Here is a 69704-nt window from a genome sequence, read left to right as displayed (position 1 = left end):
TTGAGAACTCGGCCACTTAGATGAGGAAAGTGGACCATTTTGTTAGATGCATTCTATTGCTTGGTTGCGTGCTTTCATGATAGTTGCATCGCATTTTTGTAGCAAGACCCAACTTTCCTTGCAATAGGGCACTCTCCCCATTCTTCTTCATCATTGAAACTTTCCTTTTGAACTTCTGGAGGTGAGCATGGGCATCCTCTTCAAGGTGCCCCCCGAACAAATCCTTCTCAACTAGCCCGACTTGGGCGGGATGCATTTCAAAGTTGTTAGGGGCCAAGGTGCCGAAATTGATAGGGTTGCATGAATCATTATGGTTGGGCCGGTTATGATCTCTAAGAGCCATTTGTGGTGGAGGGTTTTGCATGTGATGTGGTGGTGATTGAGGTGGGCTATTTGGAATAGGTAAGTTATGGAAAGGGTTTTCGATTAAAGTCTCAATTGTGATATTTGGTTGAATTGTAGTTGTGGTATCAAAATCTTGTGGGGTGTGTGAATTGGGTTGGTCAAAGTTTGCTTGAGGGGAATTATTCCTAACTCTCTCAAGGGTCCTTGTCCTCAAGGTTCTAAAAAGCCTTTCGGGGTCGGAGTTGAAGAGAAGAGCTTGGTGATTCCTTCTAGGCATACACTTGACAAATCGTTAGTCTCCTAGTAGGGATGTCAGCGGGGCGGGTACAAGTGGGTATCGCCCCGCACCCGCCCCAGTTGGGGCGGGAATGGGTAAAGCTTTGGCGGGTGGTGGGGCGGGTGCGGGTACGAAAATTGTACCCGCCATGGGTCATGGGGCGGGGATGGATTTTGCATCTTTCCCGGCTAATACTCGTCAATAATTTAAAAAATTAGTAAGATTATGATAATTTTATAAATCTTATTTAGTTATAAGGGTATATAATGTGAATAATAGGTATTTTATAAAGTTTTTTACTAATTTATTTGGTGAAAAAATAAAATTATAAAGATAAAGTCAAAAAAATGGAAATTAATATGATTAAACTAACATTTACGAAAAAAATTATCGAATAAATTTATGGTGTAGCGGGTTAATGGGTAAGCAGGGTTGGTACGGTTTTATATTTTCACCCGTTGGGGTGGGGATGGTTTTGGAAACTTGTACCGCCACGGGTGGTGGGGCGGGGATGGGTATGAGTTTTTCTTGGTAGGTACGGGTACGGAGGAGCCTATATCCACCACCGCCCCGCCCCAATGACATCCCTATCTCCTAGTGTTGTTACACACTAGGGGAGGGCAAGAAATCACACACTCTACAAAGAACACACAACTACTAAAGCAAACTAACAATTGAGATAAGACTAAAGCAAAGACTCTAAATAAAACTAAGCATAACCTAACGCCATCCTCGGCAACGGCGCCATTTGATAATAAGGAATTTGTCGTCTACTCCCTATACCAAAACTATTTATGAAAACCCGATTAAGTGTAGTATTTAGTCGGGGTCGAACGCGAAGACGGCGGGGGTTTCTACTAAGTTTGCTTAAGCGTCAAGTTTAATCAACAATGAAAGAAAGGGGTTTTGGTTTTATCTACTAGAGCAACTAAATAAACGATTTAACGAAGGTGAATACGATTGATTAAAGGCTAGGGCTTTCGGGTTCATCTAAATGGTTTAAGGACAAACATGATGATTCAAGGTGTCTATGGTGAGAAATTATCCTAAGATGCAAAATCAATGTCTTGATTATCCTAAAGGTGACAACTAATTCTCATTAAGTATCACACTTCTCTTAAACATACAACAAGACCTCCACAAACTTTCATTCAATGGGGGAATTAAGCAATAGTGAAAAAAGGCAAAAGCTTTCACTCAAGCGATTCATCAAACACCTTGTGTGCATGAACAAGAAAGATAAATAATTCACCAAAGACCCAAATAATCATACAATCATGCCCATAAATTCCATTTAGACTCCCCCTAAACCCTATAAGATATCTACTCACTCATGTTAGGGAAAATCATGCTAATAAGAGGAGAAGAGCAAATAACATAAAGAGGAAACATGATGATTGTTATAGCAATTATAAAAGACAAGAGAAATGTAAACAAATGATTAACAAGTAAAAAGGGAGAGGAAATATACCAACACAAAGAAAGGTGATTGCTTGATTGAATAATAAGAAGGAAAACCCTTCAAAATCCCCAACACAATCTTCAAAAGCAAATGTAAACAATTGATACTTACTAATACTCACTAATATCACTAAGTAATTGCTAATTATTAAGGAAAGATTAGGTCTTGATTAAGGAAAGATTAAAGCAAAATATAGAAAGTTTTCAGATCTAGGGTTAAGTGTCGAGAATGAATTAAGGAGGGGGTATTTATAGTTTTACAATTATTTAGGTTGAAAATTACAAAGAAGTTCAAAATGCGGGGGAGGGAGTCTGAGCCGGTCAACCGGCAGCCGGTCTTAGGACCGGCACAAAACCCGCTGAAACTTTTGGGTTCCAATTAAATCATCAGGTGTGGCGAGCCGGTGGACCGGCCGTCGGCTCTGGACCGGCCGCCGGCTCTGGACCGGCTCCAGAGGGGGGTCTTCAGCCGGCTGGGACTCCTTCTTCAGCTCTTCCATTGACTATGCAAGTATAATGGGACTCTCAGCCGGTGGACCGGCTGCCGGCCGACCGGCCGGGAGTCCTACTTCTCTTCTCTTTACTCTTCTTCTCTAAGCATGCCTTGAAAGTGCAATAGCTAGCTCCCTTAGCCCTCTTCCTTATGCAAAAATCTGCGGCGAGGAACACAAAACTCATAGTACGGGCTAAAGCTACAAAACGGGGCTAAAAGAGGTCAAAAACCGCATGTGGTCGGAAAATATGCATAGAGAAGTAAGGTGAAATTGACACAAAATGGGAACTCATCAGACTACTAGCACCCAAGAGAACATGACACACGACGTTACTTGTTGGAGTAACGCTACTGATGAAGATAAGGAGATGTGGTTCAACAACTTCCGGGTATCTATTTATAAAATATATATTATTAAATATAATTTATTTATTCTAATTACCTTATTATTAATTTGTTTCTCATCCACGTGTTTACTTTTTGTAGCGTGTGTTCTATTGGCCAACCGACCTTGAGCGCCTAGTTTGGCAAAGGTATAATGACATTGGCAAGAAGAGGCTAAGGGACAACATGTATAAGGTGTCTAAGAGGAAGAAGGCGCCATCTTTCATGAAAGGTATTTAGTTTCTTTTAATACCCGTAATTAGTTAAAATTTATTACATATTTTGAAACTATATTAATTAATAATTGATATTTTATTGATTATAAGTGCGTCATATGAGGAATATACCAAGTACCGGAACAGTCCTGAGTTCAAGGAAGCATCGGCCCGGAACAAGATCAACAGGAAAGGAGGAGATAAGGACGCGGAAGTTGAGCCTACTCATTATGGAGGGTCTCAATCTTTTCATGATCGTGTGGTGTCAGATGTAAGTTATTTGTCTTAGCTTTTAATTTAATAGTTTTCTAATTTAGTCTCATTAATTATCATGTTTGAGTAACAATTTCCTTGTTTTTTTCCCGGAAGACCAAGAAGAATAAGGGCAAGATACCCACGATTGTTGATCTCTTTGTTGACACTCACGCAAAGAAGACAAGCAAGGGCAAGTTGATCTTCGCGAAGGAAAAAGATCAACAGTTATATGTAAGTGTCAAAAAAAAAAATTCTTAATGTGTTAAAGTATATGTTTTATCAATTTTTAGATAAGTAACCTCTAACCATTAATGTTTTATCAATTTTTTAGGAACAATTCCTTGTCCGTAGAAAGAACAACCCGGAAATTGATGACAATGAGCTATGGTTTGATCTTGTTGAGGGGTTCCAAAGAGGAGATGTGTATGGAGCCGGGTAGGCAAAGGAGATTTTCTACCCTACTACAAGAAGAAGAGGGTCAATTTCCTCCCAACAACAACCTTATACCCCAAGTGTCGTAAGTGTGCTCCAAGCTCAATTAGCCGCCAAGGGGAGGCAGGATGCCGAGAGGGAGAGGCGGGATGCCGAGAGAGATGAAGAAATTCGGAGGATGAAGGAGGAAATGGACCGGATAAACTCCTTCTTCGCCAATTGCAACACTGGGTGGCGCCCGCAACCAAAGGATCCTAGAGATCCTAATTATGGAGGTGGTAGTGGAGCGGGAGCAAGTTTCCCTGTTATGTAGTTTTTTAGAGAACATGTTATTCCCGGATAATGTTAGATGACCAAAACTCGTAGTTGTGTGTATGGAACATGATTTTCTTTATCAAATTTGGTTGTGTTGGTTTCCCATGTGTTCTCTGCTGGAAGTGTTGGTTTATTTGCAGGTTTTTACGTATTTGGCTAGGTCAAAAACGATTTTTAGGCTAAAAAAAATGTAAAATTGGCGATGGATACTGGGCATTTGGCGACGGCAAACCGTCGCTAACCTTATGATCATGAATTAATTTTAGCGTCAATGGCAACCAAAAACAGTCGCCAAATTGGCGACCAAAACTCGTCGCCAATCTTCAGTTTTTGGAGGTGACGTGGCTTGAACTATGGCGACCACTTACAGTCTCTAATGTGGCGACTAAAAACAGTCGCCAATTTTGGCGACTAGTTTCTGTCGCCCGCTTTAAAAAATTCCGTCGCCAAAATTGGCGACGAAGTCCTGTCGCCAAAAGCGACTAAACCTAGCTACGAAGTGCGGGCGACGGGCCTTAGTCGCTTTATTCTTAATACCGACTGTTCTCAGTCGCCTTATATGGTCGCCAATTACCTTATTTGTTGTAGTGATGGACAATAGGTCAGTCATTCTTTACAACCCTTACCTACTTGCAATGTTCGACTGCCACATGAATGTAGAAGTGTGTACAACCATCAAAGAAGTTAAGTATCTTTAGAAGTACGTGTACAAAGGGCATGATCGCATCCCATTCAATGTTGCGGGTGGAGGGCCAGCCACGTTTGTCGATGAGATTGAAAGATACCAGGCTGGTAAGTGGGTTTCCCCTCCAGAAGCGGCTTGGAGAATATTTGGATTCCATTTGTTTGACACATACCTCCAGTTCAACCATTACCTGTACATATGCCTAATAGTCAGCTCATCAGCTTTGCACACCATGAATCGTTAGAAGACATAGTTGCTGATGAGCAGAGAACAAGAACTATGTTGACTGAATTTTCCCGCAAACACTACGAAAACACAGACGGCCCAAAATACCTATATAGTTAATTTCCAGAACATTTAGTTTGGGATGGAAACCGTTCAGGTTGGAGAGAAAGGGAACGAGGGATCTCAGTGGGAAGACTTGCACATGCTTCGCCTAGAGAAGGATAGCGTTACTATCTCAGAGTGCTGCTCGCACATGTGAGAGGGCCCAAGTCGTTTGAAGACTTGTTGAAGGTCAACGACGTTGTTTCTGCATCGTTTCAGGAAGCCGCTCTTAGAAAAGGACTACTCGAAGAGGATAACGTGGCTGAAAGTTGCATGGATGAGGTCGTGTAGGTAGAAATGCACACGCTCTTCGCCGGCTATTCGCAACCATCCTGATTTTTTGCCGCCCAAATAATCCCCGAATGTTTTAGGATAAGTATTTTCCTGCTCTATCAGAAGACTTCAAAAAAAAAATTGTGGCAATGACGAGCATAAGATCTTACAGATGACAGCTGCAAAAGTTGAGCAATATTTAGAGGGTATGGTAAAACCTTGGCGGGGTTCGGGCTTCAAGACAAATTCTTAGAGCTTCAAGACAGACTATTAATTTGTCCTTCTTAACTAATTAGAAGTGTTCGCATTTTGAGTTGTGCGTTCGCCCATATACGGTTCTAAATGATGATTTATGTCAGCCGACCCCAAATCATTTTGGGATTAAGGCTCTGATTTTGTTGTTGTTGTTGCATAGCTTTTAAATGGACATAAAGACTTTTTATTGGCTAGGAAGGACATATCAGTGGTCATCCTGGAGAACCTAAGAATTTTTCGTGTAGAAAAATGCCAAATCTACGTCACCACAGTTTGTTTATCTTTAGTTATTGATGGGGCATATTCTGCACCCGCTGACCGAGTCAACATATTGAGCAAGGTCAAAGATATACAAAGCAAGTCAACATCTTGGACAGCCTAACCGACGCAGCCTGTCGGCCTGTCCCTAAGGTCTCGGCCTGGCAACTAGCCAGCCGGGAGACAAATCCGCGTACTCACATCCAAGACCCCTCGGCATGGAGTCAACAGGGCCCGCCGGCCTGCCATGGGTCCCTCGGCCGAGGGTAGAACAGTCTTTCCACCTGCTTGGCCACTTGGCCACTACGTGACAAAAGGTGAAAGTCTATAAATACTCCACTTCTCTCAACGAGAAAAGGATCCGCAAATAATCAATTAAACATACTAATCTGGTATAGACTCCCTTATCTCTCTACAATATACTTTGTGCCAAGTAACACACAACTTAATCCCTTTAAGTTTACTGACTTGAGCGTCGGAGTAAGTTCGCTCGGTACCAAGCCGAGCCCTCAGTTTGTTCATCGTTTCAGGAGAGGCCGAAAGGAAGAGTCAAACAAAGTCATCATTCTACAAGCTTACGTGGTAACAAATCTGCTCTGGAACTACACCCGGAACAATTGGTGCCGTCTGTGGGAAACCATACTAAAAGCTAGTCAAATCCCAACACAAAACAAAACCCACCTATCAAGCTAAGAAGATGTCAAAACAACAAGAAGCAATTGTGACCGACGAAACTGCATTTTATCAGGATGACACAGTCCACAATTCTGAGATTGGTCGCTCCCCCACCGGCCGAGTGATTGAGCCGGTGAAGTACGGGATGCCCTCTGAACCAGAAACACCGCTGCCTGCCGGCCAAGTCACTATCATGGGACATGTGGTCGATGCAGCAAAACTAAAGCTACTCCTGGACCTGATGGGTAATACGCCGATCACCCCCGCCGCAACGACGGTGACGGCAGCACACCCACAGGTGAACAGGGCCCATAAAGTGACCCCGAACAACTTGTCCGGGGCAATAGAAGGAGCCCTGCATACTAGGACGCCGGCGGTGCCCGTGGTGCTAGTGGCAGACCGAAGTCCTTCCCCCACTTACAGAAGGACAAATACGCCACCACAAAGAACGATGCCACCCCCGAAGAAACGAAGAAAGAAGTCTGACTCTCCAAAGTCGGACAACAAGAAGCCCTTCCCGCCACAGGGAGATAAGCCGGACTAGGAATGCGAGGAGCCGATCGCCACGTGTCATTCGGCACGTGGTCAGACAGCCCCTCAGTGCCTACGTCCTCGGAGTCTCCGTGCCGACCAAACGAAGCCGCGCCCTATCGTACAAAGGGGACAAGTGACCCAACCGACCATGCCGAGGCTTTCGAGTCTTACATGCCGGTATGGGATGGGAGCAGATCGACGAGGTCCGGTGCCGAGTCTTCCCAACAACCCTTCATGGAATGGCCCGAGTTGGTACAAGGGGTCGCCTAATGATTCGGTATACTTACTATGCCGACCTAAGAGACAACTTCGTAGCCCAGTATTCTTGCAAAAAGAGGAGGGCCGTGGAGACATCCGATCTCCTCACTATCCGACAGGGGGAAGACGAGTCCCTCCGGAGCTACGTGAAGAGATTCGACGCAAAAGCTCAGCAGATCCGTGAGCTAAACAGTGAATTGGCGGCCTTCGCACTGATGAAAGGCCTGCCGAAAGGCGACCTCAAAAATGAGCTGATCAAGTGCGAGATCCTCAACCTGGACTCCGCCAGAAGGATGGCGGACCAAGCCGTAAAGGTGGAGGATTACCACAAGACCTGGGTAGGCCACAGTGAAGCTGGGCACCAAGAAAGGAGGAGCCGCCGGGAGAATACTGATGAAGGTCGTCGTGACAGTAATCGGTCACGGCCTGAAAGATCTAACAGGAAACAGCGCTCGGCGGGCGCCGGGGGGAGTTCGGGACCATACACCCAGAAGCGGTCCCACGGTCTCACCCCTGGTCAAATCACCGGCCGAGGTCTTTGCCCTGAGCAAGAGTGAAGGGCAGAAATGGCCAAGACCCCCCAAGACGAGGGCGGAGGGCGACGCAAGCCAATTCTGCGATTACAACGGCCAGCCCGGCCATAAGACCGACGACTGTCGGCATCTGAAGAACGCCATCGAGGAGCTGATCCGGAAGGGGGCCCTCAACAAGTACGTAGCTGGGAACCCAGAATCCAGCTCCGACGGGGCGAATAGGAAATCGGTGTTCCAGAGGATAAGAGTGATCCAGGTGGTTATCGGAGGTAACGAGAACGGAGGGTCAGCTAATGGACACAAACGGCACCTAAATGAGCTTTACCAAGCCATCAACTTTGTGCCCACCACAGCGATCCCGGCTTCCACCGTCCCCGATATAACCATCGGAAAGAAAGACTACGAAGGAGTCGTAGCCCCACACAAATGACCCCGGTGGTCCACCTTGACATAGCCAACCACTTGGTTAAGAGGTGCCTAATTGATACAGCGCCTACACAAACATCATGTTCGGGAATGCTTCCTCAATCTCGGTCCTCAAGATTGAGGACCGAGCCCCCGTACCAACCCACTATACAGCTTCTCAGGGGCTGGCCTGGTACCCCTTGGATCAATCAAGTTGCCGGTGATGTTTGGCCAGGAGGATACGGCCAAAAATGTTTGGTCTGAGTTCGTGGTCATTGATGGTTCATCTGCCTACAACGTTCTTATAGGCCGAGTCACTTTGAGCGAGGCCGATCTTTATGAATGTCCATCCGGGCCCTGACATTGATGTATGTCTCGGACCGGAGGGAGGCACAAAAGCTCGTCTCAAAGGACGAAAAAGACGAAATTGTCAATGTCCAAATATCTCGCGGAGGGTGTAACATGCAGTCCTCAAAGTGGCGAAGAAATCGGAGAAGGGGAAGAGCCCATCCTTACGACGGGAGGGTGATCCGATGAGCACCAACAACGTCAAGATGGTCGAGGGGCCGAGGCCGAACAAGTAGAAATTGACCCGGGCGCACCAGAATCGCTTTCGGTGTCGGTCCTGGAGCCAAAGTTCAGAGCCGACCTCCTTGACCTGTTGAGAAAGAACAAAGACGTCTTCGCGTACTCGGGCCGCCGAGATGCCGGGAGTGAGCCGAGAGGTGATCGTTCACAAGCCGAACGTGCTCTCCAACGCCGCCCGTCAAGCGTAAGATGAGGAACTCCTCGGCCGAGAAAGATGAGGCCATCAAGGCCGAGGTAGACAAACTATTAGAGGCAGGCTTTATCATGCCTTGTACTTACCCCGAGTGGCTAGCAAATGTTGTAATGGTGAGGAAGTCATCGGGGGGGGGGGGGGTGGAGGATGTGTGTGGATTTTACAAATCTTAATAAAGCATGTCCTAACGATTGTTATCCCTTGCCTCGAATAGATAGTTTAATAGACGCAACGGCAGGCTACACTATCTTTGAGCCTCTCGACGCGCTTTTCGGGTACCATCGTATTCATGGCCGAAGAAGACATGCCTAAGTGCGCATTCATCACCATACACGGCACATACATGTATAAAATGATGCCGTTCGGTTTGAAAAACGCTGGCGCAACTTACACTAGGCTGGTGGACAAAGTGTTTCAAGATAAAAAAGGGCGAAACATCGAGGCTTACGTCGACGATGCTATTGTAAAAAGCAAGTCTGCCGGCGAGCACTTGGCCGACTTGAGCGAAACGTTTTGTTCACTAAGGTAATACAAGATGAAACTTAACCCAATGAAATGCAACTTCGGTGTCCGGGCAGGTAAGTTCCTCGGCGTGCTTGTCGGCGCCGAGGAATTGATGCCAATCCGAGAAAGTCCAAGCAATCTTGGACCCTACCGGAGCCGAGGAATCGAAAAGAGGTTATGATGTTGGCCGGAGAATGGCGGCTCTCGCCCGTTTCATCTCTCGGTCAGCCGACAAAGGCACCCCATTCTTCAAAGTGTTGAAGGGGAATAAAGACTTCAAATGGGGGAGGAATGATCACGCTTTCAGTAATCAAAGCTCATCTTCAAACTCTCCCGACCCCGTCCAGGCCGATCTTTGGGGAGACGCTATATCTATACATAAGCGATTACCTCGGCCACGGTCATTGCCGTAATCATCGAGAAAGAAGACAAGCAAGAACACCCAATCTACTTTGTCGGCCATACACATGTTGCCGAAAGAAATTACCCACCGATTGAAAAAGCGACCTTTCTTGCGTCGTTGCCGCAAGGAAACTAAAACCTTACTTCGACGCACATCCCGTGACGGTCTTAACCGACCAACCATTGGAGAAATCATTGGAAAAATTTGAACAATCCGGCAGGCTCATCAAATGGGCAGTAGAGCTATCCGGCTTCGGCATTCAATACAAGCCGAGGCCCTCGATAAAGGCGGCACTTGCGGACTTCCCGGCCGAGTGCACATATCAAGAGGAACCAAACCCCAGAGTTTGGGAAGTATACACCGACGGGTCCTCCACGGCGAACAGCTCAGGAGCCGGCATCCTTATCATCAGCCCAAACGAGGACGAGTTTGAGTACGCCTTGAAATTTACCTTCTCGGCCTCAAACAACGAATCCGAATACGAGGCGGTGATAACTGGAGTCGAGCTAGCTAGAGCTGCCGGAGCAGAGCACATTGTGTTGAAGACAGACTCACTATTGGTTACTAACCAAATCAGAGGAGAGTTTGAGGCTCGGGACGACGGGATGGTAAGATACCCGGAAAGGGTAAAAGCGACACAAAGAAAATTGAAATCTTTCCAAATCCAATGCATTCCCAGTGTCGAGAACAACCGAGCCGACGCTCTCTCAAAACTTGCCGTTCTACCATCAAGAATGTCACCGGACCGTCTTGGTGGATATCGGGATTGCTAAAAGCATCACCGAGACCGTCGGCATGGTGGGCGACATAGAAGCCGAGACGACGTGGATGACTCCGATAATGAAGTAAAAACTGACAAATGAGTTACCGGAGGCACGCAGTCTCTCCCAGAAGATAAGAAGGATCGCCGCAAGGTGCTTAGTGTTTGAAGGAGAGTTGTATAGAAGGTCCGTAATAAGGCCACTTAAAATGTGTCGGCCCGACGCAGCTCATACTTGACGAGAGATTCATGAAGTCATCTGTGGACATCACATGGGGGCAAGAACACTAGCCCACAAAGCTCTCCGAGCCGGCTACTTCTGCCTACCATGCTTGAGGATTCCGAGCTAAGACCAAAAAGTATAAAAATTGTCGATGCATGCTCCGTGATACACGCACCTTCCCGAGACTTACAACCAAGATTTTAGTCCCCTTCCTTTTGCACAGTGGGGGATGGATTTATTGGGGCCATTTTCAACGGCCTCCGGAGGAAGAAAGTACCTGATTGTCGCCGTCGACTACTTCACCAAATGGGTCGAAGGCGCCGCAGACTGCCAAGACGACGGCGGTAAGTAAGACAGTAATCTGGGAGAACGTGATAACTCGATTTGGGTTACCCCAAGTCATGGTGTTTGACCACGGCCGAGAGTTTTGGAGTGACGTGGTGATGAACTGGCTAGAAGAGCTCGGTATCAAGTTTGCATACTCCTCCGTCTGCCACCCTCAGAGCAACGGGCAGGCGAGGCACGACTAATAAAACAATCCTAAACGGGCTGAAAAAGAAAGTTGAAGATCTCGAAGGGAAGGTGGGTGATGAACTACCCGGCGTCCTATGGTCCCTTAGAACCACGGAGAAAGAAGCAACGGGTGCAGTTCATTCCACCTAGTCTATGGGTCCAAGCCGTCCCGCCAATTGAAGCATCGGTGCCAACATTCGAAGGCAAACCTTTGACCCGATCGAGAATGAGGAAGGTCCGAGAGTCTCCCTAGACACTGGTCGAAGAAAGCCGAGACACGACACGCTTAACTTGGCGGATATCAAAATCGAATGAGAAGAGCATACAACCGAAGGGTCCACAAAAGAGACTTAAGAGTAGAAGATCTAGTCCTAAGAAAGTCAGCCGCCACCAACAAATGAAACATCTATGGCAAAATGACGGCCAACTGGGAAGGACCCTACAAAGTGGTTGAAGAAATGAGGCCGGGTACATACCGGCTGACAGACATGGGGGGAGTGCCTCTAATGAGCCACTGGAACACCGACAATCTTAGAAAATACTTTGTATAGCGGCGGAGGTGTCCGAGACCGTTGTAGGCACCCCAACGCTTGATTATATCTAATGAAGAATGTTCCAAGTTTTCTATCAAAGTGAAATGTCCCTCCCATAGTCATACCAAGATATTTACAACAAAGAAAAACGTAAACTCGATCACCTCGGCCAAAGCCGGGGTGACGAGGGAAACGCGACTTGCCCCACAAAGATTGATTCAACATGCTTAGGAACGTATAAGTACGGTTGAGAAACGCAAATCGGACGCCTCGGCTAGACCGAGAGTGAAAGAGGAAGCGATCAACACGTCTACAGATACGAACGCTGTCGCGCCGTAACCCCGATTGCCTCGGCCAGACCGAGAGTGACGGGGACACAACGACCGATACGCTAACATGTTCACAACGGCGGTTGGGAAACGCAAAATCTGATCGCCTCGGGCGGCGGAGGAAGCGACCGACACGCCAACATGTTTAAAAACGTTAAATACGATTGAGATACGCATTCTAACTGCCTCGGCCAAGCCGAAGGTAGAAACGAAAGAAAAGCGCTCAATTAATAACGAAGGAAGACAACTCAGACAAAAATGAGAAAAAGACCTCGGCCAAGCCAGAGGCAAAATAAACAAATTCTTATTAAAAATGTTTACAGATAATACAAAGAAGAAGTCGACGGCCGTCCCCATAGGGATAGCCTAAACACTACCTACCAAAGTTTACAAAAAGAAGGAACAAAGAAAAGGGTACAGACATAAGACATGAAGTGCCAAAAAATGGCGGGGAGGAAAGGCTTAATAATTGGCCCCGAACAGTGGCTATCCGAAATGCTTAGGGTGAACCCGGTGACGACCGCCCGTCTCCCTATGCTGTTCTTTGCTCGCCACCGGCGACATCATGCATCATCTTTGGTGGGCGACCCAGAATCGACTTGGCGGCTTCGAACCTTCACCGCCTTTGCCATCTCGACTTCCTCCTTGGCCGCCTTCGCCTTTTCAAAGATGGGCCGCCTTCTCCGCGACCTCCTCTTTCTCCTTCTTCACCTTTGCCTCCTCCGCAGCCTTCGCCTTCGCCTTAGCATCAAGCTTATCATCAAACAGCTCGTCAAATCTTTGCCACGGGAAGGAGCCTTCGAGAAAGAGCTCTCCGATCACTTCCCCGGCGGCTTCTTCGGCCAGTCCCGTATTGGGCGCACATGTTAGGGAGGACGACGCTTTGGAGCGTCTCAATGTCCTCCTCCCTCTGGGTGAGGATTGCCTTTGTGTTCCTGTGTGACTTCGACTGAAGCCGATACATAGACTTCCATTCTTCCCTCTTCTTAACAAAGTGAAGTCAAAGCGCTGAAGCTTGTCACGCTCCTCCAAAGACTTAGCGGCATCGACCTCCGCAGCCTCAACCTTGGCTCTCTCGGAAGAACCGCCTTTTCGATCCTCCCTAAGTTTTCGCTCGCAAGGACCGCCTTTTCAGCCTCAACCTTGGCCCTCTCGGCTTCCTTCTTTGCGGCAGCGAGCTCAAGCCCGAGCCGCTCAAGGCCGAGGGGCGGCTTCGCCATGACCTTTTCTTGCTCCATAATATGAGCACCGCCATATCACCCACTTCGCCAAAGATCTTTCTAATCTGGGCGGGGGAAGGCTTCGGGGAGGAGGAAACGACGGCGGCATCTTTATCACCCGCTGCGCGCAGTCGCTTCTCAATACGCCGTTCAGTAGGACCGGTAGACGGCGGCGGTTGATCTACAAAAAATTCGGACAAAGCATCCATGTCAACGTTCATTGACATGCCAGAGAGCCTGTCATCAGGAACGCCTAATGAACCAGCTAAATCTGAACCACAGGTTAGATCTGTACCAGGCTTGGCCTTCTTGGCCGGAGGACCCATTTCTTTGCTGGCCTCGGTAGCAGTAGCAGCGGCAGCAGCAGTCTCTTTTCTCTTACGTAAGAGAGGAGATTCCTCTGCCACGGTGACCTCCTCATCGGTAATATCGACGACCACCACCGTCTCCTTTTGGACTGCAGGGATTGGAGGTGGAACTGAAGTTGACGTTGTCGCCGCCGAAGACGTTGCTTTTCGCTTTCGGCGCGACACGTTACGCGAACCTTCGCCGGGCCGCCGTCACATCTAGGGCCTTCAACTGCTGATCCATGAGGTCGTTTGGCGCCGGTCTGCGATCACGTGTATCGGCCTTCGGATGCAACTCAACAACTTTCTTGTCCTTATCAAGTCCCATTTTCTTGAGGAAATCCTCAGACAGATCCGGGCCAAAACGGTCTGTAAAAGAAACGAAGCAAGAGTTAAATAAAAGAAATAAATCAAGGTTCAAAAACAGAAACATTAAAAGCAGAGATGGGCCTCACACCGACCCCACTCACCCTGTTCGAGGGCCGGTATGAGGCCGACGTGGCAGAGCGGCTCATCTTGAAGAATGATCTGCGTCGGGGCCAGCCATCCCTTCGGCGTCCCATCCTTCTCAGCCTCAAACAGCTTCATTGCCCGCCGTTCGTCTGCATTAAGATGGACCTTCAAGGTGTCCATCTTAAGCTTATGCCGGGAGACATATTTCTCACGCTCCTCTTTGCTCTCGCACCGCAAATTGACGCGGTGCTGGAAGGACCGAGGCAGTGGATAATCCCCTGGAACCTCAACATATACCCACTGTGCCTTCCAGTCCTTGCAGGAAGTAAGCTTGGAGACGGTGATATAACCTGGCTTGGTCTGTATGCTAGACCACCCCTTGCCACCTTGGACATTCAGTCGAAGGTGATGAAGCCGGCGGAATAGGTTCACCGTTGGGGCCTCCCCCTTAAACTGGCATAGCCACACAAAGCCAACAATCGTCCTGATGGCCAACGGATGCAGTTGTGCCACAACGACGTTCATTGCTTTAATTATGGCAGCAACGTATGCATTGAGAGGAAACCGGAGCCCATACTCCAGGTGTCTCATGTATACTGCCGATACAACCCGGGGAGGGCAACAGACGGCGGCCGACCCTCTTTAGGAATAACAATCCTATACTCCCTGCCGAAGGAGAAATGATGTTCGAAAAATTCAGCACTAGAACAACTGGCGAACTTGTTGGTCCAAGCACGATCAGGGCCGATCTTACAGGCGTCGCCGTGATCCAAGAGATGCGGCCTCTCCTCATCAGAATGAGTCCTTTCCTCATCATCACCATCATCATCAACATCATCACCGTCATCATCACCATCATCATCATCCGAGAAATCCTCCAAATACTGATCGTCACCCTCAGGAGAAGGAGACCTGGGGCCCCCGGACCTTATCGGGATGGCGGCCAGTACCTTCTCTTCATCAAGGCGCGACGGGGAACCCCCCGGCGCATGATTACTAGGTCCGACATCAGCAGAAGACATGACAACGAATATTTAACAAGAAAAAAAAGATTGAAGAATTTGTTTGATTACCTTGGAAGGAAATGTTACACCGAGTAACGCTTCGAGAAATTAGAAAGAGAAAGGAACTCTGCGAAAGAAAAGCTAAACAAGAGATTTTTTTTTTTTTTGAAAATAAAATGTGGAAGGCCAAAATGAGGGGCTAACTCCCCTAGTTATAGAGCAAAGCTCACTCAATCCGACCAATCAGAGCAAAGCCCATGAGGCGTCAACCAATCAACGCCGAGCCACGTGTCAAGCATGCAGCCATGGAATGTCAATCGACAAACAGTTACAAAACTTCTTCAACACGCTCCTTGATAGAATGCCAATCGACGTATCTTCTTCAACACGCTCCTTGGTATCTACTTGCCAAACGGCCCGCTGATTCAACCAAGCTTGGCAGCACCGGCTGGGGGCAATCAAAAGCACACGGCACTCACAACCTCGGTCTCGGCCAGCGCCATTTTCTTTTCCACATTTGATGCCCTTTACACATCCATGTGGAGGGGGATACTGGCGGCCTAAGCGAACCAAGCCGAGGAAGAAGAAGCCGGGGCAGAAATTTTTACTTGCGCAGAATACGCTCAACACTCATCGAAGGTCCATACCACGGCATAGACTACGCTGGGGGCAAATTGATGGGGCATATTCTGCACCCGCTGACCGAGTCAACATATTGAGCAAGGTCAAAGATATACAAAGCAAGTCAACACCTTGGACAGCCTAACCAACGCAGCCTGTCCCTTGGGTCTCGGCCTGGCAACTAGCCAGCCGGGAGACAAATCCGCGTACTCAAATCCAAGACCCCTCGGCATGGAGTCAACAGGGCCCGCCGACCTGCCATGGGTCCCTCGGCCGAGGGTAGAACAGTCTTTCCACCTGCTCTGCCACTTGGCCACTACGTGACAAAAGGTGAAAGTCTATAAATACTCCACTTCTCTCAACGAGAAAAGGATCCGCAAATAATCAATTAAACATACTAATCTGGTATAGACTCCCTTATCTCTCTACAATATACTTTGTGCCAAGTAACACACAACTTAATCCCTTTAAGTTTACTGACTTGAGCGTCGGAGTGAGTTCGCTCGGTACCAAGCCGAGCCCTCAGTTTGTTCATCGTTTCAGGAGAGGCCGAAAGGAAGAGTCAAGCAAAGTCATCATTCTACAAGCTTACGTGGTAACAAATCTGCTCTGGAACTACACCCGAAACAGTTATAAAACATCATCTACCTCATAAACGAAGTGAATATCTTGTAGAACCGTCTCATATAAGGAATACGTAAATCTAATAAACTCCCTTCATTTAGGTTATTTGTTTATCTATTTCATTTAAGGGTAATTTGATCATCATATATATAATCCACAGTCCCCTTGTAGGTTGTCACTCAATAACACTCCCCGTAAATGACCTCTTCCATCTTTTTTTTTGTATTTATGGCAAAATCAAAGATAAATAAATCATCGCGAGAGATTTTTTTTTTGAAATAGAAGAATAATAACTATAATCGAAACGAATCTATTAGAAACCAAAGAAAAATAAATTTCTATAAACTAGGAATCTCAAACCATGATCTGACAATTCGGCTCGGCCTCGTATCGCTATCTTCTTGCAGCTTTTGATGAGAGGATCCTGCGTATGATAAATTGTAAAAGGAAAAATACCCCTTACTAGTTTCATAGATCGTTGACAAATAACTTGTATCCACTGAAGTAATGTGTGATGAACCATCAACAAACTACTCTTGTCTATATTTTGATTGAAACTAAATCCAGGATTAACTGGAAAATCGCCGAAATAAAAGACGAAAAAAACTGAAAAATGATTCTCCCAAAAAGAGAGACTTTTATTGATTACGAGTAGATGATAAATGCGCATACTATTAATTGAAAGATGAAATAGTTTTGGGGCTTACCATCGATTGAGAGCCCCGAATTTGATGGATGAAGGCTATGATTTTTTTCAGAGAAGAGGGGGAGAATTTTTTTTTTTTTTTAATCTAAGTAGAAAAAGGAAAAAGAAAAGGTAACACTTAGGAGGCGTTTGGTTCGATTGGAATGTCATATTATTATGGAATGGATTCTAAATTCCATACTTGGTTTATAGTGTTTGATTGAACCTTTGAATGGAATGAAATGTCAAACATTATGGAATGAAGTTAGAATCTTGGGATAAGAGTTGAGTATGAGATTAAGAGGGTTGGAGTGGATTTAGAATCCATCCGGATTCCAACTCCATTCCAAAATGGTTCAACCAAACATTAGAATGCATTAAATCTATTTCATTCCATCTACCCTTACCAAACACCCCCTGAATTAATTAATTCATACCTGGTTGGGGGTATTTGGTTGGGAGGTTTGGAATGGAATGGAATAGAATCTACTAATTCCAGTGTTTGGTTTGGGCATTTTGGAATGGAGATAGAATCCCCCTTAGAATCACATACCCACCTCCTTCCCATGGATTCTAACTCCATTCCTCTGTGTTTATTTTTCTAATGAAACAAACATGATTTGTAAGGTATGGAATTGGAACCCATACTCCTATGGTTTCTCATTCCAATCAATTCCATTACTAAGTATTGAACCAAACCCCCAAATGTTCTTCACCATATTTCTCAACCTTTTCTTCCAAATTTGTTAGAATATGGCAATTTTTTCTCTCCTCTCGCTATCACAAAATTAAAACATCCAACTCCTCCTATATAATCCGCCTCGTACTTTTACGACCTTTTCCATACATATTTTTCATTTTTCTTACTGACTTACTTTAAGAACGGTTTTAATCAAAATATAAAATTCGTAAATTAGTTTCACAAAAACCACATCCCCTATTTACTAAATGAATAGGCAACCTCACAAATTTTCCCTCCAAAAAGAATCTTTCTAAATAAGGTAACTAATAACACTTATAATTTATTTCATTAACATATTATCTTTTAATTAAAATTAATCTTTTCATCAAATTATATTTTTTTGACTAAACTCTAATCTATAATCTTTTAATTAAAATATTTTAATAAAAAAATTGTATCAAACTATGATTTATTAAATATTTTACTGATTCTATTATTTGAAAATGATTTGACTCATATACTATGTATGAAAGAAAATTAAACCGTTTTAATTACTTTCGAGACAAAAAAAATGAGAAAATTTATAAATTGGAATCCTTAACTTTACATTATAAAAAAGATATTATTTACAAAAATACATTTCAACATGCTACTCAATTCTTTTAATTAATTTTCAGTTTCAACTTTTTATTTCTCAACACAAAATGCAATGATGAGAAAAATGAACAACTAATGAGATACCACTATCATATATCTAATTTAGTAAAAAAAATAAAAAAATTATAAGCCGTGTATTTAATGCATGGGGTCTAACCTAATTAAGTAATATAAAAATAAAAATTCTATAAATACCGCGCATTTATTGCGCGGGATCTAAACTAGTTTTATTTACTCTTTTAGTTTAAACACTCTTCAAGGAAAACAATTATTTTCATGATTAATGGTAGTAAAATTATAGAAATGTAATAATTGGACTAACATGAATACATGATTTCAATGAATTAATTGGCGACATTGGCATGTTATCGATATAATGAGATGTTGTGTTGGGCCCGGTGATCTAGAACTACGTGGGACAAAGATGAAGACATATAGAAGCACATAAATTGGGTTTACGATTACTGCATTTGACATAAGCAGCCTATTCATAGTGGATGCTAATGAATGTTGTTATGCTTTTCTAGAAATCGAACTTCAGACTTCTTACTCGGTCTAAAATTCTCGGATCACTCCGGCTCTCTTTCCAAGTTACATTAGGCAGCCCACTTATAATGGACGGTATTGAATTTTATGGTTTTCCTAGAAATCGAACTTCAGAGTTCTTACTCGGTCTAAAATTCTCGGACTACTTCGGCTCCCTTTTCAAGTTACATAGGCAGTCCATTCATATTGGACATTAATGAACGTGGTGATTGTAACTTGTAAGATTGATGTTGGGGAAGCGTCTTGTAAACCCGGTGCGGGAAGAATCTCACCCGACAACGATACTATGAAGGAACACACACAACGAATGTAAGTAAGAGCAAATAAAGTAGCACCACAATTTCTCACGTGGAAACCTTTCTCAACTAAGGGAAAAACCACGGCTCTCTTGACAAAGTAATTCACTTAATAAGATATTACAAAGTTTTTAAGTACAATCACTCACATTAGTATTGTCACTTTCTCTTAAACTTTGTCTTACTCTTATTATCTTTAATGGATGTTGAACCCTCTTTTTTTTCTCATTTGACTGTTTTTACCTTTTTTTTGGTTTAGCGTGTTTGTCGGAATTTAAATATTACAACCAAAATTACCCATCTTATTGAGCAAATAATTTGAATGAAGGGATATAAATAAAAAGAAAACACATCACCTAAACAAAATGTTTACCTATCAAAAAACCTTTATTTAACTCGTTTAGAAGTTTAGAACTGAAATTTGTGATCACGGTTCACGGATATGTAGGAGACACGTGACAAAACGAAGATAAACTGTGGAACATCACCCGCCACAATCCACGACCTCTACTTCTCTATCCTCCACCATCTAAAATCACTTATTCTTCAAGCTTTTCTCCGTCATAATCAATGGCGAAAACCCTAATTTCATCATCGCCATTCACAGGAACACTTCTCCCTTCTCATAAACACAACAACAAACACTTCTATTTACCTCACCGAAGTAATAATAATAAGTTCGTTAGCACAAGAGTTAATTTCAGTTTACAGCAAATTCCTCCAATTATTCATCAATCAATCGATGTCGATTTCAATTCGGTATTCACTAGAGTTGAAAGCTTGTTGTATACGCTCGCTGATGCCGCCGTAGCTGTCGCACCTGATGCCGGAGCTGGAGCTGGAGATGGAGCTCCTGTTAAAAGTGGCGGTTGGTTCGGGTTCATTTCCGACGCCATGGAAGTCGTCTTGAAGGTTATTACTATTTCCTCTATTCATTTCATTTTCATACGTTTCAAAATTTCCAGTTTCATTTCCATAAGCTTGTTTAAAATTTCTCGTCACGTATTTTGAACATAGGAGTATATATTGTGATATTATGAACAAACATATGGAAATAAATCGTGTAGAAGAAGTAATTGTTAATTTGTTATAGTAAGATTATGCTAGTATTTAGGATGTTATGGCGCAATTGTAAGGTCTAAGATTATGATAGAATTTAGGATGTTATTGCGCAATTATAAGGTCTAAGATTATGCTAGTATATAGGATGTTATCGCGCCAATTGTAAGGTCTAAGATTATGCTAGTATTTAGTATGTACGTTATCGCACAATTGTAAGGTCCAGGGTTATGCTAGTATTTAGGATGTGATTGGGCAATTGTAAGGTCTAAGATTATGCTAGCATTTAGGATGTTCTTGCGCAATTGTAAAGTCTTAGATTACTAGCTTAAAACCCGTGAATTTCACGGGCTGTTTTATAGTCAGATAATTACCTCCAAGCTAATACTCCGTATATAGGGTGCTTATGTGAGTAGTGTGTCTATGTTGTAGCCTTGCATTGTGGCTACAAAATGTTTGTATAGTGCGGTATTTATTTCTCATCGATCAATATAATTTTTACATTCTACCAAAAAATAAATAAATTATTCCGTATATATTTTTAATAAACTAAAAGTCATATTTGCTAAAGTCAATCTTAAATAAATATAAAACACGATAAATTAGAGTTGGTTATGTGTACAATTCGTATTCATATTGCTTTTACTAAATGATAAGTCTTGAGTTTAAAACATGACTGGAATATGAAATTATAGACCTGCCAAATTTCGACCTCGCCCCACTACACCCGACTTTTTCAAGATCAAGACTCAAAAATCTTGAATCATAACCCGTTTGATCGAAACCAAAATGATCTCACTAATTTAGGATCGGACCCTTACTCGAACTGGTCGACCCGTTGGTCAAGAATAAATCAAGATTTTTATTAAATATTAATATTTATATATTTTAAAAAAATATTATTTTTAGTATTTTAAATTTCAAACACAGTTAAAAATCCAATTTTATATATAACTTTTCTGACTTGTAATAATAAAATAATTCTTAAAATAACTTAATTTCTATATTCTTTTAATATTATTCATGTAAATATTGAATATGATTAAAATATTAAAATTAAATATGCATTAGTTTTTAAAAAATATTTTTTCGATCTATAAAGAGGCTTTAGTTTCTAATTTTTGACCCGCACTCTTACCATAACTTGACCCGTGACTCGTATGACTCGACACGTATTTCACCATACCCGTATTCTCACCTTACCCATATGATCCGACCCGTTTGACAGGTCAATTAAGAACTTGAAACAACATATAGGATATATAACCTCACTTAAATAGTGAAAAAAATTATCGGAAAAAAATCAAAACGAAGCCACTCATTATGTAGAGTGCCGTATCTTCTCTTTGAAATAACGTAAAAATATAGATGACAATTACTCCATATTAGAATTAAAATACTAAATCATTATTTATAATGGTAGAAAACCCACCCTTTAAAGTTCTACCCTCGTATACACATTAAAAATTCATCGGGAAAATAAAATAAAATAAAATAATGAAGCATGCAAGATAGTTATTCTAAAATTATAGAGGAAGTGATCAGTTAGACGACCTTATTATGGAGGAACGTCCATTTTTTTGCAAAAGAGAAAAAATATTCAGTTGTATTAATAAATAAATAAATTGTTTTCTTATTTAATGAGTTTGTCTCACAAAATCACAAATTATAGAAAAAGAGTCTTACACGGTGAGACCGTACATTCTTATAAAATAATAAGAAATAAAAAAACAATATTTAATGCTAATAAGTAAGTTGTCTTTTAACATTACGGAACCGTCTCACAACTACAAATCTTCTTAACTTAATAATTACTGACAACCACAATAGTTGATGGAGTATTATTTTACCGTTTTTAGATTTGTTAATTAAGAAATGCAAGTGATGAGATTTCATCAAACAAAGAAGAAAGTGTTTGTGGATGTTGTCACGATTAATCCAATTTTGCCTACAACCAAAAAATGTAAATTAATTTATTTATTTTTGGTGAAAAAATAAATAAATTATTTTATTACCATGACATATCAATTTTCTTTAATTATGGTAAATCACAATTCTTACCTAAAATTTAATCCATGATTATTTTTAACATTGAATTGAATGGGAGATTATTTCCTAAAATAGAGGTTTTAAAAATGAAAGATAATATACTCATCCGTACTTATATACTCATTAGTGAATAATTAGTGATTAACGTGAGAGAACGCCATGTCATTACAACTTAAGTAATACGATGCCATGTCAATAGATATTTAGAAGATTAATATATAGTATGATGCTAGTACTTTGAATTGGTTTGAAGCTTAGTGTAATATTTCAGGATAGTGTACTAGACTAGTAGGAAATAACTAATGTACAGTTGAGTACATGTTATCTTGCTCTAATAGTGGTATTATAAATTTGTACTCGTAATATTGTACTCGTAGTATAGGTAATGATTAGGCAAAGCCATATTCATTGAGGCTCTGATACCATATAAAAAATATATAAGGAGTATATAACAGTCCCTAGCTTGGAGTTTTCGATATATATGGAGTATCTAACAAATCCTTGTAGTTTGCGGTGGTTTAGTTGTCGTAATACTATAATAGTATCTAGTAGATGCCTTACGTCATTTTCTAGCCTGTTAGTTTAGCTACTGAAGGGAAAATGAGGCTATCTGAATTTGAGCTGTCCGACAAACAGTGGGCAATTTGGTGAAATGGAAGTTACATGTGTACTGTTTTCGAAGTACACGATGATTTTGTGGCAACTTGATAGTCGATACAGTTCAAATTCAAACGACCACTCATAGTTTATTCACACTGGTGTCATTGAAACACATTTACTGCTGGTGTAATTCACTTGTTTCCGAGTTTAGACTTTTTTACTCCGTATTTTCTTATGGAAAGTTGCTCATGTTTCCCTTCCTAAGATTTTATACTTTTTTTCCATGGATTAGGTTATGAAGGACGGGCTTTCAGCTGTACACGTGCCTTATTCATACGGATTTGCTATCATATTACTCACTGTCTTTGTCAAAATTGCTACATTGCCTTTGACAAAGCAACAGGTTAGCAATGCTTCAAGTCCTTCCTTTGGTTTTACTCTTGTATAATGTCTTGTAACTGTGGGATACAGGGATGGAACTGTTTCAAAACAGTTGCTTCTGCTGAATTAAGATGATTAAGCAATGTGCCTGTGCTTAACCGCTCAGCATATTTGTAGGTTGAATCAACAATGGCAATGCAAAATCTTCAACCAAAGATCAAAGCCATACAAGAAAGATATGCAGGAAATCAGGTATGTAGCATTTAGACATTGGAAACACTTAGTGGAGGTATTTGTTGAGCTGATTTTGGGATTTTTTTTTTTTCCGTGGAAGCTATGCCCTTTGTTACTGTCAACTCTTCGTATTACCTTGTGTACCCATGTCTGACATAAGTATGACACATGTACACAATTTTAAGCCAAAAAATGTAGATTATTTTCAAGTTGGACATTTGGATGTGCACCAGGTCACACAATTCTAACTAAGTTTCAGTAATATAGCCTACAACTTTGTATACTTTTGGGGATGGACTCTTTGAGTTTGTAATATTACTAACAAAACTTCTAAATTTTTCGGTATTTATTCCCATTTAAGTTTGATTCTGGTAATCATTATGGATAAGGAAAGGAATTAACCTGACTTTAGAACCTGTAATAAATTTATCTGCTCTTAAAGAGCTGCCAGGAATGAGATATCCTTATGCCATCATTATTGAAATTTGTACCTCCACATACCCTTCTTCAAGTACACAAAATCTCATTGAAGACAGGGATATCTGTCACAAGCTTGTGACGGATACTGTTTTCTCTCACAAAATGCCCATTGAGCAGCTAATGGGAAGCACATGGGGGTGCCCCACCTTGTCCCCTCTCCCTTTTTGTGAGAGGTCACAAGCTTGTGACGGGATTAGCCCGTCACAAGCAAGACTAGCTGCTTCAAGTAACACAAATAGAATTTCCATTTTGCTTGACATTTATAGATGGGTACATATAGCTGATGGAGATTTTTGTTTCCTCTTCTAGGAAAGAATACAACTTGAGACATCACGGCTCTACAAGCAAGCTGGCGTTAATCCTTTGGCAGGTGAGTTTCTGAATATGTTATTCTGCTTATGGAGCATACTTTGTGATCAATAATCTTGATGTCTAGCTAGCTAAGCATTTCCTTATGACGTGAAACTCTATGTTTAGTCATCACATTCTCTTAGTAGCTCTATGGTAATTTTAAGCTGAACATGAAACCACGGTGTAGGCTTGATGATTTTTTACCTCAAAGGGAGGCTATTAAAAACCTACATCTTTGTGACAGTTGTAAGCAATTAATCTGCTCTACAGTAACGTAGGTCTACGTTAGTCTGTGCTATACTGCTGTCTGCTACTACCCTCTCTTTTAGAGTATTAAAAGTTCTAGTTCACACCATTTAGTTATTGGCTTATTGCCAGAGAATCTGAAAACGTTGTCCTCTTCTCCCTTTCCAATGTTAACATCACACAGGGTGCTTACCAACATTGGCAACAATACCAGTTTGGATAGGACTGTATCAGGCTCTTTCAAATGTAGCTAACGAGGTAAATAGTCCAGATTTGTGGCGCTTGCAGATTATCATCGTAGTCATTTGATTCGTGATAGCTGACCATCTTAATCTCTTTTAATTGAAGGGGCTTCTGACTGAAGGATTTTTCTGGATTCCTTCTTTGGGAGGACCAACTACTATTGCTGCACGCCAGAGTGGTGCAGGCATTTCCTGGCTCTTTCCTTTTGTGGTACTGTTGCCTTGGATATATGAGCCTTTAGAATTAATTATCTTGTCTTCAGTTATCATTGTCTACGACTCTATAGTGGAAACTAATTAGCTAATTACCTGTAGCATCGTTTTTTCCCAAACTTGTACTGCATTAAGTACTGTAGCTGAATCTTTTTTTTGGTACTGTTCATTCTTCGTTCTGTTAGAAGACAAAGTGTAGAGAATTTTTGGAGCTATTTAATTTGTGATCACAAAATCTCATTATTTTGGTCCTCATTATCAACATTTTATCCGGGTATTCTCGTTATATTATTTTTTAATATCATTCTGATTTTCTGGGAATGTGGGTACTGTTTCATGTCATAATTCTAGGCTGTTAAGATTAGGTACGGTCAAGGTCATATATGATGGGCGAGTCTATAGTCTATAGCCATGTCCATGAGTTAGTTTATTTGGTTGGAAAAAGGACTTGCTGTAGACAATGAATTAGTTATGGGTGTTAGATAGAAAGGTATTATCGTGTGTCTGATTGCACTTTTATGTACTTTGTTCCGAAGTTCTATTGTTGTCTGATTTTCGTTATCATACATTTGTTTGTCACTTGTATGACTCTGTCTCGCATACGAGTGAATCTACATTATATCTGTATATTAGTTTAATCTATTAATCCTGATTTTGTGTACATTCCACTCCGCAGGATGGTCATCCTCCCATAGGCTGGCATGATACAGCAGCATATCTTGTTTTGCCCGTCCTCCTAGTTGTTTCACAGTATGTTTCGATGGAGATCATGAAGCCTCCTCAGGTAAGGAATTCTACAGGTGGCACACAGTCTGTATTATAAATGTCCTCCCACTGTTCAAGTACGACTAAAAGCTGAAATGTTATCTTTGACAGAGTGATCCATCTCAGAAGACTTCACTTCTTATCCTCAAGTTTCTTCCTCTCATGATTGGTTATTTTTCATTGTCCGTTCCGTCTGGGCTATCCATTTATTGGTTTGTCTCTGGACCCTTTTCTCTTTCTCCTTTGTCCTATGACTCCTATCTTAAGAATCTTGTATATGATATATAAACTTCATGAATCCCAGATGCATGGCTTTGTCCAATCTGTCAATTACTTTGCTAAGTTGCTGCACATGCACAAACCTCTGGTAGTATCATGCATTAAGAGGTTAATTTTTAAGCTGCTGGTCAGTCCAGTTAACTCTCACAGAATTTGTCTGTGAATGATAGATGGGTGAGTAAGATAGCTTGTCCAACTTAGCCATGCCATGTGTTCTAGTGTAACTGTGTAAGAAAAGTGATAAATGATCTGTTATCCAAATTCATAACTCAAAAGCTGCAAACATTTCAAAATTACTTTTTACTATGACTTTTCTAATTGACTTTAAAAAAAAAATCTTCTGATGTCTGTAGCAATTAATTTGATTGGCAGGTTTACAAATAATGTCCTCAGTACTGCACAACAAGTATGGCTACGCAAGTTAGGTGGTGCAAAACCTGCCATGGGTGAGAATGCAAGTGGAATTATTAGTGCTGGAAAAGCAAAGCGGCCTTCACCTCAAGCTAATGACAGGTTTGGGCTGTAGTTGATGCTAACACTGTGTTTCTCTTGACAATTACAATTATTCTAATTTATTTTATGCATTTTTAAAACAGGATTAGACAACTTGAAAAGATAACAAGCAACCCGGTGAACAAAGCGTTGCCGGATGATGACATCCCGACTCTGGAATCTAGTTCTAGCTCAGAACTGGGCTCAGTTGAGGAAACTAAAGAAACGGTGAGATACTGATTGTGGACTGTGAAAAAGTGGCGTGACATGGAATTTGGTATCTTGAGTTCAATGAAGTTATAAGAAAGTGTTCATTTCTGCATCTTAAATACTGTCAGTTTTGCTCTCTTGCGATTTTTGAACTGGTGAACACACTGGTTTCTTGAAAGACTGTAATATAGTGTAAATAATTAAGTATACATGGTTCCTGTAACGAGGGTCTAGAATCTAGAGCCATTATGATATTGATCTTAAGTTTTATCTTTCATGTTATGTATGCCAGTTTGCTCAGGAAATTTGTTTCTATGTTTTTATGTCTGCCTGTTTTTTTGTTATTTCTGCATGCATTTGAAAAACACGGCCGAGACAATCTTACAGCAGCGAGATTGATACTGAATTTGCTCCTTTAGTCTGCTTATTTAAGGCTCAAATATTCATTTCAATAGTCTGGATTATTCATGCATCCATCATGCTGCGTTATTATGTGCTCTAATTGACATGTAGCATTCATCTGATTGATTCTTTCCATTATTCCACCTTTGTCAGGCTGAACAAGAAGCGTATGAATCAGATGATACCAAACAGATTCCTAAGTATTCCAGTCCCAAGAGGAGCAAAAGATCAAAAAAGAATCGTGTGGGTTGACTGCAGATTTGTTTGTATGTAGTATCTGTTCACTTCTGTATATTTCGTGAGATCATGTTCTATCCTTTTATAGCGGCTCGTTCCTAGGTCATTCGCTTCGACTGCTTCTGTATCAAATCTGATTATTTCGCCATTGCCCTTACCGAATAGATTGGGCTGGCCACATTTTTGTCCAATTGATATGGTGATATTAATTAGAATCAAAAGCAGTTATATTTCATACATGCCCATTTTTCCTGTCATAGTGTTTTATATTCTCTCAAATTAGAGTGTATCTGTAATTTTTTTTTTCGAGACTTTCTAGCAAGGCCTGTTTCATGTGTTGGATCTGTCCATATTGGGAATTCTCGATAAAGAATGATACATCCGCAAAACGCATGGTCCATCTCAAAGCATTACGGGCTTGCAGCTCATCTTTGGTAGGTATTTCAGCTTACAGCTGCTATTCCCTTCTTCATTTTTTGTTTGTGTCGTAACCATTTGTAACTGGTTTGATTGATATTTTTCAAGGATTCAGCATACTTGTGCCTGGACTGGAGAGCTATCGGCTGCAGAGGTGAATCCCTAAATTTTGCTGGGATTTTATTTCCAGTAGATGTGTGCTGAGCCCCACCCTCAACAAAAAAAAGTTGAAAAGAAGGCATTATAATACTACCTCCACCGCATTAGTAGTCTACTTTTGATGATTGTATATTGTGAAGAAATTGCAGGGAAATGTGACAACCAAAGTCAAAGTGGAATTATATAAATGGGATGAATGCAGTAATAATAGTACTTCTAATGCTGATAAAACTACATGAGATTATGATATTTGCGTGGTCCAGTTACTCCAGTCGTCCAGAATCCATGACCAACCTAAATACAGCCACAGTAACTTGGCTAGTGAAACTGAGCTGCTACAGATTCCCCAAATTTGTACACCCAAGAGGCCAAGATATCCTAATTATTAATATACTGATCCATGCTTCTGTTTGCATCACCCGCTCTACTGTTCTTGTAGATACATTAATTCATGGTCTTGTTGGTGGGCGCTGATTTCCAACTGGATTTGGTCCTGATGGTTTTTTTCTGATTGGTTTCTTCTCGTCCTGCAGACAGAATATATGGTTAGTAAAATGCTCTAGTGCTTAAGAAACAATGTTCTTTCTAATCGATCTTGTGGCTGCCAATTCTGCACCTACCCAAACGTGAACTTGTGTTTTGCAGGGCCCCATTGATCGTGTCTGTATCTTGTCCACCTTTCTATTTTCTGCATGATATGATAAACAACGATCTTTAGATGAGATTTATCTGTAACTTTTGAACTTAAATGCTTATCCAAAAAGATTTTAGGATATTTTCTCGTGTACCCCTCAACTTTTTCATTTTCTAAGATGGACCCCTCTTTTCTTGCAAAAAAACTTTGGACTGTCAATAACTCTTGGCTATAAGTTCAGAATACGATAATTTTTTTTTCAAATTGACCGTCTTTAAGAGGTCTTCAGTTTGAAAAAGAATTCACTGACGTCTCAACTGGTAGTCGGGAATTATGGCCTGTCAAAGTTTATTCGTTAAAAAAGCTTTGACCAACCATAACTTCCGGCTACGAGTTCAAAAAGTGATGAATTTTTTTTTTCAAATTCAAGGCCTTGTTGAGATAATTTGTTTGAAAAAAAAAATTACCGTTTTCTGAACTCGTAACAGAGAATTATTGTCGGTCAATTTTTTTTTTGTGAAAAACGAGGGGTACACCTTAGAAAATGAAAAAGTTCAGGGGTACACAAGAGAATATCCCAAGATTTTACATTTCTACTAGATAACGAGAAAGTATCTTGCCTGAGTCAGTGGCTTGAACCATGTAAAGTGTGTTGTTGCTTTGACAAGTTTCAAAGAAAAACCATGCTGAGAGGAGTATGAGTAAATGCCATCCCGCCATCTCAAGACTACTTAGGTGGAAACTAATGATCTTGAAAGATTTAAATTGGCCTGCACTTGTGTATATTTGGTCATGGGAAAACTAGCTGAAACATGTACGTAGAGTGTCACCTCTGGTTGCATGAAAATCCTATGCCTTTATATACTACACAATATGAGCTTCACTTCATTGTGTGTTGACTTCTTCATTGTCATGATTATGCATGATGAACTGTTTGAAACTTGGGTATTTATACTTTATAGAAGGGTTTGGAGCACCCAACCAAGTATGTTAGGTGAGGATTCCGCGGCCCACCAATTGTTACAGACTACTTGTAATTGTTTTAAGTCTGAGCTGAGTATTAGTGCATTACACAGTCCACTTACCGACATTATGATGATAGAAGAGACTTCAAGCATTAGCAGAGTAACCAGCTTTTTTGGTCACTAGCTTATATAGTTGGAAAATGAGGTGATGGTGGCTTTTTAAAACTAGTTTTTCTTTTACTTTCTTTATGTCTCACTAGGGTTCTCATTATGTCTTATCATGTGTTTCGTTGAATCTAGTAAAAGTATACCCATGTTTTTTGCTTGAGCACTTGCCCATGCTCTTGCTTGCTTGCTCGTGGAATCACAATGAACTTTGATGGGATAATGTGTGTAGCAATGGAACTTGGTGCATCCGTTATTTTCGTGCTATTGGCTTCATTGAAATCTGACCATATCGTTTTCCATGGAAGCCATGGAGAGTTTTTGGTACAAATGGATTTCAAGCCATGGAGGGGTATTTTTCACCCGGTGTGCTAATTTATCGTCATCTACATATATTTACATTTTTGTTTTGAAGAAACATATACTTACATTTTGATTATAGTCAGTGTGCATCAGATTCATTTTGAGATCTAATAGTATTAGACACTAGTCTACGCAACTTCAATGGCGGTACAATCATATCTAGAAATGTAGAAGTGACTCGCTTTTTGTTTATAACCTTGTGTGGATCTTGCTCTATTTTTCAGCGTGTCGCTGATGCAAGCCTGGCACTCGAACTATCAACTATGCTGCTTTATATTGCCACCATGAAATGGTATGTTTAATACCTTCTTTTTGCAGCATCACTGGAAGTTTGCTTCGTATCTCATCAAAACTCCGTAGTCATAAGTTCTATGAAGAATTTGTGAAGTCTGTTTAAGTGAATGAGCCTAAGGATGCGGCTTTTCGTGCGATTATTAGATTAGAGTACTCATTAACTCCATTATGAGCTGGGGATTAATAGTCGTTTTCTGGTATGATAGTTTCTTTTCCTTTCTTTCTGTAATTTCAAAATCAGTAATGATAGCATGCTAGTTGCTTTAGCTAATTACTCATTGATCGCGTGCTTTAAGAATAAGTTAAACGTTTTACACTAGTAGTAATCATTGATTGCTTTCACCAAATCTTTTATCTAATCATTTCTGAATCCTTAGCCTGATTTATTGATTATGGTTGTTGCTCATCGTCGGCCACTTCTTCATCCAAAACCAAGTAATAATATGCCAATATACTCCTATGATGGAATAAAGTATACGAGTCGATATAGTTTTTTTTTTTTTTAAACTACTTGGTTCACTTTTAAGGTATTCCGAACCGTAAGTTTTACTTCGGTTTTCAAAATCGTTTTAATCTTTATTCTCGATTTAAATTCTAAGTTTTTATAAAAGAAAAAGACTTCGATTTTAAAACCTATAAGTTTACCTGGTTTTTGTATTATGTTTCACTCCCCTTTTGTTTTTCAATTTTTCTTTTCTATTTTTTTCGCATTTTGAGGTCTGCGTTCACCGTGATTCCGTGAACGGTTCTGAAGGATGCTTCATATCAGCCGACCCCAAATCATTTTGTGATTAAGGCTCTGTTGTTGTTGTTGTTGTTGTTTGTTTGTTTTACCTTTGGAATAACATAGTCGATATAATTTTGGATGCAAATTTTTATCAAATAAGACCCTATATATCTCTAACACGCATACAATTATGTACATCGCGCTGACAGGTGTGTGCGTGTGGTAGGGTGGATCATACACTTCTATTAATGAGGCCTACCCGATACAATCTGGACTTGTTTCGTCTCTTAATATAGTAGCCATCACTTTGCTGCCTCAGCTCATAAGCCAAGGATTTGTGGGCAATTTTAGGCTACAAGGGTCAGGGCTAGGTTATTGCATACTTGTCCTCGCGAGCAGTGGCGGAGCTAGGATTTGAATTTGGGAGGGGGTGAAGAATTTCATAAGGTACACTCAAAAAAATTAACTAAAAATTTCGAAAATTTTATCCGCCAGAGGCGGTCTGGCGGCGACCGCCTCTGCCTCTGCTAGCCCTGCTAGCCCACCTAGCTCTACCACTGCTCGCGAGGGTATTTTAATCAAAGGTAAACAAATGACATGAGGGAGTAAAATGTTTGGTTTAATTTGCATCTAGTAGGCACTGGTGTGTTAAAGTAAGAGTCTAGAAAGGGAATACTAAGAAGATTCACGAAATATGGTTCGTCATTGGTGCTTTGGGAAAAAGTATGAGAGATTTGAGAGGGAAAGAATATGGGAATAACGTTGGTGCTTGGGACAAAAGCAGTGGAATATTATACAAGTAGCAATTTGTGAAATTGCGAACAAATTAGAACGTCGTTTGGTTACATACGGAACATGAAAATTCTATGTTCATATACTTCATACCGATAATTGAAGTTGTAAAATGTTTGTTTGACAGGCGTGACAGCTGAGCAACAGTAATGACTCAGGAAGGTGTTAATAACTCGAGTAACGTATCGGCTTTAAACGGGGTTGATTAATATTTTATTTTAAAAATGAAAGTTTATTGGAACAAGGTTAAATTTTATTTTAGTTTTCTTGAAAATAATTTAGATTTTGGTTCAATGGGTCATGAACATAACACTTTGTTCGAGAGCTCAATGACTTGCTCAGTTGCTTTAGTATGGACCTCTAACTTCGTCTAAATGCTCAAAAACGAGCTAGAGGTCTTATTTAAGACGGATTATCCGTTTTATCTATAAAACAGATCTAAATATTAGCATATTGTGATAATATGGACAAAAAATTTGGCATTTCCTATACAACTTATCATATCATTTGGCATCTATTGACCTATCTTAAAGTTTAAGCCGGAAGGTTTCCGTCTTAAACAAGAATTTCTGAACTTCTATATTTAAGAGCATTTGATTTTCTTACACACAATCTAAACAATGTTATGTTTACGAACTTATCGTGCCATGTAATTTGTTCTTTTGAACTTAACTTTCAGTTTAGTTTAGCTCTCTTTGGTCTTAATTTGGCTTTACTCAGTTCAGATATATTTAGTTAAATTCAATTTAGTTCAACACAGCTCAACTCTTCACAAATTAAGGTTCTATTATTTATGGCTGTATTTCAGCTAATTTCAGCTCTATTCAGTTCAACTTCATTGTTTAACTCATCTCTTCACAAATTAACTTTATTTCAATTGAGCTTAGGTCTATTAAGTTTAGTTCAATTCAATTTAACTTTAATCGGCCCAAAAGAACAGCGTCTAATTCAAGCAAGGCAAAAATTCAATAAGATGAAGTTTTAACTAATTGTTTAACATTACTCAACCATATCCATATTCTCAGCAATTTGTATACGGAATATAAATTGGCCCAAAAAAAACCTTAAATGAGATCATTATACTTGCATGCGCTGCTGCGTATTTCAAATTTTTAATGTGATTTTAGTCGCATGTTTTTAACTTTTTTTTGACAACAAGAGTGTGTCATGAGAAATTGAATTAAGAAGTGTCTCAACTAATCATTTGCCCTAAAGACATACGTCAAAAAAACCGATTTTATAATTAACCCCACAATGTCCTGTGTCTACATAGATCGGAGGTCCAGAACCTCGCCTGGCCCGAACTCAAATTAAGAAGTGTCCCAACAAACCCAATCCATAAGTAACCCAAACCCAACCCGATATACTCATGACCTCGCATGACCGCATGACCAAATCCGTTATAGCCCGACCCGACTTAAACGCGAGTCGACTGACCCGATTATCACCTCTACATCCAAATATCCAACTAGGCAAGCCATAAAAAATAATTCACTTCTAGAATCTTCCACAATCTACACAATCTATATGACGTAAAAAAAACAAAGTATAAAAAATACGCCTATACAAATACTCCGTACTTTGTTAACAAATCCCGTTAAATCTTAAAATTGCGAGGTTTTTCTTCTTTTTTGTTCTCTTTCTTTCGCTTACCGCCATGGCTTCGACGTCTCAAGCTTCACTGCTCCTTCAAAAGCAACTCAAAGGTGCAAAATAATTCACAAAAAAATATTTATAATTCAATTAATTAACTTATTGTATTACGAAGTATTATTTTATTTGATTGAGTAATTAAGGATTTTGATACTTAATTTTAATTATATTATTAATTTGTGTTCAACCTTAATTATGCAGATCTTTGTAAGAACCCTGTTGATGGGTTTTCTGCTGGATTGGTTGATGAAGAAAATTTGTTTGAATGGAGCGTCAAAATTATTGGTCCCCCTGATACGCTTTAGTATGTGCTTTTTTTTAAAATATCGATTAGTCTTGTGTAAGACGGTTTTAATCATGTAAAACTAAACCAAGTTAGAAGAAACTGATGCCCAATTGCCCATATTAGTGTAAAATAAACAAGTTACCAAAAAATCCGTTTTAAAATACTTGTATAGTTGTGGAAGGCCGCTTTACACAAGTATTTGCTCCGTCCCTTTCATTTGTTTATGAGACGTATTTTAAGTAAAGGTAAACAAATGATTGGGACGGAGGGAATATTTGGGTTTCAGTATAGTTTGATTTGGTATGAAATTGTTTTTGGATGATTTAGGATTATAGATGAGCTATTATTAATTGTTTTTGTTTCCCACTAATTTTGTGCATTGTAGTTATTTGGGTTTATGAAAATAAGATTGATTGTAGGTGTAGTCTGTCTATTGGGAGGATAATTGAGTTTGTTTTGGAGCTAGTCATGCTTAAGACCGTCTTTTAGGGCGTGTTTGGATTGAGGGATTTTGAGGGAAAAGAAAGGGAGGGAGAGTAGGGGATTTAGAATCCCTTGTTTGGATAGAAAATAAGGGTGGAGAGAAATGAAGGGGGATGGATTTGGAGGGATCCATTTTCCCTCCTCCAAGGCAAATCAAAATCTCTCCACAATAGGCAAGATTTGGAAGGAAATTGTATCTAAACACCCACACCCCATTTCTCCTCCCCTTCCCTTCCTTCCCTTTCTCATCCCTCCTTCTCCCTCCCCTCCCTTTCCCTCCACTTTTGCTATCCAAACACACCCTTAAGTTTACAAGATAGTCATATACGAGGAGTTATCATTATATAAACTACATGGCATGTAAAGAGGTGTTTTATATGAGATTTTGTATTGATTGTAGCTTTGCTCTAGTGAGAGGAATCAGAGGATAATTGAACTTGCTTCTGAGCTTGTCAGATTTGAGATAATATTAAGCTCGCCGGGTAGTGCTGTATTAACATTAAGGGTGTGTTTGGATTGAGGGATTTGGAGGGAAAGGGAGGGGAGGGGGAGGGAATTGGAAGGATGAGAAATCCATTGTTTGGTTAGCAAAATGAAGGTAGAGGGATTTGGAGGGGAGGGAAAATGGATCCCTCCATTTTCCTCCTACAAGGCAAATTATTTCTCTACCAACATAGGCAAGATTTGGAGGGAAAATCATCTCCTCCATTCTCCCTTCCCTTCTTTTCTCTTCCCTCCTTCCCCCTCCCCTTCCTTTCCCTCCTTTTTTTTCCTATCCAAACAAGGCCTAAGTTAATCACGGTGCTAAATACGTGGTTTTAAACGAGATTTGATATGGAATGAAATACATTGCATGGAAAGGTTTGTAGCTTAAGAGGGTGTCAGATGGATTTTGTATTTGTTTGGAACTTGGTGTGGTTTCATGGCAATTTTGTCTAGAAGGGAAGAAGTGTAATTAAGTTGTGGTTGATGTTCGGTGTCATGCTGCTGATTTCTTGAGCTATCTTGCTAATGATTTCCTGTATTTCATGGCGTTGGAATTAAATGTTGATTCTTATGTGAACCCGCTTACTTGAGATTAAGCAACCTCTAGATGTTTTTCGGCCTTTGAAAGTTTGAAGTGATATTCTAATATCAAGAGTCATTGTATTGTGTAGTGAAGGGGGATTTTTCAATGCTATTATGACGTTTCCAGATAATTATCCGAATAGTCCACCAACAGTGAGGTTTACGTCCGAAATATGGCACCCCAATGGTAGGTCATGTTGCTAATTCTCTCTTGATAAATATGAAATATCTGAGCTGGAATTTGTTTTCCTACTGTACCATCAATTGACTTATAGTGCTTTTTGGTTCAATTTACAGTTTATCAAGATGGTCGGGTTTGCATATCAATCCTTCATCCACCCGGTGACGACCCAAATGGGTATGAGCTTGCGAGTGAGCGATGGAGTCCAGTCCATACGGTATGTGCTCAATGCATTGAGATATGTTGTCTATTCATAAAACAATGTTAAGTTCTGTGGTGGAAGTTGTAACTTTCTCAGAAACCGACGAATCTGTTTATCTAGCTTGTACAACCTGTACCTGTGTGAAACCCCATCGTGTTGATTGGTTACACCATCAAAGACGAGTTCGTTTTAAGTGTGTTGGCTTAGTGTATCTTTTGGAATAGTTTGCTGCATTTGTGTGGTTGTTTTTGGACTCCTTGTTTTGAAGGGAAATAGGTAGGGCATGTAACTGATAGAAATATGGGTGGAACATCCCAAGTTCCTCCTGAAACTTTATTTTCATCCAGTTGACGGCAGATTAGTCCCCGACACACAAATCACGGGAAAGAAATTCTTTGACGTTGATTGTTCATTTTCTTCTCACTTTTCAATTGTATCTAGATTCAGGACAAATGTGATTCTAATGCTAAATTGCACACTGTTTCAGGTGGAAAGTATAGTACTAAGTATTATATCGATGCTCTCTGGTCCTAATGATGAATCACCGGCAAATGTCGAAGCCGCGGTGAGTTTCGTTTGTTTCATTACCTTCTCCTGATATGATTGGACAAGTCCAGATTTACATTGCTATATCCTTGTTGGTTACTGGTTTTTAATGCATGTTCCTATTTTGAATGGAGTCGGTTCTGGATTATGTGGAAGAAAAAAGAATGTGCTATTTTTTTTTAAGTGAACGAGCAGTCGTTTGATGCGTTGTTTAAATTTTGGTCTAGTAAATAGCATATTGATGTTGCTGCCACTGAACAAAACTCCTTACCTCCACCATTGCGAGAGCCAGTGAGGCACCAGGGTGATGTAATAAATTTATTACGGAGTACTACGTCATGAATTCATGATATTACTTGTTTGAGCAAGTCTTGTAGATTCCGCCTGAGCTGGGTTTATTTATCCCCTAACAAATTATACCTCCGGAAATAGATAACTCCGATTGAAAGGGTACATACTTGCTAATTTCTGTTTTTTTTTTTTTACCTTGTCAAAATACGGGGCCATCTGGTGTGTAGGAAAGGTATCGGTGTGTAGTTGGTTTAGGAAAGTGTATGCTAAAACGCGTGTAAGGAGCAAAACTCGTGTAAACGAGGGCTCTGCAATGTGTGTTCATGGATTTTTGCATACCGTCCCTTTTATATTAATCATGCGAATGAAGGAACTTGTTTGTAAGGAAGTCGAGATTTTTGCATGTGTTATATTAAGCTATCAGTAACATTTTTTCCGTACCATTCCTGATGTTGCAGAAGCAATGGAGGGAGGACAGGAACGGATTCAGAAAAAAAGTTGGCCGGTGTGTAAGGAAGTCGCAAGAAATGCTATAATTATTACCCTTATAATTATTACCCTTTTTTGTCGCTCGTTTTTGTGTTTTAATTAGTTGGGTCATTTTGTGCTCTTACAATGAGAAAAACAGAGGGATCGAAATTTACATGTTGGAGGGTTTTTTTTACTGCTATCAAATAGTTGAGTCAGACGCGCCTTGTGGTCATGTCGGATTCTCTAGCCGATGTCGCTGTTTCTTGTACTATTATCATTATTGCGACATTTTTGGCTTAATCTCTATTATTTAAAAAACGGCGACCAGAAATACAATTCATCCGTCGTAGAGTTATGCGCGTTTCTACTTGAATGAGCAAGCAACAATATGTCTCTCTTAAGATTGATATCTTCGTTTTGAGAATAAAAAAGTCGAATAACACACCATGTGAATATGTAAAACATTTTTTTACCGTCTGTATATGTAAAACATTTTTTTTTGTTGGTCGTCAGATATTAAACAAAACTTTGTGTATTGCTTAAATTGACAACTCGTTTCACAATGCCCGATAGCGTGAACACCGGCAGTGAAGGCGAAAAATAAACAGAACATAGCACTCTGGTGACTTTATTGAAAGCAAACATTTGTTCGAGGTTTTACTTGTTACGGTCGTACAGAGCTCAAGAGCTCAAGTGCTGATTAATGCTTGGGCGGAGTAACATGGCTTCCAAGCCTAACCACCATACCGTCGATATCGCGGACGTACCCGACTTTCTGACCCCATTCCTTCTCTTCTGGTTCACTTACTGGTTCTGCCCCATTCTCCACTGCTCTCTGCTTCCATTACATTACATCATTGCATTCAAATAATAGTTTTAACTACATGCATAATTTTTGCGGAACAGCGACATGTTTTGATAATTTGCTTCAAACATAGGTGAGAAGACTATAAGAGTATTCGAAAGCAAATGTCGACATGAAATTAGCTCAAATGTAATCGGTCAATCATGTGCCTGTAATAACTTATGAATGCTTGATGGTATCAGAGCCAGTGTGGCCAAAGGTCACGGGTTCAAATCCAAGCAGCCTCCAATAAATCACGAAGTGAAATTTCAGCACATGGTACTAGTACGAAAAGCCTGTGCACTAACCACTCTTCGAGCCCAATGGACACTCGCACTTGAGTGAGGGGGCATAGTAGGTATTAATATAATAGTTGGACCTCAAAGATCACCTTAAGATTTTGGTTGAGATGATTCATCTAGTACAATTTTCATCTTATGAATTATGATATTCAAAGAAACGGAGGGAGTACCTTGTAAGCAGTATCGACATCGGCATAATCAAAACAGACTTCAATTGGGCCTCGTTCACGTTTGGATTGGGCCGTATGGACCGACCCTGTTACTTCGTCAGTCTCGTGTTGATGGATTGGTGTAAATGCTATTGTTGTCTGTCCACTCTCCAATTCTCCCCACCTGTAGCATCCCAATAACCATTTGAAAAGATTTAGAGTACTCCGTAGTCCGTACTACTTATGTTCACTCCCATTTCATACATTTGTAAATGGTAAGGAGTTTTTCAATCAAACACATGAAACTGGAAAAAAAAACGAACATGAACGAGAATACTGTACATGTAGTAGGTTCATGAACTCGTAATATTATAAGGTAAATAATACTGTAAAAAATATAAAAAAAAAATCGAACTTCACATCTATATATTGGTCTCTCACAAAAGGCAAATTTTTGTTTCAGACGGTTGCTTTTGCTTTTCGTCAACGGATATACTTGACCATTTTATATTATTGAGTGTAACCACAAGGGTACAACCTGTGTTCCAGGTTATGGCAACTTATTTTTTAACATTGGTCACATTTAACGGTAAAATGGTTACAAAATCTCATCTTATTGCTTCAAGAAAAAACGTCTGAAGCAAGACCAACTGCATGCAAAAAAATATCACATTTTTTTGTAATCAATCATAGCTAGTGAAAGCACAACCAACCTAATGAAGTAGGGTTTTTTTTAAAATGTGCCCAAAGTACACATGTTAATATGATTGACAACATATTCTTATGATATATTCAACTATAAACCCATTGTTACCATAATTAGTGAGAATATATTGTTAATCTTACCATAGTAAGGATATTAATATGGGTAATGATAATGACTGTATTTAAAAACTAAATTACTTTCCAAAATGGAATTAAATTAGGAATTTATGACACAATTACGCGTAAATTGATGTCATTAATGCTTGATTTAAGCTTTTATTTCCTTTTTTGGTACCTTAAATACAGCCCTAAGGGCTAAATAGAGTTGTATTTATCATTTTCCTATTAATATTTAATCTTAGGGCACATTTTAGAAAAACTGATTTTAATTGGGTGCTGATTTTGGCAGTACACATTTTGCTCAGTACAATGTTGACAATTATATCCTTCTCATTTCCTCCTCCGATTTTCCCTCTCTAATTTTTCTCTAATCTCTCTCTCTCTCTCTCTCATTTCACACATCTATTCTCCTTTAATTTCACCCCATACTAATTACTATTGTGCTAGCGATGGGGTTGCACTAGTGGGTGGCGTGCATACGTAGACTTTACTTCGTCGAGTATTGTTAATTGTTGTACTACGTACGGCATTACAAGGTTGACTACTGTCATTTTTCTAAATGTAGTACAATACTACTGTATTAATTTACTGCGTTGAACACAACGGCAATTTGTTTAAAGATGTACTAGTACATTATTATTAATTTACTCGGTCGAACAAAACGGCAACCACATCTGTTGTCTCTCTCGCCGGCGGTACTTGTCTATGTCGCCGGCAACATCCAAGTATATCAATAGTCAATACCCCCTTCTCACACCAATTAACCCTAATTAAAAAAAAAATACAAAATTATAACAAAGAGTCAATTTAATTAGTAATATGGATTAATGAATTCAATATCTACTCTATACTCGAATAATCATTCATAAAAGAAGTTGAATGAGAGATTACAATAGAGAGAAGGTAGAGAGGATAAGTTTGATGTTTTTTAATCAGGGGTAGACAAATGAAAAATTTTGTGCAAAAAGTACTAGAATGAGTAAAAAATGTACTGCGAAAATAAATTACGTAAATTTATTAAAACACAAATGCATGCATACCAATTACCAAGTACCAACGGGTCCAACCCCTAATGGACCGGATCTCATCAAAACAAAACTAATACGAAGTAGTTAAAAAGAGATGTACTCACTCCTTTCAAATCATTTTCATACATTTGAAAAAAGAACATATATTTCAAAAACGTTAACTCGGCTTGATTCGAGGGTATATCTAATTAAGTACTATGTTTACCTGCGAGATTGATCTAAGCGACGAACATTGTAGCCAAAGGCCTTTTCGTAAAAAGCAACAGATTTGGCGACTTCTTTCACGTACACAACCGTATATCCGTATGCTGGATTCAGACTTGCTGCCATTGTTATTGTTATTGATCTCTGATCTCTTTTGTTATTTTTGTTGATAAATAAAATAGAAAATATAAGATCTTGATGTTCTTATGATTTACGTATTTTTAGGCTTTTAGCTCTACAAGCTTAATAATACTTGGTGCTCATGCAACTCTATTGTTCTATGCCTGCCACGTTGTTTGGTCTTATATAACCAAGAACAAGTTCTCTTATATCCCCTCAAAAAAAAAAAAAAGAACAAGTTCTCTTATAAAAGAGTTTTACAATATTTAATTGAGAATCATTGTCAAAAAAAAAAAAATAATATTTAATTGAGAATGAGACCGTGTCCTACCAAGTAGAGAAAAAGGATTACGCATCTGAGGTAGTACCTCAAACCTTATAGAGTTATAGTTTTTGAGCATATACACATTTTTTTTTAGCATATTATCATTTATAAATATAGTTTTTGAGCAATATTATATTTTTTTAGTGTAAATTTTAGTAAATGTGCTCAAAAACTTTATAATAAAACAGAACTCAAAAACTTTTAAAAAAAACTCAGAAAATAAACAATAGAAGGTACTACCTCAGATGTATAATCTATAAATTATACCAAGTACTCTATATAAAAGGACTTAAAAAAATTTGTAAGGGAAATTTTGTAATTTAAGAAAAAGGACGGGTTTTACTATTATATATACAAGTTGTTCAAAAAAGTTTATAATCCGATTTTTAAATTAAGTAGTACTTCCTCTCAGTCACTATATTGTTTCCATTTGATATGGGTACAATACTTAAGGAAAAGTATTAAAATAAGAGTAAAAGAGTTATGTGGGGTTGGTGATATGTGAGATGGATGAATTATTAGTAGTTAAATAAAGAATTGTGGGGCCAAAATATAAAGGAAAGTAATAAAATAGGAGCAAAAGAGTTGTGTGGGGTTTGGTGATAGGAAAGAGAAATGAATAAAATAAGAGTAAAAGTTACCAAAAAAAAGAAATGGGAACATTAGTTGAATAATCCGTTTCGAGAAAGTGGGAATATTATAGTGAATTAGTGACTGGAAGGGAGTATTGTTTTTGCTATATTATTTGGAATGAGATAAAGGGTGTTTGGTTCATAAAACGAAAAACTTTTAAGGATCATCGAGTAATCTTGGGCAGGGATTATATGAAATCGAATATTCCGTATAAAATAAGACAAATGATTTACTTTGATTTTAATCATAAGGTTGTGAGTTTAAACTTAAACATTTGATTTAATTTTTCCAAGCTAGGTAGCAAAAATACATTTTTATTCCACTTTGCATACTTATACTAGTTATCATATTATAAAACGAGGAAGTTTTACTTCATTTACAAAGAAAACTAACAATTAAGTAATGATAATCTACCAGTTACCAAACAGGCAAACACTCAAATTAATTCTGTTAATTATAATATGTCACTTAAACATTCTGATAAAATCTGTTATTTGTGATATGCTTTTATAATTAATCCGCTAGTTATCAAATCGAGTTTTACTTATTCGATTTATCAGATTCATCGTAGTAAGAATAACTGCTCATCGTTAACCCAAACACAAGTTGAGATGCGAAAATTAGATCGATCGTGTTACTGAAAAGGGCAAATGGGTATATGCCGTTTTCCTTAATGGGTCCGTTTGATTCGAGTAAAGCGTAATTATTTGGAGGGAAAGTTGAAGCAAGAAAAGCCGAATGTTCATGAACAACGACGTTGAGCCATTGACAACAACTGTTAACTGCTAACTTCCAACTGCATAACTCCCAACGTTCGTCAATCTCTTTCTCTCTCTTTTTCGCGACGCTTCGATCGCTCAACTTTTGATTCTGGCTTTCATCTAAGGTACATGTTCTTGAATTTGTGTTTTAATAACGATTTAATTGATGTATTGTTGTATGATTTTTGTAATTTAAGAAATTTCGTTTTGATTGATGATCTTCGTTGAACAATTGATTGATGATCTTCGCTGTATTTGCTTGATTGATGTATTAGAATTGTAATTGTTTGCATCATTAATGAATTATGAAACAATCAGTTTAATTGATATATCGGTGTATGATTTTTGTAATTTTCGAAATTTCGCCATTTTCGTTTGATTGATGTTATTCGTTGAACGATTTATTGAGTTATCTTCTCTGATAACGATTATAGGAGCAAGTGCTTGATTGATGTAGTAGAATCGTAATCGATCGCATTCATTCATGAATTATGATCTTGAGAAAGTTCTGTTTAGAATCGCGGATTTTAGGTTTAGCAGGGTAGAAACGAGGTTTGATACGGCGATTTTGTGGGAAGCCTAAATTGATTGATGCAGACAGTGAATAGTTTGTTATAATCTTTATGCATTAGTGAATTGTAAGTGATTGAATGTTAGTGTTTTTATCTGTTTGATTGATGATGTAGAATGTTGATAGCTAAACCTTGGAAGTTACAGTTTGTTCAAAGCATTGCATGCCGAGTTTATGTCAAATTAGGGTTGCTAACTATTTTGGAGTAACCGGAGACGTCAAATTTAAAACCTATAAGTTTACCTTCTTTTGTATTATGTTTCACTCCCCTTTTGTTTTTCACTTTTTCTTTTCTATATTTTTGCATTTTGAGGTGTGCGTTCAGTTGTTCACCCATGGACGGTTTTAAATGATGATTCTTGTCAGCCGACCCCAAATCATTTTGGGATTAAGGCTCTGATGTTGTTGTTGTTGTGGAGACGTCAAATTTGTGTTTTGATGGTCTAGGAATTTCACTTTCATAGTGTCATAAATCTGTTTGTTTGTCGGAGTTCCTAGCACAAGAGCTACTTTATGCTGGCTGGATAATTTGTTGTTCTAATAGTAGTATTGTGCTAGACTGTTAGGCGTGACTGAATTAGTCGTTGATCTTTTACCTATAATATGGTTACGAAGAAAGGACCAGAGGAAAAAGCTTACATGAAATACAATTTATTAGTTTGAGACTCATTTTTTGTAACCACATTTGTAGCAGTGCTTATTGATAGTCTTTTGAGAGAATTGTTATTGCGAAATGGAAGTTATTTCGTGTAGATTGTGTATTGAGATGGTAATTGCCTAATTGGTTAGTCCATAGTCTTCTCAAACATTGCTTATGCGAGAATCATAATTGCGATGAAGCCTTTCGAATTCTATTTGTATGTACATCATTGATGAGGTTAGTATTAGAGGGTATACAAATTGCTGTTAAAGTGAAATTGCTTTCGTTGTTGAAAGATGACAGTGAAATGGAAATTGCAATGACCGAAACCGTGACAATCTAGACAGCATAGACGAAGAACTGATTTTTTACTAGGCTTTAAGAGATACCCAAATGTCTCGTACTTCATCTTCTAAACTATTTCAGAAGAGGTGCTTGAATATGTAATTTCTTGGACTTCGCATCACCTAACTAATACAGTCAATTTCAAATGTCATTGTCAAAGATATGAGCATACATAGAATTGATGATACAGTTCATGCAATTGTGCAGGAGGACTTCATCGTACCTACTTCAGATGACATGCATTGCCGAAGCCGAAGCCGCATTACAAGACACATGGTGAAGACTTAGGTCCAATTCCATGTGATTAACTCATCTTTCATCAATGTGTACGAAATTCAGAGTTTTCAAATTTTTATGTCATACATATATATCAAGCTTCGAGGGATTGCACATTGAGCTTTCATTTCTTTCTTCTTTATGACTTCAGTGGTGAAGTACTTGAGTCAAAAAGGTAAAGTCTGAGCTGGAAATCTTTTTTGGTTCATCTCAATGGATGATCAACGGGATACCGCTGTTGTAAGGCTGAATTCCAAACTGTCTCGTGTAACCTCTAAGAATAACACAGTCAAAGCTGCTTTTAGGCCTGATCATTTTACACAAAAAACTCTTCGCCCTAGTGTATCTAAAGATGGTGCAGTTAGGGGAGTAGCCGGTGATGTCACATTTTTTGTGCTAAAAGTTGTTGCTCTAGAAACAGCGAGGAGAATCTCAAAATCTAAGTGCCCATTTGCTTGGCGTAGCCTTCAAGCATGCCAAATGCTATGTTATCCACCATTTAAGTGGGTTCAGAGATGGGAACCGTTCAAAAGCTTAGTGCAAGGCATGCGGGTAAGTGCTTATGTGTGCTTCAGTTTCTGATAGTTATGGTCCTATATAAATATGTAATATTGATAAAAAGGTGATCCTCAAACTTTCATTTTGCCAGATGTTGTCGCGACCATTATTGGTCCTCTCAATAGCAGCGGCTTTCTCAGAAAAATCAGACAATTCAAGGGCTGTCGATGACCATAATGTTTCCCCTGCATCTGACGATTCGGATAAAGATTCATCCTCTCTACATCCATGTGATACAAAGTAATCAAGAATTATCTTATTTTTTCCTTTAATGGCAGTATTTTCAGAAAAGTATTTTGATAGAGTAATCTTTTAAAAAATGTGTGTCTATTAGTGCTCATAACAATCTTTTGCTGTCAACTGCTTCTGTAGGAATATTGATGAGTCTTCTAGTTCTCTGTCACTGGAGAATTGGTTGTGCAACCTTTACGAAGAGCTAGAAAAACAAAGGATCAAATTACCGGAAAGGTGGGCACTTTCGTCTGTTTGAGAAACTACAATCATCGAACTAACAGCAACATTTTAGCTAATTTGTCCAAAATATCGTCCAATCTGATAATGATCTAAATATCCAGCATTCTAATTCTCTCAAACTGTATTACAGACTTACAGTGATACCAAATTAAGTGTTAAAAGATCTAGATATAAAATTTTACTACTTTTCAATAGACAAGACATGCATCAGATGCTACGTATGCATCCGAAGCCCTTTTTTTCTTGATAAGGCAGAGTGAATGTTCTGGAGTGTGTGTGGGTGTGGGTGGGGCGTGGGGGGGGGGGGGGGTGTTCAAAGGGATATCTTGCCCCATGCATACCAATATTGAACTCTATGTACTCGTTAGAGTGAAAGGTGCGACAGTTATCACTGTACCTATCCAGTTATCTCTGATTCTCTTTGAAGATTATAGCATCCTGGTTTCTGGTGTTGTTTCACTTATTTTATGGTTTGTAACAGTAATAATTATCAAACCATATAGGTACATGCTTAGCATACGACAAAAAGTCTGGCTATAGTTCACTATGAAGGGACAACAAGAAGAAATGAATGAAACTGATTCTAGAATTTTTGGCGTATTGCATTGCAGGTTTAATGAAACTGAGCTTCGAAGATTTTATGCTGCCGCGAATGGTGACTTTACATTCCTACTTTCCTCTGTTAAAAAGACAATTCGTTGGAGGGAGACTTTTAATATACTTTCACGAGAGGAACTTAAAATGTGGTCTAAAGTAGTCTTTTGGCATGGATATGATGTGAGACACAGACCTTGCCTGATTGTACGTCTTGGTTTAGCTTGCTCTATACTTCCAAATCATGATAGGCCAAGATTCGCCCAGGCCGTTGGTAAGCCTTCATTACACGTACCAATGTGTTAAGAACCTCCCCTTCTTTGTTACATCTTCCATTCAGTGTAATTTTTTAAAGCCATGTAGCAAAAACAGTGTTTTGAAGCTCTGGATCACAGGCGTGTCATGGTTCTCTAAACGTTGGAACAAGAGTGTCTCGGATAAAATGTTGTCAATCTTCCTGGCGTCATAAGTTTCTAGTAACCTAATTTAGTATTGTCGGAGGTTACGGCTAGCTAATGATGTTTGCTGTTGACAAAGTATATTAATTGCTCAAGTTACAGCCATTGTCATACCCCATATTGTTGGAGTATTGGCTTGTTGTGGTCAGTACAATCGCAGTCATTTGTAGGGGGTTGGAAAGTTTGAGCACTCAATGCTTGTTATTTTACTCTTCGTTGCTTCATCAATTTTGCCTCTTAGTAGTGATGTCAAATGAGGATAGGTGGTCTACTAATGCCATGCAGTCAAATTCTTGTGTGATACTGTTAGCATTTTTGTTAAAATAATAGTCTCCTTCCCTGTTACATGAAAGGTTTGGGGAATGACGGTTGATATTGATTGCTAATGCAGTTTCACAAATGGAGCATGGTATCCTGCATTTGGCTGATCATGCAAATCCTCAAGTTATTGTTCTCGTGGATTGTGAAGGTTTATCTTCATTTAGACTTCCATTGCAGATGTTAAGATCATGGTCTCTGCTTTTTCAAGATCATTTCCCAAATTGTCTTGGTGGTTTGTTTGTCATACGCCTTCCTCCTGTAGTTCGGGTGATGGTGCAAACTTTTATGAAAGTGAGTTCTTTGCTTTAAGTGTCGAAGTGTCAACTTCTTTTTTAACTGCTTGATTTTCATTTGCTGCTCTTCGAGAGTAAATATCATCATTTTTTTCTATTTCAGATTCTGAAACCTGAAACTAGGCAGAAGTTGCAATTTCTGGGAGAAAAATACAGAGACGTTCTTTCTGAGTATTTTCAGGAGCTCCCAGCATGTCTTAGGGGTACATGCATATGTGCAGTATGCTCAAGTGATGCTTCCAACAATGTGTGGTGCTTTTCTTCTTTAGAAGTGGGGAATGACACACAGTTAGTTTCAAACAGACGCGGCAGCGAACATCTCGATTTTGAGTATCTGCAGTCTGAGAGTGATGTTCATCAGATTTTTGATCAGCTGCTAAGAACAGGCATGATTGGAATTTTAATGTTGTGTGTGTTTGCTGCTTTCCTGGCTGGAATATGGAACTCCGGAAGTCAGCCAAATTTGTTTCTATAAGTGAGGTAATCTTATGTTTTGGATCTACTAGCATTCACATTATGTAGGGTTATCTTGGCAAATGCTACTCTGTCATTTAAAAGTATTTAGCTCAGATGAGAGGTCCATTGTTAGTTGTTACTATTTGGGCGATAAACATCTGCTGTCGAGTATGCGTATCATTGTATGCGTATCATTGATTTGTGAATGTTGTGGAATACGAGCTCTTTACAATTAATTTGGGTTAGATCAATATTTACTAGAATTTCATTATTTCTTGAACAAAACCCATCGATAGTGAAAATTTGAATTACAAAAGTTACAATTAACAGAATGAATGTTTCTCTAACAAACTATATCCTATATGCAGGTTGCCTATTCTTACTGACAACTCTTGTTCTTAAATTGTCTGGAATTCTTACGATTATTCATTTTGGCTTGCGTATTCTTAAGTTTTGAATGTCTCATTTAACAAATATTTGTATTGTTAGTGGAGTGTTCCAGAAGTTTTTCTTTGCCTGATAACACAAGGATTCACTTTCTGAAAGTTCTCCTTTCTATTGCAGGCCACTGCATTTTGCTGTTTGATGACTCTTCAGATTCTGAACAGATTATCTTTATCTGAGGAACTTACATCGGCCGCCTTTGGCAGTATGTGATCAAAACTTCTTTTTCCTTTTTTATGTCCAGGAGGCTTGTTCATTAGTTGCCTTACGTGCACTAATTGTGATTGGAACATAATATTTTGTATATCAGTTATTTATACTTGTTTCTCTGAAATGCTTGATCATTTGTAGCACACCGATTGGCCTAAGAAAATACTTATGATAATGCTAAAATTCTGAGCCATAACTTTGCAAATACTCTTAAATTGACTAGAAGAATATAGTTAGAAGGAAATCAGAGTAAGTATCTCCATTGGTCAGAAGTTTAATAGATTATCTGAATAGACCTAGTGTTCTTCTTATCTTGTTACATTAAGGTTAAGATAAAGTGCTCACGTGCTAGGAACGGACGCTACATCTTTGATGGATGTCTGGTTGTCGATTAGAGAAAGAAAAAGTGCTGACTCCTTCTGGTCATTAAGTCATATTACCTCAATATGATTAGCCGTGGTTAGTTTTTTAGTTTTCATCTTTTGGAGGGGTCTCCTTCTAAGTCTTTTTTTTTTTTTTTTAATCTTGAAATAAATCCTGGGATACAATGGGCTTCTACAAGTCTTGGATGCTGGAGGAGTGGAGGTAGTTGAGTAAGGGAAGTCAGAGGTGTTTGGGTATAGTCTTAATAGACAGTATAATGTTGACTGATGTATAGATGATTTCTGTGTTGTTTAGTTTTCAGTTATGGTGGAATCAAGCAAAATGACTTACTAAACTACTCGTGCTTATTGAAGTACTACTACTTAAATTTTTCATTTACATTTTCTTTTTCAACTTTAGCCATCAATTTCTACAAATATATGTAAAGGTGCAATGTCAAATTTGTTTTGATGTATAATAGTCCGTAACTCCGTATATCATCATGAACTTTTACTATTATTTCTGTAAAAAAAATCGTAGCTATTTTATATTGTGAGAAAATAGTGGTTAGAATTATTATTTTTAGTCAAAGCGGGACAATATAAATGTAGAGGGAGCAGGAAAAAAGAATAAAAAAACATGAGGTCGTTTCCTGTATTTGACGTACATTCATGCTGATAATCCTTTGCCAGGAATCGAATTTGTGATTCAGTTGTTTGCTTGTAGAAGTCGCTTTTTTTTTTTCAAATCTGGTTATGAAACGGGTTTGTTTCAATGAAGAGCCAACACCTGAGGAATGAACAGTGAAAAAAAACTATTTCTAGGCAACCCCTTAGATATCATAGCTCCTTTCTGGTTCTAACATTAGGCCAAAAGGTAAACTCAGAGACTTGTAAATGATGGTCTTACTATAGAATTATTATAAATCACCCCCCACACTGTCTATTAAATTCTAGTTATTTGTTACTCCGTTCATTTTAGTGACAAACTAAAGTGGGTTAATCTCAATGGAATTACTCAACAACTACAATTAAAGAACACAAGGACTTCAAAATCGTCGGCATATGCCAGGTAGATTAGATAGCCTAGGTAAAGATGTAATCTCACTTGATGTGAGTGTTATGTATTTGTAATTTTTCTTGATCATGACTTGAAATCCCCTCAAAGCAAAGCTCACTAATTAATTCTCTTTCGTAGGATCCGGCCAAGAATCCGAGTCACCAGTTATTGTTACTAAATTTGTTTCATCCCTTTGAATTTAGGAGGTTGGTGGCTATATGTATGAACTTAGGTTGCAAGTTTGCAATAAAGTATTGTCAGCATTTTGTAAAAAGATTTGAAGGTTATCGCGACCCAATCTCAAGATGTTAAGGTCACAACTGAGGTCAAGTTTTAACTAGCGAACTTATGAGTTTCTTTTTCCTTTGGTTTTTGACATTATTGCACTAAAAAAAAAAAAAGAATTGCATTTTGATGATCCTTTGAGTGTTTGGCCTTGAAAAAATTATTTATCAAATAAAACAATCAACTCTGAGATAAGAGTAAAATTGTACAATGTCATGGTTGCTTGCTGTTAGTTTTATTAGATTCCTGGTAAAGTCTCTGTCATTTCATTTGATGTCAGCGCACTGCGCACAAAAAAGTGGGAACTGCGTGTTTTCTGTCCATGCATTTAGTGGGAAAAATATTCAAGGCAGTTATTGTACTACACATACGTAAGCATATATACTTGTCCAACTAGGACAGAGAAAGAGATATAAAAGGATGCCCTGAACTAATTTATGACATAAACAAACACCCTCAGGAAAAACAGTGAGACTGTGTGTTATCACTAGAAGACCACATTTCTACTTTAACTAACTTTAGATGAGTAATGTAGTCATCTCGTCTCGTCTCGTCCCATCTTCTAGTGACCCTTGCCGCCACTCAAAGGATCAAACTTGGAAGTACAAGCAGGACAGAGTAGATGTTAGTGGGCGATGAAATGAATCCACCTAGTTTCTTCTCTTTTATACGAGTATTTCTTTATTATTCGTAGTCTGAGTCGTTCTCTTTTATGTGGAGTCCGACGTTTATAGGAAAAGAAAACTAGATTAATCCTTTGATTTAGTGATTGTCAACTTCAAGTCTCCAGCTATTAATCAAAGAGGCTAGACGCTAGTGTGCCCATTTAGGTGTATTTATATTTTATAATATTATATATTTCTCCGTCATTGGTTAAGTTTATATTGTACGGATATTTGACAGCAAGGTCAAAATATAATTTGAAGAACCTAAGTTTCTTTCAGTTCTTTGACAGGCCACTGCCCTTATTTGCTCTCCCTCAATTTGCCACTGCTGGGATAGCATTGACATTTTAACTACTCAAACTCTACATGGTCACCACCGAGTGCAAAATAATGTGTGCTAATAATGTCACCTGCCTCAACTTTGTAGGGTGGTTTAGAGAACCACTGACCAAGGTTCGAACCTAATTTGCCATTGTAGCTTCCTCGGACCATGAATGAAACTATATAGACACAGTATGTGTAGTTCTTTCTCTGTCCATTCATGTGCCATAATAGCTCCTTTGGGCCAGTACAATGATAATATTGCGTACCGTGCATGCATGTACAGTACCTTCTCATTTATGCTTTCCTCGTTCGACTTTGATTGTTAAAGATGTTAACTTTGGCCACCATTTTCCTATTATATAATGCTTAGATTTGTTTACATCTAACATAACAGATTTTAAGTTGTATCTCATCATGTATTTGGAGAAATCTATGATCATTGTTGACATCAGTTGATCTCCCAAGGGGACATTCAATTTGGGTTTAAAGGAGTAGTATTTTGAATCCCCCTATTCAAATGCTTGATGCTGCATGTGTTATTTGTGATTTTAGAATGGAAAGAGAAACCTTTGAAAAGCATTTGATTATTCAGTAGTATAATACTGATTATTCTTTTCAAGTACATATTTAACACGAGTACGTTGTTGGGTCTGAATCGAATGTTATTCTATGAAGCGAATTTGATATCTAAAACTGTATTTAATTGTCATTATTATTTGAGTACATTCAGTGTATTAAGGTGCTTATTATGATAATCAGACAGGTTCTGGATTCTGGTGCATTAGAACATGATAATCAGCCGATTAAGGTGCTTATTATAATACCGGCTTGCATGAAATATTGGTAGCTTTTGCAGGATAAAAGAAATGCTAGATAAGTGGCGTAAGAATCACTTTGCTAACTCTTCTCTTTAGTGATTTTACTCTAGACTAAACTTTGGGGCAAATTATGCACGTTATCTGGATTCTGGATTCCGGTGCATTAGAACATCGCCTTTTATATAATCAGACAGGTTCTGTAGAACCTTAAAAAATATATCCCCTACAGATTTTTACATTAATTTTTGAATGATCTAGTAATTACTTTTGGCTTATGTAGTTATGTTACTTTTACTTCATGTACTTCCCATTCCTGAATATGATCCTCGACAAGTATACGACACTAGGACTGACTTTACACTAAAACCCCGGGTTTAATAAAATAGTCCCTCGGTTGAAGTTTTGAACCCGTATTCATATTAGATATTTCTAACCGAGTCTGGAAACTAAGTAGTATAGCTTTTAATCTACAATGTGAATTTACATAATCTACAGCTTATGTTATGTGGGTTATGCACTAGAGCGCTATTGGAGAGAAGAGGATCAGGTTCTGGCACAATCAATTTAATAGAGTGAATAAGTATTGTTTAGATTGTGCAAATATATTATACGTGATTCCACTTATCTAAGGTGATTATTTGTTAACAATACTTTCAGTTAGCATAAAGAAATTCCTGTTAAATATAATTCTGTTATTAGTTAGTCAGTTCTACTGGACCAAATAAAGGCCAAAGAATTTTAAAGTTGGAAGCGCTAACCATGTTATATGTAGATGTTAGATGGTAAAGTCATGAGGGTGGTACTTGTGACCTGGGTACAAATCTCGTCATCATCAGAGCTGCCTTTGTCCCTCGCTTTCCACCAAAAAGTGGGAAAAAAAACATCTTGTACATTATAAATACCCCATCTTCATTCCCCTAGAGACTTGCCTTCACCATTTTCCCCATCTTCATTCCCCTAGAGACTTGCCCTCATCTTTTTTTTGCCTTCTCTACTAGTCTCTCAACTATATACAACTTAATAGAGTTCAGGATGATGAGTCTTAAGAGCGAGCAATCCAAGAGAACGCAAATCCTTTGGACATCAAGCCTAAATATGGCCTTAAGAACTGCTTTAGCTTGCATTATAGTAGGGTGCACTACACTTTACGGACCAGAATCCATAAGAAAGCAAGTGGCTTTCCCCGCATTCTCATATGTCGTGGTGATACTTATTATCACAAACGCGACTTTAGGGGATGCAATTAGGGGTTGTTGGCAAGCTTTGTATGCCACCATTCAAACTGTTTGTCCAGCCATTTTGTGTCTATCAATTGTCGGACCAACTAGGCTTACTGAAAGCTCAACCTCTTTGGTGTTGGCTATAGCGGCCTTTTTTATTGTGCTACCTGAATGGGCCCACATCATTGCCAAGAGGATTGCTTTAGGCCAGCTTGTGATCATATATATTGTTGGTTATATTAATGCTGAACATACCGAGGTTCTCTTGCATCCTCTCCGTGTTGCTGCTAGCACTGCTCTTGGGGCCTTGGCTTGTATCTTCGCCTTGATGTTGCCTTTCCCTCATCTTGCGTCCTCTCAGGTAATTATAATTTGAACAATTTTTATATGTTTTACTATACGCAGAACCATGAATTTTACGTGTCTTAACTCTTAACTTACGACTGCCCTGTCCTGCGTCAAGAGTTGAGACATCAAGTCTTGATAAGACCGTTGTATAATCAAAAAGCCTTTTGTTTGGCAGTTTTAAACTAGGCCATTGTATAAACAACTTATGAAGGAAATCCATACCCTACTCCTACTGCAAAGTATGGTAGCTGCTAAAAAATACTTCTGTTGAGTATTTGGGTAAACAAGATGTTTACCATTATGCTTACATACAAGAGTTTGCATATGCATTTGTGAAACCCTAATCGTTCATGTGGAACTACCCAATTTGTATGGTAATATAAGATTTGTGTTTATCATCTTGTGGATGCAGGTGAAATACAACAGTAAATTATTTGCTGAGAATGCGTCAGAGAGAGTAAAGATTTTTGTGAAGGCGTTTTGTGCAGAAGACGGTGTCTCTTCACAAGCATTAATTTCTCAAGCCAAGTGGTTAGCTATCCAAGCAAATAAATTTCTTCAGTGCATCAAAGCCAGACAAGTAAGCAATACAAATGCACGACGTAGTTTAACTAGATTTAGAGATTCATGGGCGAGTCTTGTATGAGATGGTCTTTACATGTGAGACCAACCCAAATTGTCATGTACTATGCGATTATTATAGGCTTGATGGGTTGGTCTCGTTAGGAAGACCGCCTTTATAAGCTCTTGTGAAAATAAGAAATGCCTGCAAAGTAAATTTCGTTTTAATTTCTTTTTTTTTTTCATGTTCTGAGCAGGAAAGCATGCACTGTGAGAGATTTCTGACACAGTTTCTGAGACCATACTGCAATAACCCAGGGGATCGATTTCAAGAGCTCGAGACACTGTTACGAGGAATGGAGATTGCTTCAAGTAACTCAACTTCTTTATCACTAATGGATGGACAACTGAAGGATGAAATCGATGGTTTAGAGAGACAGATTAATCATAATTTGGAGCAGCTTACGAGTCATATGCCCGGTCAAACATCAACTACTCCAGAATCTAATGCAAAAGATTTTACTGATTTTCTCCACACTCTTCAGACTCCACCGTCAAATGGAACACATTTACCCTCTTATTTCTTCCTGTTCTGTATGAAACTCCTACACACTCAATCAAGAGCCATGACTATTCCCTCGAGTAGTCATAAACTTGACAAAAATACCCTTCAAACGCAAAACCAACCAAATGGGCATGGGATTTCTCTTAAAAAGATTTGTGTCAATTACAGTCCATTTACTGTCAGCAAGAAAAGGCTAGTCTTCGCGCTCAAATCCTCGCTGTCTTTGGGACTTGCAGTGTTGTTTGGGCTTTATTACAGCAAACCTAATGGATTTTGGGCCGGCCTGCCGGTAGCTATCAGCCTAGCAGTAGCTAGGGAGGCTACATTCAAGGTCACTAATGTGAAATTTCAAGGGACTGTCATCGGTAATGTCTATGGAGTTTTGGGCTGCTTCGTCTTTATGAGATTTGTCGAAGTAAGATTCTTAGCTCTACTCCCTTGGTTCATTTTCACCAGTTTTCTTCGACAAAGCAAAATGTATGGCCAAGCTGGCGCTGTCTCGGCCGCTATTGGGGCTGTCCTGATTTTGGGTCGGAAAAATTTTGGCCCACCAAGTGATTTTGCTGTTACAAGAATTGTGGAAACTTTTATCGGGCTGTCGTGTTCTATCATAGTAGAGCTGGTCTTGCATCCCACTAGAGCTGCCTCTTTAGCCAAACTTCAACTCTCTAAATCTCTAAGTACACTTAAAGAGTCCCTATCCTCGATCGATCTCGTGGCTATGTCCAAGGCAGAGTTATTGAACAGGGCTAATACGCTCAAGCGCGACTTGAGTGAGCTCCACAAGTATATTTCTGAAGCCGAGGATGAACCGAGCTTTTGGTTCATACCTTTTAATAGTACTTCTTATAAAAAGATTCTATATTCACTTGTGAATATGGGAGATACCTTGATTTTCATAGCTCATGCTCTTGGTTTACTAGAAGAGCAATTTGGAAAACTTGAAGTGATGGGATCCAACTCATCCAAGGATGTATTGGACAAGATTAATGGAGACGTCAAGCTCGTTGGAAAAAAGACGAGTTTTTCGATGAAATGCTTGGGAGAAATCACTTCAATCAAGTCTCTAGTAGTCCTTGAAAAGGACCTTGCTAAAAAGGGAGGAAAATATGATGTCGAGATGGGGAAAAGGACTAACAATTCTAATACTTTCTCGAGTTTTGATCAAGAAGATGTTAAGAAGTTCGATATATTGTTCATTGATCATTTGAAGGAAGTATGCGAAAACATACAATTCTCCGATGATGAGAAGGAGATCAAGAGTAGGATGGTGTTGAGTTGGAGTGCCATTGGATTTTGCATGAATTGCTTGATGAAGGAAACTGCTGAGATTGAGAATGGAGTCGGAGAAATTGTTCAGTCGGAAAATCCAAAGTGTCAGATTAATTTGCGCGAAATATCAAGTGAAATCCATGCAGTATACAATTAAATGTACAGATACTGTCTTAAATAAACTTGATTAAAAGGACACGAATTATATTTTGATGCATTATGAAAAATTCGTGTTTTCGAATGTATAAACTATCAACAGTATCAATACTCTTCTTCCTTTTTTTTTTGCGAGGGAGGCTATGAATAACTATGATACTCTTTGTAATCTTGTTATTAGCGAATAACAGCATTATGTAACTGAGATTTCGGGTAAAACACTAAAACGTTGCACATACTTTACTTTACGGAAATTTCTGAAAAACGTATTTTAACATTGATCATAGTTCATGGACCAGATTTGGGTGTGGTGGTTTGCCCATGATGCGGAAAAAGGATGGTAAGCGGGAAAAAAAAAAACTAAAAAAAATGTGGCTGCTGGGATTCGAGCCCAGGTCTCCACGGCCACAACGTGGAATTCTAACCACTAAACTACAGCCACTTTGGTGTTCATTTGGTTGACTAAAAGTTCTTTAATTTTGTATTAAAAACTTCTTTTTATAATTGTCCCATTCAAACGAATTCATGTAGGAATATAAACTTCTTTTTTTTCTTTTTTTCCTTCTCTTTTTTTTTTTTAAAAAACAAATGTGTACTAGTTTTATATATATAAAAAAGTTCGAGTTTTGAGTACAAATAAAGCCGTTACAAAATAAATCGAGGGCCAGAAAAGACCCCTAAACTACTAGAAACACAACTAACATAATTATTATTACAAACCGAATTAACAAGAACACAAAGATGACGCTTTTTAAATGGGGGATGGAAATGGCTATCAAAATGGATTGTGTCTTCCTCTTTTCTCTTAAAATTCGCAACCTTCTCCACAGCTCCAAACCTGCAAAAAACATATGAATCCCTAACCGTCAACAAAGACTTACCCTTTACCTTTGCTCGAACCTAGGTTGAACATTGTCGGCTAATAGTCTTCGCCTCAAATCTGCTACAAGCCCTCTTTGAATGTGTCTTCATGGCTGTGAAAACAAACATGCTTGGACATGGCATGGGGATAGAGTCAGTGTTCCTAGGCTGGTCCAAAATGGCGCCTTCAGTCATTGAAATATCGATAACTTCACTAATTTGATCTAACCTTCTTTCGGCTGACAAACGTGGTCTCTTAACCTCGTGATGATCGGCCTCTTCATCATCAAAAGAAACTTCTTTTTATAATTGTCCAAATTTTCTTGCCTGGATTTAGTTATCTTTAAAGAACTCATCAAATAAGACTTTTTTAATTTACATCAACAAGACTTGAAACGGTTGTTTATGTGAGGCTGACTGGAAAAAAAAAATTACTCATTTATATAAACCGAACACCGAACTAAGAGAAACGAAAATTCAGCTCCATTTTCAACTTTGCTAGAAAATCAGATAATTCGGTAAAGTTGTTCAGCTCCAGTTTGTGAAAACTTGTTTTTGTAAACCGTGTAACCAAACAGATTTAGATCGAAATTGTTTCGATTAATTAGCTTTATATACCCCTAGTGTCACATATGAGTCGAATTAGTTTCAAATTAAAGTTACTTTAGATATCTTTGCATTATGCTTGGATAATAGTATAGGAATATTGATATGCTTTGTAATTCAAGTATCTACATCGTATTATCGACCTCCGATCGGGTCTCTAAAAATTTGAACTCGAATCAACCTACTTGGATTCCATATCACATTGTCATATTCAATTTCATCTATTTTATACACAAATAAAACTATATCAATTCAAATCGAATCAATTTTACCAAATCGGTCGTCAATTTTTTAACTTTCCAATTTTACCCCTCCTCGATTCCAAAGAGGTGGCAAGTAAACAAAACAAGCAACAAAAACAGTGTGGTAAAAGCCAGAAAAATGCTGTCTAGTATTCATCAAAGCGTGGGTACCCATCTCCCCTCACGTTTCACGCTTCACTTCTTCAACTAATTACGTCTATTAATCACTCACTTAACTAATTACCCCTAATTTATAATTTCTTCTTAATTTTCTTCCTTTATTCCCCAATTACACAAGTTAATCTGCTCTTAATTGCTAAATTTCTGGTAAGAAAACACTAATTAATAAACCCTTTAATTAAATCCCACAAAAATTAATCATTTTTTTTAGAATTATAGTTGTTGTTATCACTTATTACTCTGTTTTGGTACATGGGTTTGTTGTGTTTTAATATTTGTAGCGTAAATCGGGTGTCCATTATCGACAACAGTGAGTAATTCCCATCGTCTGGTTGCGATTGTTTCAGCTTAAATGATCATATCTTTAATTTGAAGCTACCCTTAACAATAAAGGGTCCTTGATTTTTTTCCCTTTTTTAGTTGCTTTAGATTAGATTTTCATTCTAATTAATTAATTTATAATTAAATTAAATAAATTGCGTAAATGTCGGACTTTCTCTATCATATGTCATGTGGGTTTGGCAGTGTTTGGTAGAGGAAGGTTCTGCCTTGTTTGTTGATCATAGTATTTATGATTTATATTTAATTTAATTTATTTATAATTTATAATATTTTTCTTTGTTGGTATGTCACACTATATATAGAACCTTTGATCTATAATTCTCCAATCTAATCTAATAGAATATAATATTAATTGTCAATTGATTGCAAAATCCCAATTTTAGGGTTTCAATTTTGTATCAAGGTATGATATAATCTTCAATGATCCCTCTTTTTTTTTTAGTTGATTTCTTGAATACCCATTTTTGAATTTGTTCAAATTTGTCATTAATCAATGAATTTATGTGTTTCATGATTTGGGTACACCCTCTCTCCGATTCATTTGTTTACTTTTTTATTATTATTATTATTCGTTTTAAGGGTATTTTGATCAAAGGTAAACAAACGATTACAAATTTTGATTGAAGAACATTGATAAGATTTATTGATTTGTGATTGTTTTTGCAAGGTGTAATTTTTATTGAAAAAGAGATCTGAAAACAATGGCATCTAATGGAGAGACATCAACCAAGCCACCTCCAGCTCCTTCACCATTGAGAAATTCTAAATTTTATCAGGTATATTGTCAAAAGGTTCAAGCTTTTTCTTTGTGGATTGTTGGTTTCGTTTTATCGTGTTTGCGAATTGAGATCATAGCATAATGTCAAAAATGGTGTGAATGTTTTTTGATTTGGATGAGGGAATGTGGATCTGTTAGTGGGTTGATCTCTATTTTATGATGTAGTTGGTGGGTCGTATGAATAATGTAGACCATTAAGGGGAGATTTTGGGTTGTGCTATGTTGATTGTGTGTCCATTAAGGGTGTTGGATGTTTAATGGAGCTAATGTACATTGTTTCGAATGAGAGTTTGAGGCAAGTAACCGTCTTTTTGTGTGTTATTTGGTTTTTTGTGTGATTCCATAGTCAATAGTGGTGTAGCTTTCTTGTTCAATCCTGTGAGCCTATTCTCCTTATATGTTTTTTGTGTTTAGTGCTGTTGGTGAAGCATTGACGGTAGAGCTATGTTGCTCAAGCTCGTTTAGAAGTATCCGACATGGGTACGTGTCCAAGTGTCGGACTCGGCCATTTTTATGAAAAATATGCACATTTTGGTTTAAAATGAGGTGACGAAGTGTCATGCCCTTGTCTGAGTGTCGGACACGGGTACGTGGGGCAATCAGAAGAGTCGGAGTAACATAGCTGTAGAGTTTATGTTTATGTTGATGAAGAATAGTGGAGGGAAATTTGATGTACCGTAGGGCATCGTCATTTTTTTTGAATAAATGTTGACCTTTTTCGTTTATTATTGACAGTCAAACATGAGAATTTTGGTTACTGGAGGAGCAGGATTCATTGGCTCTCACCTAGTAGATAGGTTGATGGAAAACGAGAAGAACGAGGTAATCATGCTTCCAAAAGACTTCTCTATGCTACTGTCGAATTATGATCAACCAAAGGAAGTTTTCTGTTTTACAATAGATGATTAATGATTAATAGGAGAATGCTCATTTTGTCTTTCTTTTGCAGGTTATTGTTGCTGACAACTATTTTACTGGTTCCAAGGACAACCTAAGGAAATGGATTGGTCATCCAAGATTTGAGCTTATCCGTCATGGTATTTATCTCACCATGATCCCGTGTTATAACTTATGTTACGTTAAAATATTAACATTCCTCTAAAGACTAATGTGCGCACTCTTTCAAATGGACTGTGGGTGTTCGAACACTTGTGTAATTGGCTGGCTTTTCTACGTGTTACATTTGAGCTTTTTTTGTGTGACAATTGGAGAATATGGATGATCTTCCAAAGTATTCATGGACTACGCGAATATTAACATTTAATCTTATTTATGCTGCATCCCGCAATTATGTTCAACTACCTTTCTGCATTCGAGATGAAATCATGGCTGTCATTACAGAATACATAGTGCGTCTGACTGAAAATGTTTTGCTAGTCATTAACTTGTCTTGGACTATCGCTATTAAATTTGAAATTCGGAGTAATAATTTTCATGTGGTCCTTTTGTTGTTTTCAGATGTCACAGAGCCATTGTTGGTAGAAGTTGATCAAATCTATCACCTTGCTTGTCCTGCATCGCCTATTTTCTACAAGCACAACCCTGTTAAGGTGAGTAAAAGTTCGGTTTTTTTGTGCTCACAAGACTAAATTGTTCATGTTATTGTCTCATAGCATGCCATTGGCTTTTATTTCTCCTTATCCCTCTGTGGGATAAATACGCATTAGATGAGTGAAATTTGGAATCCTATTTTCAAAACATTCTTGCTTTGCTGTGCAAGGAGACTCGGATCATGGAATTTGAGGTTTTTTGAAAATATGATGCGTAAATTTTTTGTCAATGATTATGAGTATACGTGTCAATTCTAAGGCAAGAAGCTAATGGTACAACAGGAATATCACAAAGAAAGGAGCTTTTGGTAATGGGATACCATTGGATGAGTGTAGGTTGATTTTTAGTTGCTCTGCTGTATGTTTGCTTCTGATTGGAACAGTGTAGCCTTGTATCCGCTAAACTCTAGTTCTTCACATCCTGTGGAACCTAGGAACATCTTTAGTAGACTGTAAATGTTACACTACGCTCTACCTAGAGGACTTTGCATCATATGCCTAGACATTTGGTAAATTAATCTCAGTATCACACTTACGGGCCATGTGTATGACTGTGATCGGAGACGACTTACTATTTGTCCCTTCTAGTCTTCTTGACCTTCTTCTAATGAGTAATGACATTATATGTAAAGCTACATTTTGTAATGTTTGTGTGATTTGACAAACCAGACTTACTTCCCCAATTGTGCCCCCCATCCCCACATGACTTTGTTCATGGCATGTTCGGCAACGTATGGTATCTAATCTGTGTCAAAAATACCTTACTGCCTTTGTCGTTGGATTGGCTCCATGCCTCCGTGATGTGAGTTTCGTTTGAGGCATAAATCATCATTTTGCGTAAAAGACTATGCTATAAAAATTTCCTGCTTTCCTGTCATTGGCCTTGGCTGTTGAAATCTGTATCATTTATGTGCTCTATACTTCACAGACTATCAAGACAAATGTAATGGGAACTCTGAACATGCTTGGACTTGCTAAGCGTGTTGGAGCAAGGTAATTAAATTTATCTGTGTATTCCATAATCTTCCTACCCGAAATCTTATATTTCGTGTGATATTAATCAACGTGATTTTGCTGAATTTTTACAGGATTTTGCTCACATCTACATCTGAGGTGTATGGTGATCCGCTTGTGCATCCTCAGCCAGAAACTTACTGGGGAAATGTTAACCCAATAGGTAATTTCTGTCACTTTAAGGATCTATTACCTTTGGTAAATTTCATGAACATGAATGTAAATGCTACCTGTTATATTTCCTATCCCAATGTCCGACATTGTTTAACTGTATTATTAATGGAGTTCTAATCCTTTTGTAGGAGTTCGGAGTTGTTACGATGAAGGAAAGCGTGTTGCTGAAACTTTGATGTTCGATTATCACAGACAACATGGCATTGGTGTGTGTCTTTTTCTCTTTTAAGTAAAGTAAAGCTTCTTGGAAAGGCCTCTATTCTGAGATAGCTATCTTCGTATCCTTGGAACAGAAATTCGTGTGGCTCGGATCTTCAATACTTATGGACCTCGTATGAATATCGATGATGGTCGTGTTGTTAGCAATTTCATTGCTCAGGCACTTAGGTAATCAACTTCGTAGTTTGTTGGTTTTTAGAAACTTCACAAACTCGTTTCTGTTCTCTTACGTCCTCCAAGATCCTGCTAGAGTTCATAGCTTCATTTCTTTAAAGTGTATCCATTTTAACTTATCCATGAAGCAAACCTTGTTGGTCCTTGAGCCCATTTCGATAGTACCACAAGGCAAAAATCCGGCAACATGCAGATGCACTTTCACCATCAATATGAATAGATTAGTCTTGGATGCGGGTAATAAGATTGTCTCACATGAAAATGCCTTATCTCTTACGCATCTAATTACATTGTTATTAGATTTTTTTTTTTGGTCCTACTGAGGCAAAACCCCCATCGACAGTGTTATTGGATTTGTGACTCATGTGAGAACTTCTACAACATAGCCAGCGGCCACCGTTCCACCCCATTGGACTGTTTCCGTTTCTATTCCTAAAAGACTTTACCCAACAAGGCAACACGAGAAAAAATAAATCTATTCTAAAATATCAGATTTGAAATTTATGTGAAGTTACTACTACGTATTTTATTCAGTCTCTCGTTTTTTGCAGAGATGAGCCGTTGACAGTTCAGGCTCCTGGGACCCAGACTCGTAGCTTCTGTTACGTCTCTGACATGGTAAAATATTTTTTTCTTGCAATTAAGACTTTATGGAGCCTTTTGTCAAACGATCTCTCAGTCTTCAGCATTATACGAAGGTTTATATATATCTGTACATATTGTATCAGGAAAACATGATGATTAATCATCTTGTGAACTTTTTCATTTGAATGTCAGGTTGATGGTCTCATCAGACTCATGGAAGGAGAACACACCGGTCCAATCAACATTGGAAACCCTGGTACGTATATCAGTTTTTGGGTAGAGGCACCCAGCACACTTATTCTATATAATCAACTATATTTTGTCATTTTTGTCGCGTTGGGGTAATATTGTTGTTGTCGCCAGCTCTCATTTTCTTTTGTTGCTAATAATTTTGGGCACATGTAGGTGAATTTACGATGCTTGAGCTCGCAGAGACAGTGAAAGAGGCAAGTTCCTGACTTCATCTGATGTTACTTAAGTCTTTTGTAAAGAATGAGCATCCCACTTTAATCAATTAAAAAGAATACACACTAAACTGTGACTTCTAGTGTGAATGTGTCTTAAGTGACGAGCATTGAACCCAAATCATGAGTATCGCACCACTGTCATCCAAGTCATGAGTATGCCTTATATCACGACTGTGGCATTCAGTTGAACTCAAATCACGAGTACTACGACCAATGATTTTACTAGATAAGTAGTTGAAACCACTCTAAGCCTTGTAATAACGTTTGGATGTTGGATTGCGAAACTTAAAAACTATATATGGCCAAGAATTAATATGGCTCTGTGAAGACAAAAAATCTGGCTTCGACATTTTACTAGACAGAAACCTAACTGCAAATGGGTTTGAATTGTACAGTTGATAAACCCTGATGTGAAGATCATCTCAGTGGATAATACTCCGGATGACCCGAGACAGAGAAAACCAGACAACACCAAGGCCAAGGAGCTGCTTGGATGGGAGCCTAAGGTCAAGCTGCGTGACGGGCTTCCTCTCATGGAAGAGGACTTCCGTCTCAGGCTCGGGGTCCCCAAGAAGGTCTGAAAATCCCGAGAAGAAAACAGTAACGAGTCTACAAAGAGGTTTATTTGATGTCAACAGTTGTTGCTTTTATGTCATTTCTTGAGAGTTTACAATAAACGTTATGGGCGTGCTTCTCTCGTCCCAGCTTATCTTCGTACTGAGTAGCTATCAATGTATGGAACTATGGATTGTGCGGGAATTTTGATTTATATTGAGTCATAGGAGCGTAAGCTTTGCATACTTGCATTTGTTGCAGGTTGTATCGTCAGGATATTTGATAATGTGTTGATTGTGTTCTAATCTTTTCAATAGTTAATGTACAAACCGGAGTATAATTTCCGCTGGATTGATTTCAAACAACAATTGCTACCTGAAACACACAGCGTTTTAAGAAGATTCTCTTTCCAAACTCGTTTTATAAAATCTCATCGTTTTCAGTCGACTTTGGAAATAAGAAAATTCAACGTTTTAAGTAGTAAGCTCCAGAGAAAAAGGATTATACATCGTACTACCTCACACATAATGAGTTTTTGAGGTTTTGAGGTTTTGTGTATTTTTTTTTGAGTTTTATAGAGTATATAAATTATATTTTAGTTATATGACGTCAAAAATCAAATTTTCCTGAGATTATATCTAATTTTTTTGAGTTATAATACTCCCTCCCATTCAGAATAAACCTCCCTATTTCCTTTTTCGGTTATTCACAATAACCTCCCTATTTCTTTTTTTGGTAAGTGTTTGTGTGGTCCAAATTTAATTGTATGGTAGGGTAGTATATTTGTGTGGTCCAAATTTAATTATATGGTGGGGTAGTGTGCTTCCTTAATTTTTGTGCCAAAATGAAATGGGAGGTTTATTATGAATGGGAGGGAGTATAACTTTTTGAGATTAATGTAAATAAACTCAAAAAATTTATAATAAAAATCAAAAACTTTATCTTAATGCTCAAAAACTATTATATCAGATGTATAATCCACTTACGGTAAGCTCCATCATCGAGTTGGATGTTAAGCGAGTCAATTGGCTTCAACATTTACCAAAAACTGAAACTACTGCAAAATAACATGAACAAATCGTTTACAATTTCGAGTGAGATTTAGCATTCAAGTTTTCGAACAATGTTATCAATTTTCCATGCCAGAAAGAAAAACATTCAATAATCACCTACATTTAAAATCAAATTGAATATAATTCAAATTCACAAGAAATCAGGATCATCTCTTGATCGAAATTAGCTCAATTAACAATACTAATTCACCGTTCTTGAGACCTATTTCATCGCTAATCACACATATTTTGAAAAACCGTCTGAAATTGAATTGATTAGAGGAAGTCAGAAAATCAACAAACGCTCATTTACGAATCAAATAACAAACAAAAGATAATAACCGTTTGAAATCGAAATAATTAGTCGGAAAATCAAGGAACACTCATTTACGAATCAAATAACAAACAAAAGATAATAATCGTCTGAAATTGAAATAATTAGAGGTAGTCGGAAAATCAACAAACGCTCAATTACAAATCAAATAACAAACAAAAGAGATGCAAATAACAAAATCAACATTTTTCGATTGAATATCATAAGAACAAGAAATTCATTTCATTAATCCAAACATAGGTAAATCCTTGTTCCAATTACACATTCAAATCTTAATTACCAACACTTTAAAACCGAAAAGAACAACATTAAACCCTAATTAACCAGCTTAAACAACAACATTCCTTAATCACAAACCCAAAACCCTAACCCTAACCGCCGAAACCGTAGAGAGTTCTTCCTTGCCTCTTAAGAGCATAAACAACATCCATAGCAGTAACAGTCTTCCTTCTAGCATGCTCAGTATAAGTAACCGCATCACGAATCACATTCTCTAGAAAGATCTTCAACACGCCACGTGTCTCCTCGTAAATCAACCCGCTGATACGCTTAACACCGCCACGGCGAGCAAGACGGCGAATTGCCGGCTTAGTGATACCCTGAATGTTATCTCGGAGAACTTTACGGTGTCGTTTCGCTCCGCCTTTGCCTAATCCCTTGCCTCCCTTTCCTCTTCCTGACATTTTCTAAGGAAATTAAATTGAATAAAATTGAATTAATTAGATTTATTTCAGAGAGAGAAAATGTGGAGGAGTTTGTTGTGTGGAATGAAGGTGGTGTGGTGGGGTATTTATATAGGTGAGGGATGTGAGGAGAGCGATCCGTGTGTAGTGAAATGGAGGGCTGTGATTGGTGGAAAATGTGGGGGAGGGATCATGGTATGTTTTTAACTTTTTTGTTTTGGCGCGTAGTTTCGAAAAATGGAAGCCAAAATTTGATTTGGGTGAATTTTTGATTTTTGGAACAGTTTTTGAATTTCTTTGAGCTAATACTGTTTCGGCGCCTACTCAAAAGTGATTTATGTTATTTAATTAGATTTATGTTGTTTAAATTTGTATAGAGTAGTTTGAGCAAAATAATATCGAATTGTCTCTGATGTATCACTTTCATATATACTTTTATACTCCCTTTACATCATATTTCATACCGTTTCGTGCCTATTATATCATTTATATGCTTTATTTCAATGAATTGTCGATACTGCCGCTATTTTGTGTTTTGATGCAGAAATGACTCAATATGAGTGTGATCAAGCTGAGATTAGCATAGCGGAGACGGCACGGTAGAGTACACGAAGCATGGCACGGGAAACGGGGAATCACGAAGACTAGAAGTGAAAGAAGAGAAGAAAGAACCTGTGAAGCAAGTTCCTCGATCGAGTCACTGCTGACTCGATCGAGCAGCTGTCCTCGATCGAGTCACTTGCGACTCGATCGAGGATCCTCTCTGGCAGGTTTATTTCCGGAATTTCCTAAAACGTTAATCTTTTGTTATAAATTAAAGACTCGGGTTTTATTGTAAACTTACGTTATATTTTGCTTGATATTGCTGGAAAACTCTCTGAGAACCCTAATCACTCCTTTGTATGGTACTAATCTTTCCTCATTAATTAAATCGTTATTGTTTTATGTTCTTCAATTATTGTTTTATGCTTTTAATCATGCTTTCATCTTTAATTATATTCATTGTTGTTATTATAATTATGAGTAGCTAATCCCCTCATCTAGGACGAAGGGGATCTAGGTTAATTAAAAGGGAAAGTCAATTAGTTGCTATTGATATCATTAAAGTTGTTGTTTGATTATTGTAATTCTTCTAGTTAATCACTTGAGGCCTGAGTTATTAATTAGTGTAGCGAATCGATCCTATCGCCGACCGGGTTAGAATTGATATAGGCTGCGATAATCAAACAGAGAGTATCTAATCATAGCGACCGCATGTTAGAATCAATCTAAAGGGCATAATAGAGTCGACCGATCTTATGACCTTAAACAACTTGATAGATTTAGTAATTGATTGATAATCCCCGACTGATTGACCTAGTGAACCTAATTCCTAGACTTTTAATAATATTGTTTTCATCCTTTAATTACATCGCAATTAGTTTGTTAGAATCAACTCAAAACAAAACCCCCGAAATCGGTTACTTTCAGACAGCTTAAATACTCTTAGACTTAGCTTTTACCGCCTCCCTGTGGATTCGATACCTGTCTTATCACTAGCTATTCTTGTTAGTCCTGAGATAGTTTTACTTTGATTTGGTAATACGACTTTAGCCTTATCAGTCTCGTTTGTAATTGAAGTGAAAATTATGAAACTTGTGGGACGTGGATATAGATTGGGCATAAAAACTGACATTTCATATAGAATACGGTAGACAATATGGTTAAATTCGTTTATTTTTATATGAATGACTCTGATCAATTTGTGTATTCTGAACCATTGAGTCTAGGTTGTTACAATATTTGAATGCACCTTTTAATGGAGTGACTTTTTTAGCTTTTTAATTAGTATTCCCTCCTATTCTACATAACCCTCCCCTTTCATGGAGGGCACGGGAATTAAGGGAGGGTAGTATTATATGATAAATTATTGGAGTGGGGTAGGAGATTGGAGAGAGGAAATGTATTGTGTGATTAAAATAAGTATTGTTGTGGGGTAAGATGATTAAAATAAAGATTGTTGTGGGGTAAAGTGATTAAAATAAGATAAAGTATGAGTATTGTGGGGTATTGTTGTGGGGTGGGGTGATTAAAATAAGTATAAAAGTTTGCCAAATAAGGAAATAGGGAGAATATTGTGAATAGACAAAAAAGGAAATAGGGAGAGTTATTTAGAATAGGAGGGAGTATTTCTTAAGACGGAGATATCAATTTTATAACTAAGACAGGTTAATACAATCTCATCCACATAGATAGGACAAATCCTAGGTTGTCAACTTTTGTCGACATCTACATAAATGATTAGTATTCAGCTCAAATAAGATTTTGTGACAATTCTTAGCTTTATCCTTCTTGGAGATTTTAATTCGAGGTCTTATAACATCTTATTTATTCATTTTTAGGTTGATGCTATACTCTATAGATCGTCGAAACGGATGAGATTCATAATATTTATTTATAATAAAGCAATGTTCGGTTTGGATATTCTAGAGGTCATCGAAGCTAATGAGATTCATGGTTTTTGTATTTGTAACAATACTACAAATCCAGGCAACTACAACGCCCCTTTAACAACGTTTATGCACGAAAATCACAATAGACGTTGTAGAATGTATGGCGCGATTTTTACTAAACTTAATTACAACGGGTATGGTTATATAACCGTTGTTATAAGTTTTAACAACGGGTCAAATTTGCACAACCGTTGTTAATAATTTGGCGCAAAATTGGCGCAAAGTTAGTGAAAAGTAATCACAACGGGTATTTTTAAACCCGTTGTTAAAACTTATTTGACAACGGTTCTTGATTTACAACCGTTGTTAAAACTTATTTAACAACGGTTGTTGTTTAACAACCGTTGTCAATACTTTTCATACTATAAACCACACAAACACAGATCAGCAACAGCCACAAAACACATACATAACCTAACACAAACACAAACACAGACAAACACAAACACAAACATAGCAAACACACTTTCTCATCGTCTCTTTCTCTCTTTCTCATCGTCGCTTTATCATCTCGCCGTCACCGTTGGTTTCATCGTCTCTTACTTTCTCTAATTATCAGGTAAATCTCGCCGTCACTGTTGGTTTCATCGTCTTTCATCGTCATTGTTTTCTTTTTTTAATTATTTCATTTGCATGTATATATGATGGGTTTTTATCGATCATTATTATGTTATTATTCGCTTAATTAGCTCGTAAAACAAATTAAATTAAATAAAACAAAGAAGAAGCAAGATGATAGAGAGAAATGCATGATAAACTTAATTAATAATTCATTAATATATATATATATATATATATATATATATATATATATATATATATATATATATATATAAATACATAAATTAAAAAAAAGAATTACATTTCTAAAAATGCAATTCTTATATTTTCATAGAGAGTCTTATTCTCTTCTATGATATCCCTCCTCCCCTCCTTAGCTATTTGGAGGTTTCGTTCAGCAGTTGTTATATCGTCATATAGCTGCAACAACTGCTGCTCTGTCAAGCCATTTCTTTTGGCGTCCTTGAGTGCGGCTTGAGCATCCACAAGATAGCTCCTAAAACTGTCTTCGATGTGGAGCAACCGGCGGATGAATCTGTTGTTGTTCTCGGTCATAGTAAGAGTTTTAAGGATGTAATCGTTCATTTTGTTGATGAACTTTGGAGTTGTTTGAAAGATTAATTAGGGTTTGGAGATTGTTTTAGCAGTTAGGGTTTGAAGATAGTGAGATAATGGAATGGTGGTTGGGATAATGTATGTATTTATACTAAGTAATGTGTCCTTTGAGTTGTTTTTTAATTATTAATATAATATATGCATGTTTAGGAAGTTGTGCCATAATCATCATATCTCCCTGCTTCAAATCTTATGTAAACTCTTCTAATTCCATATATTGTCCATTCATATGCACAGTACAGGGATGGCAGTAAT

At 38.4% G+C, this 69704-nt stretch overlaps 7 protein-coding genes, 2 long non-coding RNA genes and 1 other non-coding gene across 12 annotated transcripts; 6 read left to right on the top strand and 4 right to left on the bottom strand.

Annotated features, from left to right (window-relative positions):
* Positions 1 to 19659: 19659 nt before the first annotated feature.
* On the top strand, positions 19660 to 28038 carry LOC141591444 (inner membrane protein PPF-1, chloroplastic-like). Its single transcript, XM_074411761.1, has 11 exons — positions 19660 to 20473; positions 23562 to 23672; positions 23828 to 23902; positions 24674 to 24734; positions 25146 to 25219; positions 25310 to 25414; positions 26093 to 26200; positions 26293 to 26393; positions 26833 to 26973; positions 27057 to 27180; positions 27718 to 28038. Exons 1-11 carry the CDS (start codon positions 20132 to 20134, stop codon positions 27814 to 27816), a joined length of 1341 nt encoding a protein of 446 aa, XP_074267862.1. The 5' UTR covers positions 19660 to 20131; the 3' UTR covers positions 27817 to 28038.
* Positions 28039 to 28553: 515 nt separating this feature from the next.
* On the bottom strand, positions 28554 to 30646 carry LOC141591445 (uncharacterized). Its single transcript, XR_012520851.1, has 3 exons — positions 29632 to 30646; positions 28998 to 29065; positions 28554 to 28904 (listed from the first exon to the last, which is right to left on the bottom strand). It is a non-coding gene; the product is annotated as an uncharacterized LOC141591445 (long non-coding RNA).
* Positions 28810 to 31055, top strand: LOC141591446 (uncharacterized). Its single transcript, XR_012520852.1, has 2 exons — positions 28810 to 28922; positions 30729 to 31055. It is a non-coding gene; the product is annotated as an uncharacterized LOC141591446 (long non-coding RNA).
* Positions 31056 to 33826: 2771 nt separating this feature from the next.
* Positions 33827 to 37865, top strand: LOC141591441 (ubiquitin-conjugating enzyme E2 7-like). The gene is made up of 6 exons (XM_074411758.1): positions 33827 to 34023; positions 34172 to 34274; positions 35897 to 35994; positions 36105 to 36205; positions 36678 to 36755; positions 37486 to 37865. The coding sequence occupies exons 1-6, from the start codon at positions 33975 to 33977 to the stop codon at positions 37561 to 37563; spliced, it is 507 nt and encodes a 168-aa protein (XP_074267859.1). The 5' UTR covers positions 33827 to 33974; the 3' UTR covers positions 37564 to 37865.
* An 83-nt stretch (positions 37866 to 37948) lies between these two features.
* LOC141591442 (uncharacterized) lies at positions 37949 to 41063 on the bottom strand. The gene is made up of 3 exons (XM_074411759.1): positions 40852 to 41063; positions 38815 to 38977; positions 37949 to 38333 (listed from the first exon to the last, which is right to left on the bottom strand). Exons 1-3 carry the CDS (start codon positions 40974 to 40976, stop codon positions 38199 to 38201), a joined length of 423 nt encoding a protein of 140 aa, XP_074267860.1. The 5' UTR covers positions 40977 to 41063; the 3' UTR covers positions 37949 to 38198.
* Positions 41064 to 42526: 1463 nt separating this feature from the next.
* Positions 42527 to 48522, top strand: LOC141591440 (uncharacterized). The gene is made up of 9 exons (XM_074411757.1): positions 42527 to 42814; positions 44453 to 44571; positions 44673 to 45073; positions 45171 to 45319; positions 45452 to 45547; positions 46165 to 46421; positions 46997 to 47217; positions 47323 to 47699; positions 48240 to 48522. The coding sequence occupies exons 3-8, from the start codon at positions 44735 to 44737 to the stop codon at positions 47692 to 47694; spliced, it is 1434 nt and encodes a 477-aa protein (XP_074267858.1). The 5' UTR covers positions 42527 to 42814; positions 44453 to 44571; positions 44673 to 44734; the 3' UTR covers positions 47695 to 47699; positions 48240 to 48522.
* On the top strand, positions 48244 to 56116 carry LOC141591438 (uncharacterized). The gene is made up of 4 exons (XM_074411755.1): positions 48244 to 48324; positions 50981 to 53424; positions 53824 to 53991; positions 54230 to 56116. The coding sequence occupies exons 2-4, from the start codon at positions 52876 to 52878 to the stop codon at positions 55964 to 55966; spliced, it is 2454 nt and encodes an 817-aa protein (XP_074267856.1). The 5' UTR covers positions 48244 to 48324; positions 50981 to 52875; the 3' UTR covers positions 55967 to 56116.
* Positions 56117 to 56335: 219 nt separating this feature from the next.
* TRNAH-GUG (transfer RNA histidin (anticodon GUG)) lies at positions 56336 to 56407 on the bottom strand. The gene has a single exon. It is a non-coding gene; the product is annotated as a tRNA-His (tRNA).
* Positions 56408 to 57472: 1065 nt separating this feature from the next.
* Positions 57473 to 64056, top strand: LOC141591437 (UDP-glucuronic acid decarboxylase 6-like). Of its 3 annotated transcripts, none has more exons than XM_074411753.1 (13): positions 57473 to 58001; positions 58864 to 58972; positions 59710 to 59796; positions 59924 to 60011; positions 60433 to 60524; positions 61453 to 61517; positions 61613 to 61701; positions 61841 to 61918; positions 62006 to 62099; positions 62657 to 62723; positions 62883 to 62946; positions 63096 to 63136; positions 63553 to 64056. In XM_074411753.1, the coding sequence occupies exons 2-13, from the start codon at positions 58898 to 58900 to the stop codon at positions 63736 to 63738; spliced, it is 1026 nt and encodes a 341-aa protein (XP_074267854.1). In that variant the 5' UTR covers positions 57473 to 58001; positions 58864 to 58897; the 3' UTR covers positions 63739 to 64056. The 3 variants fall into 3 exon arrangements, with proteins under 3 accessions (XP_074267854.1, XP_074267855.1, XP_074267853.1); XM_074411754.1 differs by lacking the exon at positions 57473 to 58001 and adding an exon at positions 58091 to 58164; XM_074411752.1 differs by lacking the exon at positions 57473 to 58001 and adding an exon at positions 58365 to 58599.
* Positions 64057 to 65269: 1213 nt separating this feature from the next.
* On the bottom strand, positions 65270 to 65869 carry LOC141591443 (histone H4). The gene has a single exon (XM_074411760.1). The coding sequence runs from the start codon at positions 65779 to 65781 to the stop codon at positions 65470 to 65472; it is 312 nt and encodes a 103-aa protein (XP_074267861.1). The 5' UTR covers positions 65782 to 65869; the 3' UTR covers positions 65270 to 65469.
* Positions 65870 to 69704: the final 3835 nt, after the last annotated feature.

Source organism: Silene latifolia, chromosome 7 (assembly GCF_048544455.1).
Source record: "Silene latifolia isolate original U9 population chromosome 7, ASM4854445v1, whole genome shotgun sequence".
Taxonomy (NCBI): domain Eukaryota; kingdom Viridiplantae; phylum Streptophyta; class Magnoliopsida; order Caryophyllales; family Caryophyllaceae; genus Silene; species Silene latifolia.
Note: the sequence above shows the minus strand (reverse complement) of the source record. Positions and strands in the feature narration are given on the sequence as shown.

Bases quoted from the DNA above. Each gene is read 5' to 3' on its own strand.
- LOC141591437 (XM_074411753.1), top strand. From the start codon at position 58,898: ATGGCATCTAATGGAGAGACATCAACCAAGCCACCTCCAGCTCCTTCA. The intron at 58,973-59,709 runs GTATATTGTCAA...TATTATTGACAG, and splicing joins GAAATTCTAAATTTTATCAG to TCAAACATGAGAATTTTGGT. The intron at 60,012-60,432 runs GTATTTATCTCA...TGTTGTTTTCAG, and splicing joins ATTTGAGCTTATCCGTCATG to ATGTCACAGAGCCATTGTTG.
- LOC141591438 (XM_074411755.1), top strand. From the start codon at position 52,876: ATGATGAGTCTTAAGAGCGAGCAATCCAAGAGAACGCAAATCCTTTGG. The intron at 53,425-53,823 runs GTAATTATAATT...TTGTGGATGCAG, and splicing joins CTCATCTTGCGTCCTCTCAG to GTGAAATACAACAGTAAATT. The intron at 53,992-54,229 runs GTAAGCAATACA...TGTTCTGAGCAG, and splicing joins AGTGCATCAAAGCCAGACAA to GAAAGCATGCACTGTGAGAG.
- LOC141591444 (XM_074411761.1), top strand. From the start codon at position 20,132: ATGGCGAAAACCCTAATTTCATCATCGCCATTCACAGGAACACTTCTC. The intron at 24,735-25,145 runs GTGAGTTTCTGA...AACATCACACAG, and splicing joins TGGCGTTAATCCTTTGGCAG to GGTGCTTACCAACATTGGCA. The intron at 27,181-27,717 runs GTGAGATACTGA...CACCTTTGTCAG, and splicing joins TTGAGGAAACTAAAGAAACG to GCTGAACAAGAAGCGTATGA.
- LOC141591442 (XM_074411759.1), bottom strand. From the start codon at position 40,976: ATGGCAGCAAGTCTGAATCCAGCATACGGATATACGGTTGTGTACGTG. The intron at 38,978-40,851 runs GTAAACATAGTA...GGGATGCTACAG, and splicing joins CGCTTAGATCAATCTCGCAG to GTGGGGAGAATTGGAGAGTG. The intron at 38,334-38,814 runs GTACTCCCTCCG...TAATGGAAGCAG, and splicing joins ATGTCGATACTGCTTACAAG to AGAGCAGTGGAGAATGGGGC.
- LOC141591441 (XM_074411758.1), top strand. From the start codon at position 33,975: ATGGCTTCGACGTCTCAAGCTTCACTGCTCCTTCAAAAGCAACTCAAA. The intron at 34,275-35,896 runs GTATGTGCTTTT...TGTATTGTGTAG, and splicing joins GGTCCCCCTGATACGCTTTA to TGAAGGGGGATTTTTCAATG. The intron at 36,756-37,485 runs GTGAGTTTCGTT...CTGATGTTGCAG, and splicing joins CGGCAAATGTCGAAGCCGCG to AAGCAATGGAGGGAGGACAG.
- LOC141591440 (XM_074411757.1), top strand. From the start codon at position 44,735: ATGGATGATCAACGGGATACCGCTGTTGTAAGGCTGAATTCCAAACTG. The intron at 45,074-45,170 runs GTAAGTGCTTAT...TCATTTTGCCAG, and splicing joins GCTTAGTGCAAGGCATGCGG to ATGTTGTCGCGACCATTATT. The intron at 47,218-47,322 runs GTGAGTTCTTTG...TTTCTATTTCAG, and splicing joins TGGTGCAAACTTTTATGAAA to ATTCTGAAACCTGAAACTAG.
- LOC141591443 (XM_074411760.1), bottom strand. From the start codon at position 65,781: ATGTCAGGAAGAGGAAAGGGAGGCAAGGGATTAGGCAAAGGCGGAGCG.